This window comes from Choloepus didactylus, chromosome Y, assembly GCF_015220235.1.
Source record: "Choloepus didactylus isolate mChoDid1 chromosome Y, mChoDid1.pri, whole genome shotgun sequence".
Classification (NCBI taxonomy): Eukaryota; Metazoa; Chordata; class Mammalia; order Pilosa; family Megalonychidae; genus Choloepus; species Choloepus didactylus.
Window position 1 is genome coordinate 18,616,646 of NC_051335.1, and position 72,089 is coordinate 18,688,734.

At 38.9% G+C, this 72,089-nt stretch overlaps 1 protein-coding gene across 3 annotated transcripts; it reads right to left on the minus strand.

Annotated features, from left to right (window-relative positions):
• Positions 1–361: 361 nt before the first annotated feature.
• Positions 362–53,754, minus strand: OGT (O-linked N-acetylglucosamine (GlcNAc) transferase). 3 transcript variants are annotated; one of them, XR_005214758.1, is made up of 23 exons: positions 53,495–53,531; positions 50,455–50,635; positions 49,473–49,716; positions 45,179–45,247; positions 41,811–41,927; positions 38,828–38,907; positions 38,034–38,229; positions 37,632–37,772; positions 36,248–36,348; positions 35,913–36,066; positions 35,723–35,824; positions 35,343–35,522; positions 30,447–30,605; positions 30,212–30,301; positions 26,733–26,858; positions 26,159–26,329; positions 25,931–26,047; positions 25,670–25,840; positions 24,328–24,480; positions 14,483–14,735; positions 14,109–14,232; positions 1,461–2,653; positions 362–1,369 (listed from the first exon to the last, which is right to left on the minus strand). XR_005214758.1 is itself a non-coding variant. In XM_037822725.1 (22 exons), the coding sequence occupies exons 1-22, from the start codon at positions 53,529–53,531 to the stop codon at positions 2,479–2,481; spliced, it is 3,141 nt and encodes a 1,046-aa protein (XP_037678653.1). In that variant the 3' UTR covers positions 362–2,478. The 3 variants fall into 3 exon arrangements, 2 of the variants coding, with proteins under 2 accessions (XP_037678653.1, XP_037678654.1); XM_037822725.1 differs by having other exon boundaries at positions 362–2,653; XM_037822726.1 differs by lacking the exon at positions 362–1,369 and having other exon boundaries at positions 2,479–2,653; positions 50,455–50,605; positions 53,495–53,754.
• Between the last annotated feature and the right edge of the window lie 18,335 nt (positions 53,755–72,089).

Consider the following 72,089-nt stretch of genomic DNA (forward strand, 5'->3'; position numbering starts at 1 on the left):
TCTGGTACAGAGAAGGAGGGGAAAAATTTAGCTCCCAAGAGCCAAGAAAAGCATAGTCCATATAAAGAATGAGACTACAAGGGTAAATGAAGCCAGAGTGGTCATAAGCAAGAGTTATAAGCATGAAAAGGCATAGCCATGGTGGGAGTCAGGCTTTGCTTTCTGAATGTTTCTTAACCAACCCCATTTATCACCACCACCAAAATTGGCTAAGAAAGCAAAATGATTCCTAATATAGCTGCAGTAGGGAAATCTGGTTCTTTTATGCTGTTTGGAGCTGTTCAAATGGAGGTTTTATCACTGAATAATCATATTACTCAGACCAATATTTAGTATAACAACACAAAATACTTCAGGCATATTAAGGGGAAATCATTCATTTATTATTTAAAGTTTGCAAGACAACATCTGGATTTCTGTAGCACAATTTGTTTTACTTTTTTGACAAAGCAGAGTATAATAGAAAAAAACATTTAGTTTCCAGTAATATCTATATCTCTATTCAGAATTAAGTGTTCCACAGACATGTTACCTGGAAACAAAAGCCTGTTACAATAAGCAAAGCTTCAACCAGAGCGGCTACTTTTCGTGCCAAGAAAAAGTTCATCCCTATAGGAGGAATGATGTGCTATGTGAAATGGCTGGGTAATATCAGTCACAGCCTTGAGGGCACTGGAAGTATATTATTATGTTCCACATTAAGTCGTTTGGTGAACTTCAAACATCAGTTTAACTGCAACCATGCTGGCAACCTTTGACTTTTCAATCAGGTAAAAAATAAATTAAGAAATTCCTAAACTGATGCTTCTTGATTTACATCATTAAAAAGTACACAGTTCATTGATAATATAATTCTGGTTAAGAATTACATTTGAGACTCCTTGCTCAGATTTTGGTCAGCAGTAAGAATCTTTCAGAAATTCAAGTTCTTATTAATAATTTGTCAGCTAGAATACATTCAGGCATCAGCTGCAACTACATAATAGGTGCACTGCCTCAGCGCTTTGGAAAGACATTGTAATCTAGACTACTACTAGCAGACAAAAAATGATCTGTTACTGGATAGCATAAGTGCAGTACATCAAGACAAACATATATTCATATGTTGGCTTGTTTAAGCCTCAAGCCCTCGATCCTTTGTTGAAATTCAATAATTTTATTCCTATGGTTTTAAAGACCAAGAACTCAAGCTCCAGGAGGGCTAAAGTCTAATTTTTACTCCAAATCAAGTAGCAGTGCAGTAGCTACTATTCAGGCTGAATCCACACAGGCTTCAAGACCAAGTCCAGAAGACAGTCATTATATAACATCCTAGAAGATTGGAAAAAATAGCTACTTGTATACACAGAAGTCCTTCAGAGCTTTTTACCTATGAGATAACAGGTTTTGTGATGAACATTATTTAATGTATTGGAGATAACTATGACTTAGTGATTCAATATTTGAATACTTATACTTACCTGGAATTTCATTTCTGCTGAAAGAAATAGGAAGAACAGCGACTCACTTTAAAAAAAACATACTTTAGAAAAGGAAGGTAAAAATCTTATCACACACTATCACTTTCGGAAGCAGCATAGAAGGGGCAGTCAAAGGTAAAACACTGGTAAAATAGATCAAAACAAGGCAAAAAAAAAAAGCTATATTATTATCAATGACAGTACCATGACTGCACCTTTCATCATTAATAATCACTCCTAAGAATTTTCATTTGGCACCAGATGGTGTGTTTAAGATAAACACTCTGGGATGTTTTGAATCAGACTTGGTTTTGTTAGCTGAGTAGAAATTTTAAAGGGGGGAGGGAGGAGAGAAGGAAATGGGAAATGGACCAGAAAAAAATTTTGAGTATTCATCTAAACCAACAAAAGCACTGATAGCTCCAAAAATTAGGTCAGATGCTAAAACGACTGATATAGGCTCAAGTGGTTTATAAAACCTATAAAAAGACTACACCAGCAAAGTCCCCATTAATCTGTATAGTTCAGAAACTAAAAGGAGCAACATTTTAGCTTAAAACCTTATCTCAAGAGAATCGTATATTCTTCATGTGAATAAAAATACCTGAAACCAAACATTTTTAAAAGCTCCAATACCCAAAATATAAAGAAAAAATTAATTCAGAGAAGACTCAATCAATCCATGGAATCACAAAACGGCTGGACAATCTGTATCTCCCCTCCACACTCACTATCCCATGGAAGACCAAGGGAGATCAGACCTTCCAGGCCTATGCACCACCTGGTTGTTGCAATATTCTATGGAGATTCCTCATGGAACAGTAGTTTCCCATCTCTTGCATCTCTCCCCTATCATGCAGGAAGCAAGTCTGGCTGTGCTATTCTATTACTATTACATGTCACCCATCTGCAGCATGGTTCTGTTCAGATAAGTGAAAAGTATGTTATCTAGCTCCCTTTCCCCCAGAGGGTTGAGGCTCAGGTATAGGGGTAATTTTCCTGTGCATACAGTCTTTATTTAAGCAGACTCAGAGACTTCAACAGGCTTAATCATGTGGTCAGGTTTGTTGCCAGCTGCATAATGCTCCCACATCTGTAGATACAGTCGCTCTAGTTCCATTGTGTATTGTTTGGTGTTGAACAAAGGGCTAGATATTCTCTGTTTCCAGACTTTGCCACGAATTTTCTTCAGGCTGGGTAATTAAAAAGAGTCAAGTTTATAAATCAGAGCAGAACACTCAGAATGAGACCCCATAAAACACCTAGTCACTTTTGTGATAAAAGACATGATCAAACTTCATTATTTTTTTCTGATTTGCCCCAATTACCTCAATGCTGAAAAAACGAAGGGTCACAGCTAACATTATGCTAACGCTTATAATCAGGTTCACCCTCACACCCTCTGAAAAAAAATTTAGTTCCTTCCTAGACAAGCATATCCAAGAGATACTGTGCTTTCTCCATTACATCTAATTTCTATCTTTAAAAAGAACTGGCAATGACACATGACTATTCCTACCAGTTAAAATGTAAATCTACTCAAAAGAAAGAGACGTGGACACACAAAAGAAATAGAGCTATTCACTGAATCCTCATTTATAATAGTAAAAGCACAGATATAAGACAGTATTCCGTTTTTGAAGATTTTTTTTTTAAGAAAGGGGGAAAACACTCAAGGGGGAAAATGCAAAATATCTACTGCCACAGATACCTTAACAGTCATTGAAACATAGTAAAAGATGTTTCACTGAGTGAAAAGAAGCCTTTAGAGTGCATACTGTATGGTTCCATTTGTATAAAGTTGTATAAAGACAAAACTAATTATGGTGGGAAAAAATTCAGAATGGTGGTGGTCTCTGGGGGGTTAGGGATGGGGACTGAGAAGAAGCATGAAGGAACTTTCTGGAATGATAATGGTAATGTTGTATATCTCGGTAGAAGTTTGGGTTAAAAAGGTATTTCTCAAAACTCACTAAGTGGTCATGTAATATTTGTGCATTTCACTGTATATAAATTCTGCCACAAAAGAAATAATACTGAATTCGAACAATACCCATTATGAAATATTTAGGAGAAAGTACTGTCTGCAATTTACTTTGAAATATTTCAAATGAAATGAGTTGATAGAAGAATAAATAGATGGATGGACATGTGATAAAGCAAGTATAGTAAATAAGGGTAGAATCCAGGTAGTGGGTATATAAGTGCTCACTATAAAACTGAAATCTTTCAGAGCAAAATGTTGGAAAAAAATTTTGTCTGAACCCCTCTGAGTTCAAAACAGTATAATAATAAAAAACAGGTATACCCACTAAATTTTTCTGATTATAAAATATTATGGGTAAGCACTTTTCTGTCATTAGAAATCAAGAACCTTAATATTTTTTCTTTAAATTAATTCCAGTTTTATTGAAATATATTCATATACCATACAATCATTAATGGTGTACAATTGTTCACAGTATCATCTTATAGTTGTGCATTCATCACCACAATCTATTTTTGAATATTTTCCTTACATCAGAAAGAATCAGAATAAGAAAAAAAAATAGAAGTAAAAAAGAACAACCAGGAGGCAGGGCAAGATGGTGGACTGGTGAGCTGTATGTTTTAGTTACTCCTCCAGGAAAGTAGGTAGAAAGCCAGGAACTGTGTGGACTGGACACCACAGAGCAATCTGACTTTGGGCATACTTCATACAACACTCATGAAAACGTGGAACTGCTGAGATCAGCGAAATCTGTAAGTTTTTGTGGCCAGGGGACCCGCACCCCGCCCTGTCAGGCTCAGTCCCATGGGAGGAGGGGCTGTCAGCTCCAGGAAGGAGAAGGGAGAACTGCAGGGGCAGCCCTTATCGGAAACACATTCTACGGATCCAAACTCCAACCATAGATAGACTGAGACCAGACACCAGAGAATCTGAGAGCAGCCAGCCCAGCAGAGAGGAGACAGGCATAGAAAAAAACAGCACGAAAAACTCCAAAATAAAAGCGGAGGATTTTTGGAGTTCTGGTGAACATAGAAAGGGGAAGGGCAGAGCTCAGGCCCTGAGGCTCATATGCAAATCCCGAAGAAAAGCTGATCTCTCTGCCCTGTGGACCTTTCCTTAATGGCCCTAATTGCTTTGTCTCTTAGCATTTCAATAACCCATTAGATCTGTGAGCAGGGCCCTTTTATTATTATTTTTTTAATCCTTATTTCTTTTTCTAAAACAATTACTCTAAGAAGCCCAATACAGAAAGCTTCAAAGACTTGCAATTTGGGAAGGTCAAGACAAGAGCAGAACTAAGAGAGCTCTGAGACAAAAGGCAATAATCCAGTGGCTGAGAAAATTCACTAAACACCACAACTTCCCAAGAAAAGGGGGGTGTCCGCTCACAGCCATCATCCTGGTGGACAGGAAACACTCCTGCCCATCGCCAGCCCCATAGCCCAGAGCTGCCCCAGACAACCCAGTGTGACGGAAGTGCTTCAAATAACAGGCACACACCACAAAACTGGGCGTGGACATTAGCCTTCCCTGCAACCTCAGCTGATTGTCCCAGAGTTGGGAAGGAGGAGCAGTGTGAATTAACAAAGCCCCATTCAGCCATCATTTCAGCAGACTGGGAGCCTCCCTACACAGCCCAGCAGCCCAGAACTGCCCTGGGGAGACGGCACTCACCTGTGACATAGCACAGTCATCCCTCAACAGAGGACCAGGGGGTGCACGGCCTGGAAGAGGGACCCACTTGCAAGTCTCAGGAGCCATAAGCCAATACCAAGGACTTGTGGGTCAGTGGCAGAGACAAACTGTGGCAGGACTGAACTGAAGGATTAGACTATTGCAGCAGCTTTAAAACTCCAGGATCACCAGGGAGATTTGATTGTTTAGAGCCACCCCCCCCTCCCTGACTGCCCAGAAACATGCCCCATATACAGGGCGGGCAACATCAACTACACACACAAGCTTGGTACACCAACTGGACCCACAAGACTCACTCCCCCACTCACCACAAAGGCAAAGCAGGGGAGAACTGGCTTGTGGAGAACAGGTGGCTCGTGGACGCCACCTGCTGGTTAGTTAGAGAAAGTGTACTCCACGAAGCTGTAGATCTGATAAATTAGAGATAAGGACTTCAATTGGTCTACAAATCCTAAAAGAACCCTATCAAGTTCAGCAAATGCCAAGAGGCCAAAAACAACAGAAAATTATAAAGCATATGAAAAAACCAGACGATATGGATAACCCAAGCCCAAGCACCCAAATCAAAAGACCAGAAGAGACACAGCACCTAGAGCAGCTACTCGAAGAGCTAAAGATGAACCATGAGACCACAGTACGGGATACAAAGGCTATCAAGAAGACCCTAGAAGAGCATAAAGAAGACATTGCAAGACTAAATAAAAAAATAGATGATCTTATGGAAATTAAAGAAACTGTTGACCAAATTAAAAAGATTCGGGACACTCATAGTACAAGAGTAGAGGAAGTTGAACAACGAATCAGTGACCTGGAAGACGACAGAATGGAAAATGAAAGCACCAAAGAAAGAATGGGGAAAAAAATTGAAAAAATCAAAACGGACCTCAGGGATATGATAGATGATATACAACGTCCGAATATAAGACTCATTGGTGTTCCAGAAGGGGAAGAAAAGGGTAAAGGTCTAGGAAGAGTATTCAAAGAAATTGTTGGGGAAAACTTCCCAAATCTTCTAAACAACATAAATACACAAATCATAAATGCTCAGCAAACTCCAAATAGAATAAATCCAAATAAACCCACTCCGAGACATATTCTGATCACACTGTCAAACACGGAAGAGAAGGAGCAAGTTCTGAAAGCAGCAAGAGAAAAGCAATTCACCACATACAAAGGAAACAGCATAAGACTAAGTAGTGACTACTCAGCAGCCACCATGGAGGCGAGAAGGCAGTGGCACGATATATTTAAAATTCTGAGTGAGAAAAATTTCCAACCAAGAATACTTTATCCAGCAAAGCTCTCCTTCAAATTTGAGGGAGAGCTTAAATTTTTCACAGACAAACAAATGCTGAGAGAATTTGCTAACAAGAGACCTGCCCTACTGGAGATACTCAAGGGAGCCCTACACACAGAGAAACAAAGAAAGGACAGAGAGACTTAGAGAAAGGTTCAGTACTAAAGAGATTCGGTATGGGTACAATAAAGGATATTAATAGAGAGAGGGGAAAAATATATATGACAAACATAAATCAAAGGATAAGATGGCTGATTCAAGAAATGCCCTCACGGTTATAATGTTGAATGTAAATGGATTAAACTCCCCAATTAAAAGATATAGATTCACAGAATGGATCAAAAAAAATGAACCATCAATATGTTGCATACAAGAGACTCATCTTAGACACAGGGACACAAAGAAACTGAAAGTGAAAGGATGGAAAAAAATATTTCATGCAAGCTACAGCCAAAAGAAAGCAGGTGTAGCAATATTAATCTCAGATAAAATAGACTTTAAATGCAGGGATGTTTTGAGAGACAAAGAGGGCCACTACATACTAATAAAAGGGGCAATTCAACAAGAAGAAATAACAATCATAAATGTCTATGCACCCAATCAAGGTGCCACAAAATACATGACACAAACACTGGCAAAACTAAAGGAAGCAATTGATGTTTCCACAATAATTGTGGGAGACTTCAACACATCACTCTCTCCTATAGATAGATCAACCAGACAGAAGACCAATAAGGAAACTGAAAACCTAAACAATCTGATAAATGAATTAGATTTAACAGACATATTCAGAACATTACATCCCAAATCACCAGGATACACATACTTTTCTAGTGCTCACGGAACTTTCTCCAGAATACATCATATGCTGGGACATAAAACAAGCCTCAATAAATTTAAAAAGATTGAAATTATTCAAAGCACATTCTCTGACCACAATGGAATACAATTAGAAGTCAATAACCATCAGAGACTTAGAAAATTCACAAACACCTGGAGGTTAAACAACACACTCCTAAACAATCAGTGGGTTAAAGAAGAAATAGCAAGAGAAATTGCTAAATATATAGAGACGAATGAAAATGAGAACACAACATACCAAAACCTATGGGATGCAGCAAAAGCAGTACTGAGGGGGAAATTTATAGCACTAAACGCATATATTAAAAAGGAAGAAAGAGCCAAAATCAAAGAACTAATGGATCAACTGAAGAAGCTAGAAAATGAACAGCAAACCAATCCTAAACCAAGCAGAAGAAATAACAAGGATTAAAGCAGAAATAAATGACAGAGAGAACAAAAAAACAATAGAGAGGATAAATATCACAAAAAGTTGGTTCTTTGAGAAGATCAACAAGATTGACAAGCCCCTAGCTAGACTGACAAAATCAAAAAGAGAGAAGACCCATATAAACAAAATAATGAATGAAAAAGGTGACATAACTGCAGATCCTGAAGAAATTAAAAAAATTATAAGAGGATACTATGAACAACTGTATGGCAACAAACTGGATAATGTAGAGGAAATGGACAATTTCCTGGAAACATATGAACAACCTAGACTGACCAGAGAAGAAATAGAAGACCTCAACCAACCCATCACAAGCAAAGAGATCCAATCAGTCATCAAAAATTTTCCCACAAATAAATGCCCAGGGCCAGATGGCTTCACAGGGGAATTCTACCAAACTTTCCAGAAAGAACTGACACCAGTCTTACTCAAACTCTTTCAAAACATTGAAGAAAATGGAACACTACCTAACTCATTTTATGAAGCTAACATCAATCTAATACCAAAACCAGGCAAAGATGCTACAAAAAAGGAAAACTACCGGCCAATCTCCCTAATGAATATAGATGCAAAAATCCTCAACAAAATACTTGCAAATCAAATCCAAAGACACATTAAAAACAATCATACACCATGACCAAGTGGGGTTCATTCCAGGCATGCAAGGATGGTTCAACATAAGAAAATCAATGTATTACAACACATTAAAAATTCGAAAGGGAAAAATCAATTGATCATCTCAATAGATGCTGAAAAAGCATTTGACAAAATCCAACATCCCTTTTTGATAAAAACATCTCAAAAGGTAGGAATTGAAGGAAACTTCCTCAATATGATAAACAGCATATATGAAAACCCACAGCCAGCATAATACTCAATGGTGAGAGACTGAAAGCCTTCCCTCTAAGATCAGGAACAAGACAAGGATGCCCGCTGTCACCACTGTTATTCAACATTGTGCTGGAAGTGCTAGCCAGGGCAATCCGGCAAGACAAAGAAATAAAAGGCATCCAAATTGGAAAAGAAGAAGTAAAACTGTCATTGTTTGCAGATGATATGATCTTATATCTGGAAAACCCCAAGAAATCGACGATACAGCTACTAGAGCTAATAAACAAATTTAGCAAAGTAGCGGGACACAAGGTTAATGCACGTAAGTCAGTAATGTTTATATATGCTAGAAATGAACAAACTGAAGAGACACTCAAGAAAAAGATACCATTTTCAATAGCAACTAAAAAAATCAAGTTCCTAGGAATAAACTTAACCAAAGATGTAAAAGACCTATACAAAGAAAACTACATAACTCTATTAAAAGAAATAGAAGGGGACCTTAAAAGATGGAAAAATATTCCATGTTCATGGATAGGAAGACTAAATGTCATTAAGATGTCAATTCTACCCAAACTCATCTACAGATTCAATGCAATCCCAATCAAAATTCCAACAACCTACTTTGCAGACTTGGAAAAGCTAGTTATCAAATTTATTTGGAAAGGGAAGATGCCTCAAATTGCTAAAGACACTCTAAAAAAGAAAAACGAAGTGGGAGGACTTACACTCCCTGACTTTGAAGCTTATTATAAAGCTACAGTTGTCAAAACAGCATGGTACTGGCACAAAGATAGACATATAGATCAATGGAATCGAATTGAGAATTCGGAGATAGACCCCCAGATCTATGGCCGACTGATCTTTGATAAGGCCCCGAAAGTCACCGAACTGAGCCATAATGGTCTTTTCAACAAATGGGGCTGGGAGAGTTGGATATCCATATCCAAAAGAATGAAAGAGGACCCCTACCTCACCCCCTACACAAAAATTAACTCAAAATGGACCAAAGATCTCAATATAAAACAAAGTACCATAAAACTCCTAGAAGATAATGTAGGAAAACATCTTCAAGACCTTGTATTAGGAGGCCACTTCCTAGACTTTACACCCAAAGCACAAGCAACAAAAGAGAAAATAGATAAATGGGAACTCCTCAAGCTTAGAAGTTTCTGTACCTGAAAGGAATTTCTCAAAAAGGTAAAGAGGCAGCCAACTCAATGGGAAAAAATTTTTGGAAACCATGTATCTGACAAAAGACTGATATCTTGCATATATAAAGAAATCCTACAACTCAATGACAATAGTACAGACAGCCCAATTATAAAATGGGCAAAAGATATGAAAAGACAGTTCTCTGAAGAGGAAATACAAATGGCCAAGAAACACATGAAAAAATGTTCAGCTTCACTAGCTATTAGAGAGATGCAAATTAAGACCACAATGAGATACCATCTCATACCGATTAGAGTGGCTGCCATTAAACAAACAGGAAACTACAAATGCTGGGGGGGGATGTGGAGAAATTGGAACTCTTATTCATTGTTGGTGGGACTGTATAATGGTTCAGCCACTCTGGAAGTCAGTCTGGCACTTCCTTAGAAAACTAGATATAGAGTTACCGTTCGATCCAGCGATTGCACTTCTCGGTATATACCCGGAAGGTCGGAAAGCAGTGACACAAACAGACATCTGCACGCCAATGTTCATAGCAGCATTATTCACAATTGCCAAGAGATGGAAACAACCCAAATGTCCTTCAACAGATGAGTGGATAAATAAAATGTGGTATATACACATGATGGAATACTACACGGCAGTAAGAAGGAACGATCTCGTGAAACATATGACAACATGGATCAACCTTGAAGACATAATGCTGAGCGAAATAAGCCAGGCACAAAAAGAGAAATATTATATGCTACCACTAATGTGAACTTTGAAAAATGTAAAACAAATGGTTTATAATGTAGAATGTAGGGGAAGTAGCAATAGAGAGCAATTAAGGAAGGGGGAACAATAATCCAAGAAGAACAGTGTGCCGGTTTGAATGTATTGTGTCCCCCAAATGCCATTGTCTTTGTGGTCTTGTGGGACAGAGATTTTGGTGTTGGTTGGATTTGCTTGGAGTGTGCCCCACCCAGCTGTGGGAGATGATTCTGATGAGATGTTCCCATGGAGGCGTGGCCCCGCCCATTCAGGGTGGGCCTTGATCAGTAGAGCTATATAAATGAGCTGACTCAGAGAGAGGGAACTCACGGAGTGCAGCTGTGAGTGATGTTTTGCAGAGAAGCAAGCTTGCTAGAGAGGAACATCCTGGGAGAAAGCCATTTTGAGGCCAGAGCTTTGGAGCAGATGCCAGCTGCCTTCCTGGCTAACAGAGGTTTTCCGGACGCCATTGGCCATCCTCCAGTGAAGGTACCCAATTGCTGATGTGTTACCTTGGACGCTTTGTGGCCTTAAGACTGTAACTGTGTAGTGAAATAAACCCCCGTTTTATAAAAGCCTATCCATCTCTGGTGTTTTGCATTCTGCAGCATTAGCAAACTAGGACAAACAGATAAGCTATTTAACGTTCTGGGGATGCCCAGGAATGACTATGGTCTGTTAATTTCTGATGGATATAGTAGGAACAAGTTCACAGAAATGTTGCTATATTAGGTAACTTTCTTGGGGTAAAGTAGGAACAGGTTGGAAGTAAAGCAGTTATCTTAGGTTAGTTGTCTTTTTCTTACTCCCTTGTTATGGTCTCTTTGAAATGTTCTTTTATTGTACTTTTTTTTTATTATTATTTTTTTTCATACAGTTGATTTAAAAAAGAAAAAAAAGTTAAAAAAAAAAAAAACAAGGAAAAAAATATGTAGTGCCCCCTTGAGGAGCCTGTGGAGAATGCAGGGGTATTGGCCTACCCCACCTCAATGGTTGCTAACATGACCACAGACATAGGGGACTGGTGGTTTGATGGGTTGAGCCCTCTACCATAGGTTTTACCCTTGGGAAGACGGTTGCTGTAAAGGAGAGGCTAGGCCTCCCTATAATTGTGCCTAAGAGCCTCCTCCCGAATGCCTCTTTGTTGCTCAGATGTGGCCCTCTCTCTCTACCTAAGCCAACTTGAGAGGTGAAATCACTGACCTCCCCCCTACGTGGGATCAGACACCCAGGGGAGTGAATCTCCCTGGCAACGTGGAATATGACTCCTGGGGAGGAATGTAGACCCGGCATCGTGGGACGGAGAACATCTTCTTGACCAAAAGGGGGATGTGAAAGGAAATGAAATAAGCTTCAGTGGCAGAGAGATTCCAAAAGGAGCCAAGAGGTCACTCTGGGGGGCACTCTTATGCACAATTTAGACAACCCTTTTTAGGTTCTAAAGAATTGGGGTAGCTGGTGGTGGATACCTGAAACTATCTAACTACAACCCAGAACCCATGAATCTCGAAGACAATTGTATAAAAATGTAGCTTATGAGGGGTGACAATGGGATTGGGAAAGCCATAAGGACCACACTCCACTTTGTCTAGTTTATGGATGGATGAGTAGAAAAATAGGGGAAGGAAACAAACAAACAAACAGACAAAGGTACCCAGTGTTCTTTTTTACTTCAATTGCTCTTTTTCACTTTAATTATTACTCTTGTTATTTTTGTGTGTGTGCTAATGAAGGTGTCAGGGATTGATTTAGGTGATGAATGTACAACTATGTAATGGTACTGTGAACAATCGAATGCACGATTTGTTTTGTATGACTGCGTGGTATGTGAATATATCTCAGTAAAATGAAGATTAAAGAAAAAAAAAGAACCAAATCATCCCCCCATCCCACCCTATTTTTCATTTAGTTTTTGTCCCCATTTTTCTACTCATCCATCCATACACTAGATAAAGGGAGTGCGATCACACTCTCACCCCTTGTAAGCTACACTGAAGAACCTTAATTTTTTAATGCCTGCTCAAAATCTTCACTCATTTTCCTTAGATGTATATGATGTTCAACAAAGAAAATTCTGAAAATAATAAATAAATATCTGAGATCTGCTGAATGCTTATTACGAACCGAGAACAGTTCTAAGTGCTTTACGGGCATACCTCTTTCAAGCCTCACAAAATCTCTGCAAGGTAGGTACATATTATCATTAATCCCCATTTCTCAGTGCTCCCTCACCATTGATATCATAATAAAAATTTTTTCATTTTATAAGCAAATAATAGGTATACCTCAATGTTATTTTCATTTGCATTTCTACTAAAGAGAGGTTGAACATTTTTCTTATTAACCATTTGTATTTCTACTTCAGTGAGTAGTCTAGCCATTTCCTTCTTTCTTTCTCTATTAAGGATTTACATTTAAATGTCCACCAGTCTTGGAAAAATGCAGAAGTGTTGGACTTCCTCAGCTGGATTGTTGATGTTCTCACAAACATTGAGGACTGACTGACCATTTGGTATGCTGAGCCCTCTGTCTTGGGGCTTGCCCCTATGAAGCTTGTTACTGCAAAGGAGAGGCTAAACCTGCTTATAACTGTGCCTAAGAGCCTCCTCCCAAATGCCTCTTTGTTGCTCAGATGTGGCCCTCTCTCTCTAGTTAAGCCATCTTGGCAGGTGAACTCACTGCCCTCCCCCCTACGTGGGACCTGACTCCCAGGGGTGCAAATCTCTCTGGCAATGCAGGATTATGATTCCCGGGAATGAATCTGGACCTGGCATCGTGGGATTGAAAACATCTTCTTGACCAAAAGGGGTATGTGAAATGAAACAAAATAAAGCTTCAGTGGCTGAGAGATTTCAAATGGAATCGAGAGGTCACTCTGATGGACATTCTTATGCACTACATAGTTAACATTTTTTAGGTTTTAATGCATTGGAATAGCTAGAAGTAAATACCTGAAACTATCTCAAATGGCAACCCAGTAGCCTTGACTCTTGAAGACTACTGTGTAATAATGGAGCTTACAAGGGATGACAGTGCGATTGTGAAAGCCTTGTGGATCATGCTCCCTTTATCCAGCGTATGGATGGAGGAATAGAAAAATGGGGACAAAAACTAAATGAAAAATAGGGTGGGATGGGGGGAGGATTTGGGTGTTCTTTTCTACTTTTATTTCTAATTCTTATTTTTAGTCATTCTGGTATAAGGAAAATGTTCAAAAAATAGATTGGGGTGATGAATGCACAACTATATGAAGGTACTATGAACAGTTCATTGTACATCACGGATGACTATGGCATGTGAATATATCTCAATAAAACTGAATTTAAAAAAAATGTCCACCAATCTTTACATAGCAAGACTATTAATACTTTGACACGAGACAAAGTACTTTTCCTCATTTGCCTTTCAATTTTTATTCATTTATTCTTTCATAGGAAAACCTATTAATCACTTCCCTTTATGAGAATTTAGAAAGTTTTTCTCTCATCCAGGGACCAAACAACTAATTCATCTATTTTATATTATCCTTGTTTTATGGTTTCATTTTATAACCACTATATTCTCCCTAAATTTTCCTTATTTCTTTTATAATGTGTTCATGGGAAGTTTACTTACTATTCTAGATCAGTTCCCAGTTTCACAGCAATGTCTTCATATTCTTGTCTATTTTTAGCAATAAGCTCAAGACAACCTAAGCAAGTGAGCTGGGAAGCCGCAACTCGAGAAGCAAGAGTTTCTCCTGTATTAAGAAAGGTAATAATTAATTGAGAATGTAAGTAGTGCATACTTATTAATTTTATTGATGTCAAGCATCCACACAATCCAGATGAGGACAATAGTCAAGGCATTCAAACTTGAACAAATCTCATTTTCTATCATCTTGCTCTAAATGCTGCTCCTAGCATAGACCATTTCACCTGGAATTATCTCCTGCAAAGGAGATTTTAACAAAGAACAAGAAAGAGTACAATGATTTATCACCAACTCACCTGGCATAGTCACCATGGGTGTCCCCGCCCAGAGGACATCCATTCCCGTCGTGTGCCCATTACAGAGTGGAGTGTCCAGGCAGACGTCAGCCAGTTGGCCCCTCCTGACATGTTCCTCTTTAGGAGCAACAGGTGAAAAAATGATACGATTCTGGGGAAGGCCCATGTTTTGTGCATACTGTTGAATATTCGGCTCCCCTACCGCTGGAAACCGCAAAAGCCAGAGCACACTATTGGGAACACGTTTCAGAATCTAAAATACAGAAAATAAGAATAATTATTGCTAGTAGATGTGCCCTTCTTAACAAAAGCTTCCACATGTTTCTAATAATTCTACCACTCTATTCTTTTCATCCAAATAGTAGCCTACTTTTCCCTCACACAGATGAAATAGATCACCTGAATAGGTCCCTCCTCTGCTTAGCTATCCCCAAAGAGACTTCAAAGAAAGAGAAGAGACTGATGTTAGAAACACCAAATGAGTTATTAATTGCAAAAGCTGAGGCAGCTGTATCCTATGGGAATTGATACTAGCAGCTGTTTCTGTCAAAGAGATAGAAATTTTCCATTTCAATTTTAAATCCATGACCATGACACAACAAACAAAGTTAACCCACACTTGCTAAATTTATCTAGACAAGAGATTGGGGGACTTGTTCTGTAAAGAGCCAAATAACAAATATTTTCGATTTTTTGGACACATGGGCTCTGTCATAACTGCTCAATTCTACCACTATAGAGGAAAAGCAGCCACAGACCTTATGTAAATAAACAGCTGTGTCTTGGGTTCCAATAAGATTTTATTTGCAAAAACAGGCAGCAGGCTGAATTTAGTCTGTGGGCCGTAGTTTCCTGACCACTACTTTACATCTACACCTACTCAATTAACAGAGATTTACACTTCTTTTCTAAAAGCTATGAGAATGGATGAATTTCAGAATTGAGAATATTTCATATTTTTAAATAGTACAGGGCATATATATTACATAGAACCCGCAACTGCAAATACATGTAGACAAACATGTCAGCATCTTCTGCATCACAATGTAGGAATACTCATACTAAATGAGATAAATGAAAGACAGTAAATATACTATGTCATTTCAGGACACATTTTGCTGCCATATAAATTTGCCACAAACTTACAAAAATCTTTTGGTTTTAGATTTTTGAAGACTGGAATTAAGGATTAATTCCTCTTTATCTCTACCTTCCTCTCTCCTTAAAGAAAAAGCAAATAGATATTAAGTAGGAATAAAAAAATTAACAAAGATGGAGGCCCTGATCAAGATGGCAGAGTGAGAAGCTTCAGAGCCCCTTCTCCCCAACAGAGGCTTTGAACAAGCAGCAAGAACTGGCAGAAACATCTTTCTCAAAGCTCCAGAAAATGATTGAAGGATTGCAGTTTAACAGGGTGAGCACAAATCAAGAAAAAAAGCAACATAAAAGTGGTAGGAACTCATGGCACCCTGGCTGGTTCCTTTCCTAATTGCCTCACCAGCTCAATGAGGAGCCAGCCTGCACTCCCACTGCAGGTCACACATTCAAATTCTGGAGGGAGCACAGCAACCCCTTGTGCACACACTGGGAACAAGAAGCATGTATGCCTGGCCCAATTTCTCGAGTGGCACCTGTGGAATGAACCAGGGCATTTGTCACAGGCTTGTTGTCCCAGAACTTGCCATGCATGCAGAAGGCAGCTCACAGAGCTCTCCTACAAAATGCTGTGGAAGAGCACGTCATAGCTGCCTAGGGCAAGGGAATGCAGGCTATAAGACACAGTGCAGTGCCCAGGACAGTGATGAAACCGTTTCCTAGGGAAGAGGTGGCATTCTTATTCTTGCAAATGGTGGAATTTCTAGGACCACAAGCGAATGCCCAAGACAAGATGCTTTAGCCTCGAGCTATTCTCTAAATTCATGGTATAGATAAGCTCCAAAGGAAAGTACTCCCAGAGATCAATCTGCAAAGACTGGAAAAGGTGTTTTCTTTTTTTTTTTTATTACTTCATGGCACCCAAGGAAAGTTCTGTTATAACACTAGCTACAGATAAAAGCTTAAGGAACAGAAGGAGAACCTAAGATGGTGGCTAGGCGAGATAGGGCAAAAAAACACCTCCGTGAAAAATACTAGATAAAAGCCAGAAAGTGACCCAGAACACCAGTTCCAGTGATGCACCAGCTGGACAAGGTCTGCTAAATCCACAGGGAACGTGCACTTGGTGAAACCGGGAGTCTGCATTCTGAAACGAGTCAGTGAGCTGGCTGAAAGTCCAGTGGCCGCGCTGCAGTGTGGGGAAACTGTGGGTTGGCATTTGCAGACAGGCTAGTTCCTTTGAAAAAAAAAAACCCCGGGAGCAGCTACGGTTAAGACAGTGAGAACCATGCAGTGAAGCACGGCAGGAGCGGGCTGTGCCAACCTCTTGGAGTCTGGCGTGGAGGACAGCCCACTGCTGACTGCCTCAGGGCCAAGGGAGCACAGGGGAACCAGAAGGAGAAAGAAACCACGCCCCTTGCAGCCATCTCCCCAGCGGGCGGGGGACGCTCCTGCCCGGGCCCGACCCACAGCCCAGAGCCGCGCCAAGAAACCCAGTGTGACGGGGAGTTTTTCCCGCAGCACTGCGCACACGCCACAACATCAGCTATGGACAGTGGCCTTTGGTGCACCCACAGCTGGTTGTCCTGGAGCTGGGAAGGCGGAGTTGTGCGAGGAGGGGGAGATTAACATGCCCCATTCAGCCATCTCTGCAGCAGGCTGGGAGCACACCTGCACAGCCTGGCGGCCCAGGGCTTCCCTGGCAGGCCGGCACGCACTTGTGACATGGCACGGCCTTCCCTCGGCAGAGGTCCTGGAAGAGCATGGCTGAGAGGGGGGACCCACTCGGAAATCCCAGGGACCCTACGCAAATGCCGAGGACTTGTGAGTCAGTGGCAGAGACAATCCGAGGCAACACTGAAATGAAGGCTTAGACTCTTGCAACAGCCTTAAACCTCCGGAACACCTGGGAGGTTTGATTATTAAAGCTCCCCTGCCTCTCTAACCACCCAGACACACGCCCCACATTCAGAGCGGACAGCACCAACAACACACCCAAACTTAGTGCACCAATTGAACCCTGCAAGAATCAGATCCCCACACACCACAAAGACAAAACTGGGGAGAACTGACTTGAGGGGAATAGGAGACTCACGGACGCCATCTGCTGGTTAGAGAAAGTGTACACCACCAAGCTGCAGATCTGACAAATTAGAGATTGGTATTATTTATATCCGTAAAGAACCCTATCAAGTAAAGTAAATGCCAAGGGGCCAAAAACAACAGAAAATCTTAAAGCATATGATAAAACCAGACGATATGGAGACCCCAAACCCAAACACCCAAATCAGAAGATCAGAAGACACACAGTACTTGGCACAATTAATCAAAGAACTAAAGACAGACAACAAGAGCATGGCACAGGATATAAAGGACATGAAGAAGAGCATGGCACAGAATATAAAGAACATAAAGAAGACCCTAGAAGAGCATAAAAATAAAATTGCAAGAGTAAATAAAAAAATAGAAGATCTTATGGAAATAAAAGAAACTGTTGGCCAAATTAAAAAGACTCTGGATACTCATAATACAAGATTAGAGGAAGATGAACAACGACTCAGCATCCTCGAGGACCACAGAACAGAAAATGAAAGAACAAAAGAAAGAATGGAGAAGAAAATCAAAAAAATCGAAATGGATCTTAGGGATACGATAGATAAAATAAAACATCCAAATTTAAGACTCATTGGTGTCCCAGAAGGGGAAGAGGAGGGTAAAGGTCTAGAAAGAGTATTCAAAGAAATTGTTGGGGAAAATTTCCCAAACCTTCTACACAACATAAATACACAAAGCATAAATGCCCAGTGAACTCCAAATAGAATAAATCCAAATAAACCCACTCCGAGACATATTCTGATCAGACTCTCAAATACTGAAGAGAAGGAGCAAGTTCTGAAAGCAGCAAGAGAAAAGCAATTCACCACATACAAAGGAAACAGCATAAGACTAAGTAGTGACTACTCAGCAGCCACCATGGAGCTGAAAAGGCAGTGGCATGACATATTTAAAATTCTGAGAGAGAAAAATTTCCAACAAAGAATACTTCATCCAGCAAAACTCTCCTTCAAATTTGAAGGAGAGCTTAAATTTTTCACAGACAAACAAATGCTGAGAGATTTTGCTAATAAAAGACCTGCCCTACTTCACATACTAAAGGGAGCCCTACAGAAAGAGAAACAAAGAAAGGAGAGAGAGAAATAGTGAAATTTAATAGACATATATAGAACCTTACATCCCAAATCACCAGGATGGACACACATTCTTCTATAGTGATCATGGATCTTTCTCCAGAATAGACCATATGCTGGGACATAAAACAAGCCTCAATAAATTTTAAAAAAATTTGAATTTATTCAAAGCACATTCTCTGACCACAATGGAATACAAATAGAAGTCAATAACCATCAGAGACTTAGAAAATTCACAAACACCCGAAGGGTAAAAATGAGGGGGAGATGAAAACATTCTCGGATAATCAAAAGCTGAGGGACTTCATCACCAGTAGATCAGTCCTATAAGAAATGTTAAAGGAAACTGAGCAAGCGGAAAGGAAGGGACACTAAACAATTGACTGAAACCACACGAAGAAATAAAGATTTCCAGTAAAGATCACATGGTAAATATAAATACCAGTACTACTGTATTTTGATTTGTAACTCCACTATTTACTTCCTACAGGATCTAAAATACATAAATGGTAATGATAAATCAGTGGCTTTGGACTCAATGTAAAATATGTAATTTTTGACAAGAACTACATAAAGGTGGGGGAATGGAGGACTATAGGAACATAGTTTATGTGTCCTATTGAAGTTAAGTTGGTATCAAAGAAAAACAAGATTGTTATAGATTTAAGAGGTTAAATTTAAGCCCCATGGTAAATACAAAGAAAGTATCAGAGAATATGACCATAGAGATGAAAAGTAGAGTATGGGTTACGAGAAGTGGGGGAAGGGGCAATGGGGAGTTAAGAAATGAGTGTAGGGTTTCTGTTCGGGGTGAAGGGAAATTTCTAGTAATGGATGGTGGGAAGGTGATAACATTGCAACATGTTTCCACAACTGAAAAAAAAAAAAGACAGTCTAAACAGATAATGACAATTAAATGCCAAGGATGATCCTGGATGGGATCCGAGGATGGAGGACAGGAGGCTCAAAGGGACACAGTTGAGACATAAGAAAAGAAAAAAGGAAATACAGAAGAATGTAAGCTTTGTATCAATGTTGAATTTATTGAACTTCTTAGCTGTGCTTAATGGGAATGCATAAAAGAATGTTCTTGTTCATGGGAAATGTATATGTGAATTATATTGTTTGTTCAAGGATGTGTGCAGCTTGCTCTCATATGTTCAGAAGACAGAGCAATAGATGATGAATGATAGGGAGGGAGGAAGGGAGGAAAGGAAAGAAACGGTGTGACAGGATGTTAAAGTTGGTGGATCGGGGTATCAGGGGAGGGGGGTCGGGGTATGCTGGAGTTCTGTGTACGGGGTTTGTATTGTTTTTGCAACTGTTCCTGTAAGTTTGAATTTATTTCAAAATAAAATTAGAAAAAAAAAAGCTTAAGGAACAGATGCCTCAGACTAAATTCCACCAATAACACATTATGTCCAGGTTTCAAAAGCAGATTACAAAACATACAGAGAAATAGGATGGCCAGGCAAAGGAGAGCACTAAAGCATTAGAAATCATCAACCAGGAGGGACAGACCTGGGACATACCAGAAAAAGACTTAAAAAAAAAAAAGGTCCCAACAGTAAAAAAGTGTAAACAATGGATTATAGTTAATAGTACAATTATAGATCATGGTGATGAATGCACAACTATGTGATGATACTGTGAACCACTGATTGCATACTTTGGATGGATTATATGGTGTGTGAATATATCACAATAAAATTCCATTAAAAAATAGTACAATTATTAAAAATGTTTTTTTCATGAATTGCAACAAATGTACAATAATGCAATGTGTTAATAATACAGTGGTATATGGGAACTCTGTATTTTGTGCATGATTCTTCTGTAAATCTACTTCTCATAAAAAAGGGGGGATGGCTCTAAATATGCTAAAGAGCTAAAAGAAAACATGGGCAAAGAACTAAAGGAATGTAGGAAAATGATACATGAACACAAAAGATTATCAATAGAGATGGAAAATATGGAAAGGAACCAAACATAGCTGAAGACCACAGTAACAGAAATTTGAAATTCCCTAGAGAGGTTCAACAACCAATTGGAACAGAAAGAATGAATCCACGAACTTGAAGACAAAGGAAATCATCCAGTCTGAAAGCAGAAAGAATGAAGAAAAGAGAACAGAGACTGAGAACCTATGGGACACTATCAAGGATACCAATATACTCATTGTGGGAGCACCAGAAGGAGGAGAGAGACAGAAAGGAACAGAGAGAATATGTGAAGAAATAATGACTGAAAACTTCCTAAATTGAATGAAAGACATGAATATACACGTCTAAGATGCTCAAAGAACTCCAAACAGGATAAACCTAGACAGATCCACACTGTGACATACTATGATCAAACTGTTGAATGCCAAAAATAGAGAATTTACGAAAGCTGTAAAAGGAAAGCAATGAGTCACATACAAGGGAGCCTCAATAAGATTAAGTGCCAATCTCTCATCGGAAACCATGGAGACAAGAAGGCAATGGGAAGACATATTAAAAGTGCCAACAGCAAAAAACTGCCAACCAAGAATTCTACATCCAGCAAACTTTCAAAAACGAGGGCAAGATTAAGATATCCCCAGATAAACAAATGCTGAGGGACTTCGTCACCACTACAAGAGTGCCACAGGTTGAAAGGACTGTAGACAAATGACAAAAGCCATGCGAAGAAATAAAGATCTCCAGTAAAGATAATGACATGGGTAAAAATATAAATACCAGTACTATTGTATTTTTGGTTTGTAACTCCACTTTTTACTTCCTACAGGATCTCAAAAGCAAATGCATAACATGTAATGATAAATCAATGGTTTTTGAACTTATGTATAAAGATATATTTTGTGACATGAACTACAAAAGGGGGGAAGGAGGGGTATGGGAACGTAGTTTATGTGTGCTATTGAAATTGTTAAGTTGGTATGAAAGCAAACAAGACTGTCATAGATTTAGGATGTTAAATTTAAGCCCTGTGGTAACAACAGGGAATATACAAACTCATAAAGACAGAAAGCAGAGTACAGATTACCAGGGACGGGGGACAGGGGCAACAGGGAGTTAATGCAAAATCAGTGTAGGGTTTCTGTTTGGGGTGAAGGAAAAGTTCTAGTAATGGATGGTGGCGAGGGTACTGCAACATTGTGAATGTGATTAATCCCACTGAATGGCATGCTTGGGAGGGGTTGGGACGGGAAGATTTATTTTGCATATGTTTCTAAACTTTAAAAAAAGGGAAACTCTAAAAAAGATAATGACAATTAACTGCAAGACATGACACTCGATAGGATCTAAGAATGGGGGAGAAAAGGCTCAAAAGGACATTATTGGGACATAAGAAAAATTCAGACTACAAAACACAAGCTTTATATTAACCTTGAATTTCTTGAACTTGATAACTATACTTAAGGTGATTGATTACTTAAGTGACTATCCTTGTTCATAGGAAATGTACATGGAAATATTATGTATTCAAGGAGTATGACATGTGCAACCTGCTCTCAAATGTTCAGAAAATAGGTAAGATGAACAGATAGATGATAGATAGGATGATATGGCAAAGGTGGCAAATTGTTAAAACTGATAGACCTGGGGATCTGGGGGCTGTGGGGTAAGTTGGAATTCTCTGCACAGGGTTTGTGTTATTTTTGCAACTGTCCTTTAAGTTTTAAGTTATTTCAAAATAAAGTTTTTTAAAGAAGTACAATATTGGGACATATGGAAAAATGGAATATAGACTTCAATTTTAATATATTAGTGTTAAACTTCTTGAATTACGTAAGTGACTACTTACAGTGGTTACAGTGGTTCTTAGAAAATGTATATGGAAGTATTAAGTCTTCGAGAAGCACGATGTATACAATCTACACTCAAGTGTTCAGAAAATGGATTCATAGACGGATTGAAAGATAGGTGGATAGAATGATATGGCAAATGTGGCAAAATGTTAATACTGGTGCATCTGGATGTCTGGGGAGATAGGGGTATGTTGGAGTTCTCTTTATGGGGTTAGTATTTTTCTAACTATCCTGTAGGTTTGAATGTATTTCAAAATAAAAAGTTAAAAAAAAAGTCAACCAAGAAATTATTCCCAGATTACCTGAAGATAAAACGTGCCACTTTTGCTCTACAGAGTAAGAGCCAGCTATGGATAGCAAAGATTAGAACCATCCAGAGGTCTTGCCTAAGCAAAGCGGTCTGATAAACTGAGGGGGGAAATGTATAGAAATCAATTCCTTCCTGGTTACAACTCTACAATGTTACCAGAATGTTAAACATAGGTAGATGTATATGAAAGCTTCTGCTATCAGTTTAAAGAGGGGTTGGCAAACTATAGTCCATGGGCCCAATGTGGCCTGCTACCAATTTAAAAAAAAAAAAATTTTTATTGTGAAATATTACATATATGCAGAAAAGTGATAAATTTCAAAGTACAGTTTAGCAAGTAGTTATAGAGCAAATTTCAAAGTATAGTATGGTTTACATTTCCACAATTTCAGGCATTTCCTTCTGGCTGTTCTAATACACTAGAAACTAAAAAGAAAAATTAAAAAGAAATATCTATATAATGATTCAGTAGTCGTAATCATTTATTGAATCCTAACTGCTCAGCCACAACTCCTCTCTCTCATTTGATCATTCTCTCAGTCTTCAGGGATATTTGGGCAATGACCATTCTAACTTCTTCATGTTGAAGGGGGAGGGGGGTCGACATTATGGGGTAGGGGAATGCAACTGGTTGATGTTCTGGGAGAGACTGGTACCTCTAAGTTTCAGGGCTTATCTGGCATAGGAGCAATCTGGAGGTTTTAAGTTTCTGAAAAATAAACTTAATAAATAAAACTTTCATAGAGTCCTAGACAGAGCCTGGGTTTTCTTTAGTGTTTTCAGGAATACTGTTGGTTGGGGCTTGGCATATTGTGGTAATTTGCAATATCTGGCTGAAGCTTGCACAAGAGTAACCTCCAGAATGACCTCTCAACTCTATCTGAAATCTCTCAGCCACTGAAACCTTATTTTGTTACATTTCTTTCCCCCGTTTTGGACAAGAAGGAACTGTGAATCCCACAATGCCAGGGCCAGGCTCATCCCTAGGAGTCATGTCCCACGTTGCCAGGGGGACTTATACCCCTGAAAGTCATGTCCCATGTAGGGGGAGGATAATGAGTTTATTTGCTGCTACCTGTTTTAGTAAATACAATTTTATTGGAACACAACTATGCTTGTTCACAAATATTGTCTACGGTGATTTTGCACTACAATTGCAGAAAACTGAGTAGATGTGACAGAGTGAAAATATTTATAATCTGGCCCTTAAAGAAAAGGTTTTCTGATCCGTGGTTTAGACCAATGGACACTTTGAATATGTAAAATTTGTAAAAAGATTCATGATGTGCTATTTAGAAACTGGAAGGAGAAATCAAAAAATGGCTGAAAAATCCACAACTCTTCTCACGATCAGAAAAGAGCACAAAGGCTCTTGAACGGGGATAGGAGGGCCAACTTCAGCAAGATGGCCTATATAATCTAGTCTCTAGTTATAAATAATGAATCTATGGATACTCACATTTGCCCACATCTGCAAAGTAGAAGGGTCAATTTTATATAACTGATTAAAGTTACAGTACACGATGGCATCTTCTGGTAACCCATACTGAGAACGGGTGGTTACGATAATGGTACGGGGAACCTCCTCTCCAGTTGCAGCCTTATTGTTGATCTAGAACAAAGAAAAGATTATGATCACAATATTTAAAGTCATAATAGCCTGACAATTTCTAATCAATTGAGAATCTATAAGTTGTAAATAGTATAACCATTAAGTCATGTTGCTGAACTCTAATGAAAAAAATATTCATAATATAGCTAACTATATGAGAAAATGCTCATGATATTAATTAAAAACAGGGAAAAAATTACAGCATTATCCTAAATTTTGAGGGTGGGGGTAGGATTGCATTATGACACTTTTCATTCTAGCCAAAAAAAGATCTCCTCAAAACCCTATTAATAACCCAACAGCAAGCTTTTGTTCATTTCTTTTCTTCACGCCTGAAGTGTCCTCTTCTAAATCTCATCCACTCTTCAAGGCTAAACTTAAGTTACTCTTCCCAGTGGTCTCTTCTCTCCAAACTGCCTCTCCTCACACTGATCATCAACCATTTCTGAGCTTCTACAGCACAAAATTATAGTCTTAGCATACAATTCTCACATGTGTGAGCACTGTCTTACATTTTTATGTAGCGATTCCACGATGTGTGGACATTCCAACCCAACCGTTAACTCCTAGAGATCAAAGAGCCTTGCCTTACAACCTCTTGACAGAGTTACATATTCCACTTTCATGCAGGCAACATATATTTAGTGAGGACATACTATATTACTGTGATTGAGACACAGACCCCCTAAACTAATTCAATTCAGTGGAGAATACAAATACAGGGAATTAAAAAGTGTTGTGTTCAGTGTAATGATATATTCCAAATATTACAGAAGCATAGAAGACAGGTACCAATGGAGTGGGGGGTGGAGTGGGGGATAGGGATAAAGATAAGAATGAATTCCCAAAGGAGCTATCTGAACTGTAAGTCTTAAGATGACTAGAATTTAGTCAGGGAAAAGATGAGTCACAAAAGCAAGAAACTGGATGGTGCCTACAGATAGCTCACTATCGATAAAAGAGTAAAGCCACAGGCAGGGAGTTAACAATATACTAACACAACAGACTCTCATTAAGTACCCTGCTGACTGAATCCACAACTTTTAAAATTAGATAAACCTAGGTAGGATACCAATTTCCACTGAACTCATTTGTTCATCTAAAATTAATGGAGTTATTATGAGGTCTAGAGAAGATAATGCATGCTTGGTGGTACGTACTATGATCTTGACAATTTTTCTCTTCTCACCTGGGTAGTTGCCAGTCCATTGCTAATACTGAATCCGTTAATTGTTATCTGAATCTGTCCTCTGTTAATCATTTCGATAACTGCTTCAGCAATAGTATTCATAGGAATAACAGGCATATTAAGAGCTGTACTACTGCTGTCCGCATTGTCTCCTCCATCAGGACATTTCATCTAAAAAAAATGATACAAAATGCATCAATAGGAAAAAGATCCCAAATGCAGCGAACTTCGCTTTAATGAAAATATTGACTAAGCTCTGACCTTGACAATTTTCACATCTGGGAGACTATCAAGAAATGCTTTGAGGTCGATGCCATTCAGAACAATCCGATTGTCATAAATGTGTCCATTGGACTTAAAATCAATGACTGCTTTTTTCTGATGGAAAAAAGTTTCAGACATGTCTTTTAGGATGCATATGAACAACAGAAAGGAAATAAAACAACCATGGTTCTTTAAAATTCCCCCATAGCATTGTTTTCTACCTACCTTCAGGTGAGGGAACATATTAGCATGATCACCAATAAAGAAAGTATGGGGCATATAAGCCAGTTTCTCAGAATACTGCTCAGCAACTTCAGCTGGCGAAGTTTCCTGATCAGTGATGATATAATCCATGAAAAGTGCACCACTAGTCCCAGGGTATCCCAGCCACATTGCCTTTTGAAAAAAAAATCAGACCAAAACTGATTAGAAACATCACCAAAGGCTCCAACCTTAAGTGAGTAAACGAATGAAGGAAGGAAGGTTGACTTCTTCAGCCAAGAGCAATCAAGTAGTATTTTAAGACTAACCAGGCCAACCTTCTAACTGCTAAAATTTTTCCAATCTGCAAGATAAAGCAACTATTTATACCCAACCACGAACTGCATGTACCCATCTACCTATAGGCATTGTGTTCTACACTCAAAATTCTTTGTCCCTAGGCATTTCAAGGGTTATGCTTTATAGTCAAGCATGTCTACCCTATTATTTCAAAGGCCAGTTAACCTGAGGAAAGAAACTACATCACTGTCTTTTTAGTAGGATACACACTGTTAGCGGTTATTATTAATTCCTTTACCTGAATAGGAGCTGGCCTGAGAGCAAAGAGTTCATTTCGAGCACCCTTGGTGTAACCATTCATATTTACAAGAATGTGTATTCCATCCTGATGAATACGATCAGCTGCTTTTCCATTGCATGGAATCTATGGAATAAGAAAGTAAGAACTCACTGCATATAATTTCAGATGAATTCAATTTGTTTTTTTTTTTTTTTTTTTTTTTTTGTGATCAATTGATTTTTTATTTGATTTTATTGAGATATATTCACATACCATACAATCATACAAAGTGTAAAATCAGTTGTTCACATTACCATCATATACTTGTGCATTTATCACCAAAATCAATTTATGAGCATTTTCATTACTCCAAAAAAAAAAAATAAATAAATAAAAATGAGAATAAAAATTAAAATAAAAAAGAACACACAAAACATTCTATCCCCCCATTCTCCCCATTATGTATTTAATTTTTGCCCCATTTTTCTTATCTGTCCATACACTGGATAAAGGGAGTGTGAGCCATAAGGTATTCACAGTCATACAGTCACACTATGAAAGCTGTGTAGTTATACAATCATCTTGAAGAATCAAGGCTACTGATTTGGTCAATTGATTTTTGATGATTTTTTATTTTGATGAAGATATCCAAGGGATATCCATAGGGGAAGTAGTCCTAAAATCAAAGATTGTTGCTGAAAAAATTGAATAGTCTTTTGCCAAAATATAAGGCATTAACTCATCATTGCAGCATATATAAATTTCTCTCAAACTAGAACTTATAACACCTAACACTATAAAAATTCTAAAGTAAACATAGGACATCTGTGTGACCATGGTTTAATCTCATTTTATAGATAAAATGCCAAATAAATGAAACAGGAGAAAATTGTTTTTCATCATATTAACATGTGTTCTTTGAGAGAAACTGTTGAAATGAACAAACAAGTCACAGAATTGGAGAACATATTTGCTATTCCACATTTTTCCATGGGTTTTACCAAATGACTTTTTTTTTTTTTTTTTTTTTTTTTAAATCATCATTTTATTGAGATATATTCACATACCACGCAGCCATACAAAACAAATTGTACTTTCGATTGTTTACAGTACCATTACATAGTTGTACATTCATCACCTAAATCAATCCCTGACACCTTCATTAGCACACACACAAAAATAACAAGAATAATAATTAGAGTGAAAAAGAGCAATTGAAGTAAAAAAGAACACTGGGTACCTTTGTCTGTCTGTTTCCCTCCCCTACTTTTCTACACATCCATCCATAAACTAGACAAAGTGGTGTTTGGTCCTTATGGCTTTCCCAATCCCATTGTCACCCCTCATAAGCTACATTTTTATACAACTGTCTTCGAGATTCATGGGTTCTGGGTTGTAGTTTGATAGTTTCAGGTATCCACCACCAGCTACCCCAATTCTTTAGAACCTAAAAAGGGTTGTCTAAAGTGTGCATAAGAGTGCCCACCAGAGTGACCTCTCGGCTCCTTTTGGAATCTCTCTGCCACTGAAGCTTATTTCATTTCCTTTCACATCCCCCTTTTGGTCAAGAAGATGTTCTCCGTCCCACGGTGCCAGGTCTACATTCCTCCCTGGGAGTCATATTCCACGTTGCCAGGGAGATTCACTTCCCTGGGTGTCTGATCCCACGTAGGGGGGAGGGCAGTGATTTCACCTTTCAAGTTGGCTTAGCCAGAGAGAGAGGGCCACATCTGAGCAACAAAGAGGCATTCAGGAGGAGACTCTTAGGCACAAATACAGGGAGGCCTAGCCTCTCCTTGAATTCAATTTGTTTTAATAGCATTAAAGGGAATCCACAGATTCCCAAATGTAAAAGTGATAAAAACACAAATTAACTACATTATTACAAGGTAGAAATACAGTTAAGTGCCATACAAATGGGCTGGAAACATTACAGAACACAGAGGAAGGAGAATTTACTTCTGGATTGAAGGTACGAGTAACAAGGCTTCAAAGAGGAGTTGGAATTTGAAATGGATGGGAGTTTGAGGGAGTCTGATAGAATACAATCTTGGTAGAGAACAGTATGAATAAAGAACCAGAAAGTGCATGGTAGATTTATACAATGATGAGTAGTTCATTTATATCTGGCATTGGGTATACATAAGGGTAAACAATTGGTGAGAATACTGATGAATAAGGTTGTGATCAAACTAGGAAGGGTTTGAAGGCCATGCCGAAGAGTTTAGACTTCAGTCAGTAAGCAGTGAGTCCCTGAAGATCTCAGAGGTAGAGAGGGTGGTATGCTTTTTAGTCACAAAGAGCCCAAAAATACATAAAAAAATGGTCAGGTATACTTCTGAAGCAACAGCTATACTGAAAAAGATGCTGATGCCATTATTGTGGGTGTAATTAACAGCGCTGAATTGTGTGTGTGATTGTGGTTGAAAGGGGAAGTTTAGGGTAGTGTATGCCATTAGAAGGAAACCTAGAGGATGAAACATGGGACTGTAAAACAGTGGACCCTACTGTGGGTGGTTAATAGTACAAACATAAGAACGTTCTTCCATGAACCAGAACAAATGTATGTCACTATTACAAGGTGTTTAATAATAAAATATATAATAATGTATGGGAAGAAATATACCTAAAGCAAACTATGGACTATAGTTAACAGTAGTATTATAATATTCTTCCATCTACTGTAACAAATGTACCAGACCAATGCTAAGTGCTGATAATAAGAAGGCAGAAGGAGTGTGGGGTTTTTCTTTTGGGAGCAATGAAAATCTTCTAAAATTGATTGTGGTGATGAAAGCACAACTCTGTGATTATACTGACAGCCAAAGATTGTACACATTGGATGGATGTAGGGTGTGTGAAAAAAAACTGCTTTAAAAAAAAGACATTGGTGTCTACTATTTATTAAATGACAAGTCTCACAACTCTTCTGCCAGGACTTCCATGATTCCTATATTACTACATATTGCATATTATCTCTGTTAGTCATCAAAACGGCCAATACAGTCTAAAAAAAACTCTCATCTACATCCTCAGTAAATTACTTCCCCCACAGGATTCAATCTTAATTTATCATAAAACATGTGCTCCTAGAAGAACTACATTAGAGAAAAGAGAGAAATAAAAATAACCAAAGACAAAGGCCCATGAATATAGATGAACCACAGTAGACATTTTCTATAAGTGACCTCTTCTTCCAAACAACTACCTTGTTGAATTTATTTATAAAATATCTACTGTCACAAATGTTGGCTTAATACCCAGAAAAGTTATATGTCCAAGCACAAATATAAAACATTTCCAATCCGTTTGCAAACTCAGCCAAATCCAATGCCTATGATAAATGTAAATGACCAAGGATATAAAATAAAAGCAACTGCCCATATGTAGTAGTTGGTATTTAATACCTACCATCAAAAATCCAAACCAGACACCAATAGTTTTATTTAATATTTGCTCAAAATAACAACTTAGAAGTGTTTAAGAGTTTCGCCTACCTGAGAAAGATCAATGAAATGATTGGCTTCTGCCATCACCTTCACTCGGAAATTTGTGCCATCATCTGGGCTCAGAGCATAACAAAATACCTGAAAGGCAGCATACGGTATATTTAATAGCCTCAATCTTTCCAAAAGATACAGGGTTTAACACCTAATGGTGACAATAAAGCCACCATTGTGTTTTGTTTTGTTTCAAAACAAAACAGTGAGTCTAGAGAAACACTATTCTTACCTCAAATTTATCAGGATTGTGCATGCCTGGAATAGACTGCATAAGGTGAGAAGTGGGATGATTCCCAAAGTCTGAACTCACATATCCTACACGCAGTCGACCATCACTGAGCTTCAAGTCTTTGGGATGTTCATATGGTGGTTTATGAAGAACATTAATCTATCAACAGAATCCAATGCTTGTTAGTAAAGTTGAGGCTAATATATACATTTTCATCTAGGCAAAATGACTAAAAATACAACCTAAAACCTACACCTCACAACTGTTGGGAAAGGTTTGCTTAGAACACATCATTTAATTCTTGAAGCTAGTTGAATGCAACTTTAGCAGTTTATAGGCTTCATACTTTGACCTATTTCTGAGGCCTATGAAATACCCCCAGCAAATCTGAAACTTATAGGAATGAGGTAGTGTGGGCAGAAAATGATGAACCCTACATTTTAGAAATTTCTATAAGGGAGCATTTTAAAAAACAAAATTACACCCAACACCCCTATCTATTCTGCCAAGCAAATTCTAACATTTCATCAAGTAGCAATCTAGCTCTCAAAGTAGGACATAAAAAACAAACACTGGAGCTTTAACAACCACCAACTGGCAGAAACATCTTTCTCAAAGCCCCAGAAAAAAGTTAAATAACTGCAGTAACAGGGCAAGTGTCAAATCAAGAAAAAGGCCAATTAAAAGTGGTAGGATATCCAGCAACCCCACTACTAGGTATATTCTCAGAAGAACTGAAAACAGGAATGCAAACAGACACTTGCACACCCATGTTCATAACAGCATTATTTACAATTGCCAAAAAATGGAAACAACCCAGGTGCCCATCAACCTATGAATGGATAAACAAAATGTGGTATATATACAAGATGGAATATTATGTGGCTGTAAGAAGAAAGGAAGTCATGATGCATGTGACTACACAGATGAACCTTGAGGACACTATTTTGAGTGAAATAAGTCAGACACAAAAGGATAAATATTGTACGACCTCACCAATATGAACTAAATATAACTAGCAAACTCATGGTGTTAGTATCTAGAACACAGATCACCAGAAGATAGAATGAGGGTAGAGAATGAGAAGCTGATGCTTAATTTGTGCACAATATGTAGTAAGGTTGGCTGTAAATGTTTGGAAATGGATGGAGGGGATAGGGGCACATTATAGTGAGCCTACCTAACAGCGATGTTATATGGGTGTGATTGTGGTTGAAAGAGAAAGTTTGGAGTCATGTATGTCACTAGAAGGAAAGCCAGAGAATGACACATGGGACTGTATAACATGGTGGATCCTCCTCAGGGTGAAAATGTTCTAGAATTAACTGTGGTGATGAAAGCACAACTCTGTAAATATATCAGAAAACAGTTTGGATGGACTATATGGCATGAATTTATCTCAATAAAACTGTTTAAAAAAAAGTGGTAGGCTTTAATTATTATTCTTGTTATTTTTGTGTGTGTGCTAATGAAGGTGTCAGGGATTGATTTAGGTGATGAATGTACAACTATGTAATGGTACTGTGAACAATCGAATGTACGATTTGTTTTGTATGACTGCGTGGTATGTGAATATATCTCAATAAAATGAAGATTAAAAAAAAAAAAAAAAAAAGTGGTAGGATCTCATGGTGCCCCTTCCCTACCCACTCATCAGCTCTGTGTAGAGCTGGCCCATGCTCCTGGGGTGGGTCCCTGGTCCCAGTTCTGGAGGGAGCAAAGTAACCCTCCTGCACATACTGGGAGCATGTGTATCTGGCCCAATCTCTGTGGTGACAGCCTAAGGGAGTGAACCAGGACATTCGACACTGGCTCGTCATCCGAGAACTTGCCTTGCATGTACAAGGCAGCTACAGAATCCTACACAATGCTGTGGAATTGCAGTCAGGTCGTGGTTGCCTGAGACAAGGGACAGCTGGCTGTAGGACATATAGTACAGTGTCCAGAATAGTGAAGAAAATGTTTCCTAGGGAAGAGGGGACATTTGTATCCATGTAAATGGAATTTCTAGGGCCACATGCATAAGTCCAAGACAAGTCCCATGCATAGAAAGGATCAGGAAGGCACCTACACTTTAGCCTTGGGCTATTCTCTAAACTCATGGCATGGCTAAGCCTTGAGGAAGAACACTTGCACAGGTCAAACTGCAAAGATAGGGAAAGGTGTTTTCTTTTTTTCCTTTGTATATGTATGTGTGTCTTAGCTCCTAACATTCAGGAAAAGCTCTGTTATAACACAATCTGGATACAAGCTTAAGGAATAGATACCTCAGACCAAATCCTAGCAATAACACATTAAAATATCAGAAGATCCAGGCTTCAACAAAAGATTACAAAACATCAAAAGAAACAGGGAGCAATGGCCCAGACAAAGGAGAATATTAAAGCATCAGAAACCATCAACAAGGAGGCCCAGACCTGGGACATAACAAAGACTCATTTAAAAAATGGTCCTAAATAGGCTCAAAGAGCTAAAGGAGAACATGGAAAAGAACTAAAGGAAATCAGGAAAACGACACAATGAACACAAAGAGAATATCAATAGAGAGATGGAAATTATGAAAAGGAGTCAAAACAGAGGTGAAGACAGCAGTAACAAATTAAAAATTCCCTAGAGGGGTTCAATAGCAGATTGGAGCTGGCAGAAAGATGAGTGAACTTGAAGATAGGATAATGAAAAACATTCAGTCTGAGGAGCAGAAGAAAGAATGAAAAGTAAAGAGAGCCTGAGGAACCTGTGGGATACCATCAGGCATACCAACATACACACTGCGGGAGTCCCAAAGGGAGAAGAAAGGAGAAGAGAGAATATTCAAAGAATAATGACTGAAACCTTCCCAAGTTGAATGAAAGACATGAGTATACATATCCAAGACACTCAACAAACTCCAAACAGGATATATCCCAAAAGACCCACACAGCAGCATATTATAATCAAACCGTTGAATGCCAGAGAAAAAGAGAATTCTGAAAGCTGCAAGAGAAGCAACATGCCAGATACAAGGCAGCCTCAATAAGATTAAGTGCCAATTTCTCACTGGAAACCATGGAGGCAAGAAGGCAATAGGATGACATATCTAAAGTGCTGAAAGCAAAAATCTGCTACCAAGAATTCTATATCTAGCTAAACTGTTTTTCAAAACTGAGGGAGGTGATGAATGCACAACTATATGATGGTACTGTGAACAACTGATTGTACACTGTGGATGACTGTAGGGTATGTGAATATATCCCAATAAAACTGAATTTAAAAAAACTTTTTAAAAATGAGGGAGAGATTAAGACATTTCCAGATAAACAAAAGGTAAGGGAGCTTGTCACCACTAGACAGGCCCTACAAGAGATGCTAAAGAGAGTCCTGCAGGTTGAAAGGAAAAGACAGTAATATCAGATCAAAGTCACATGAAGAAATAAAGATCTCTGGTAAAGGTGACAACATGAGTAAATATAAATGCCAGTACTATCGTAATTTTGGTATTTAAGCCCCATGGTAACTACAAAGAAAATACGCAAGTTCACAGAGACAGAAATTAGAATACAGGTTGCCAAAGGAGGGGAGCAGGGGCAATGGGGAGTTAATGCCTAATGGGAGTAGAGTTTCTGTTTGGGGTGATGGGAAAGTTCTGGTAATGGATGATGGTGAGTAGGGCAACACTGTGAATGTGGTTAATCTCACTGAAAGTTATACGTGGGAGTGGCTAAAATGGTAAAGCTTATGTTATATATGTATGTTCCCACAATTGAAAAAAAAAACAACTAGAGAGACAGTGACAATTAAATGCAATGCATAATCCTGAACAGGATCTAATAGTGGAAGAGAAAAGACCCCAAAAAGACATTTTTGGGACATATGAAAAAATTGGAATACAGACTAGAGGCTTTATATGTGTTCAATTTCCTGAACTTGATAACTGCACTTAAGGTGGTTACATAGTGAATATCCTGTTCTTAGGAACTGTACTTGGCAGATTATAGTAAGTGTTCAAGGAGTATGATATATACAACCGACACTCAAAGTATTCAGAAAATGGATGGATAGATATACAGCTGGATGGATGGATAGAATGCTACGGCAAAAGTGGCATAATGTTAAAATTGGTAGATCTGGGTATCTGGGGAGACAAGGGTATGTTAGAGTTCTCTGTAAGGGCTTTGTATTATTTTTGTAACTGTTGTGTAAATTTCAAAGCATTTCAAAATAAAAAGTTAAAAAAACTAAACATTTCATTAAACATTATGGTTTTCAACTTAAAGTTTCAGTGGCTAAAAGACTTCAAATAGAGTTGAGGTCATTGTGAAGGTTATCCTTATGCATTATATATTCTTTTTTAGTTTCCAGTGTATTAGAATAGCTAGAAGGAAATACCTGAAGCTGTTGAACTGTAATCCAGTAGACTTGATTCTTGATGACGACTGTATATCTAGCTTTTATTGTGTGACGGTGTGATTGTGAAAACCTTGTGACTGACAGTCCCTTTATCCAATGTATGGGCAGATGAGTAATAAAATAAAAACAAAAAAATATATAAATAATAGGGGGGGTAAGGGGTTTGGGATGTTTTGGGTGTTCTTTTTAATTTTTTTTTCTTTATTTTGGAGTAATGAAAATGTTCTAAAATTGATTGTGGCAATGAATGTGCAACTATATGATGATACTGTGAGCCACTGATTGTATACTTAGGATGGATTACATGGTGTGTGAATATATCTCAATAAAGTATCATTAAAAAAAACAGGGCACATGGAAGGGGCTTCTGGGATGGCTGACAAAGTTTCATTCCTCATCTTGGGTGCTGTTCACCTTATGGTCATTTGTTAAGCCATATATTTTATTTGAGTAGTTTTCTGTACCTGTGTTTTATTTTACAACAAATATACTAAAACAAAAGAATCCCACCTTATCCAAGCAGAGGTTACCATGTCTCTCAGCAATAGCCTTCCTGAAACCATGAGAAAGAGGATATAGCATACTATGATGAGGATGCACAGAAGGCAACCTATTCTTCTCTAACTGGTCAGCCACAATACTGACCAACTTCTTCATTCTTTCATCATAGTCTGTCCAATCACAGACAATCTAGAGGAAGCAAAAAGAAATTATTATCCAGAAAACCCTAGCCTAGGATTTAACATTTCATGTGTCTTTGGCCTAAAGTAATGTAAGATAACCTATTAAAAAATACTGTCTCCAAAGTCAGGCCTGGATGATCACGATATATAACAATGAAAAAGTGATTACAATGCTAAAAAGCCCATTATTGGCCTATTATTTCTTACCTGTAGGCAATGAGCCAAGTTACAATAAGCATCAGGAAAATCAGGTTTAAGTTTCAGAGCAGTGCGATAAGAAGCTATCGCTTCTGGAATATTGCCTGAATCCTAGAAATAAGTAAAATGGGATGGTAAGAAGTTTCCTAAAATCAAACATTAGGTGCTAACATGCTTGCATTATAGTAAAGAGTAGTACCTTATGAATGGAAGCGAGATTGCTGTGGGCATCTGCAAATGCAGGGTTAATCTGGATGGCACGAGTGTAACACTGCAAGGCTCCCTGTACATCCTGCATCTCCTTTAGAGTATTTCCCATGTTAGAGTAGGCATCAGCAAAGGTAGGACTGATTCTAAATGAGGGGATAAAGGTTTCATGTCTCTAGAACAAGAATCTTTAACCTCCTTTAATGTTTATTCATTCTGTTGTTATTAACATCATTTTAGCACGTTTTGAATGTGCAAAATGCCAAACATTTAAAAATTAAATGATAACTGAAAAGAAAAAAATAAGGCTATATATGGGCCTCTTACCGAATAGCCTCCTTATAATGCATCAGAGCTTCCTGAAGTTTTCCCTGCTGCTGCAGTACACTTGCTAAATTCGAATGGGCAGCGGCAAACTCTGGGAAGACCTATAAGGAGTCAAGATCATAATTCAGGTTTAAAAAAAAAAAAAAAAAAAAAAACTAAAACAGCAGTAATACTTACCATACCTCAAGAACTTTGTTCAAATACCTTTACATCCTCTAAATTTCTTTCCACTTTTTCCAAGTCTATTCATTTCAAGGCCTAGTAGTTCAAACTTTGCCTCTTCCTTTATTTATACCTCTCCTTGTTTTAAAATATGAGGTAAACCTCTTCTTCTCTTAGTTTATGCCGACCACTGCAGCACCACTGAAATCTCTCGTAAACTCCTATTACACCTTGTGCTAATGAAGCTGTCAGGGATTGGTTTAGGTGATGAATGTACAACTATGTAATGGTACTGTGAACAATCGAATGTACAATTTGTTTTGTATGACTGCGTGGTATGTGAATATATCTCAATAAAATGAAGATTTAAAAAAAAACTCCTATTACACCTAACCACCATAATAGCCATTAGACACTGAAATTATATACTTATTGGTAACTTCTCTCGAACTGTGGATTACCGTGTAATTATCTTATCTACCCATAAAATAACGAATTCTGAATGTAGGATTTTCTTGAATGTCACACAGCACCTCACACGGTGCCTCAATGTGCTGGTTTGGATGTATTATGTCCCCCAAAACACCATATTCTTTATTGCAATCTTGTGGGGCAGATGTATTAGTGTTGATTAGGTTGGAACCTACTGATTGTTTCCATGGAGATGTGACTCAATCAACTGTGGGCAAGACCTCTGATTGGATAATTTCCATGGAGGTGTTGCCCCACCCATTCAGGGTGGGTCTTAATTAAATCACTGGAGCCATATAAAAGAGCTGACAAACAGAAGGAACTCGGAGCAGCTGCAGCCAAGAGAGAATTCTGGAGAATGCTATTTTGAAACGTAACCTAGGAGCAAGCAGATACCAGCCACATGCCTTCCCAGCTAACAGAGGTTTTCCAGACACCATTGGTGTTCTTCAGTGAAGGTACCCTACCTGTTGATGCCTTTGTTTGGACATTGCATGGCCATAAGACTGTAACTTTGTAACCAAATAAACCCCCTTTATAAAAGCCAATCCATGTCTGGTATTTTGCATTCTGACAACATTAGCAATCTAGAACACTCAGGTACTCAATTATTGGCTCAATGACTACCTCTTTTAAATTATTCAACTACTATCTATTTCTACAAAAGAAGTGGATGACATGGCAAACTTAACTGCTTTCCCTCTACTACCAACCACTTACAAAAGACCCAGCCACACCATCCTCAACATACTTCTAATGCTTTACGATATAAGCGAACTGCCTCTTCAATGTTTCCCTGTTCTCTTTTGATATTGGCTAGGTTATTCAGAGAGTCTGCATGGGTGGGACACAGACGGAGAGCTGTGTTATAACAATCTTCTGCTTCAGCAACCTAGAAGACAGAACAAACAATTAAAAATCTATACAGAAGAATCACAGAGCCACCACTGATATTTTTCCAACAAGCCCAACAATTTAGTTAAACCTAATGGCTGGCAATATTCCAGAAAAATTACTTTCAGTATTCTTTCCCTCAACCAAAACTCCAAAGTAAAACAATTTACCGTCTCATTACTTATTAACAATGTGCACAAAAAAAGGCTATTTTAATCCTATCAGGTAACAAAGAAATAAACCGAGTAAAAATCCTTACACTGCCCTTCTCTTTGAGAGCATTGGCTAGGTTGCAGTAAGCATCAGGGAAATGTGGTTGCAGTTCAATAGCTCGCCTGTAGGTGTCTATTGCCAGATCTATCAGGCCTTGCTCATAGTATACACAAGCCAGGTTGCCGTGCACCACTGCATGATTTGGACTCAAGCTTAGGGCACGAAGGTAAGCTGCAACAGCTCTGTAAATAAAAAAAAATAAAACAACAACACATATACAAACACACACAAAATGCAACTAACTTTTAATGGATGCTTTGTTATAATTAATTCATGCTACACTATGCCAAAGTCTATCAATTAACTGTAATTAATTATAATTAATTCATGTTATACTATACTTAACCTCAAATCAAACTTGCAACTTTACAAAATGTACTTCTACACTGAAAATTTTTCTATTCCCACAAAGGAAAATAAGGCTTTCCTTTGACAACAAAAATAGTTAAAAGGCAGGATGATTTATTTAGCTTTCTGAGTCAGATCACAGAAATAATACAGCCTAAGAGATAACCATGTCAACAATTTTACAATCAAGGAAATTCCAACTAAATTCCCAGTGATAAGGATAATGGCTTTCAGAAAAGTCAACAATGAAAGTCAAGCTACAATATGTATAGATAAAAGGTAACACAGCAGACATTATGAGCAGGGAAAATCAACATATCTAGAAAAGGAAATTTTATTTTCAATGGACCATTGTCAAAATTTCAGTCCAAACTCTCAGGTATCAAAACAACAAAGACTCAGGAAAATTTATCAAATAGAACATTCTCTCACCTGTCAAAAATGCGTGCCTCTTTCAAGACATTTCCTAAATTGATATAAGCATCCAGAAAATTTGGGTCAAGGGTAACAGCCTAAAAATTACAAAACAGTTACTTAGAGAAAGTTAGGACTTCACCAGATTAACTTCCCAATTATAACTTTTTATTTTGACACAATTTTAGACTTTCAATTACATTTTCTAGTACAATTAAATCTCATTTCTTTCATTTTTAAAGTCTGATATTTAGTACCCTCTCATGGCGACATAAACTTCAATGAAAATAACTTCTCATATAAGAGCAAAAAGGGTCCAGAAGAGATAAATAAAAAATTGGGCCTGCCAGCTCAGCAGGTAAATTCACTGCCCTCCCCCCTACGTAGGACCTGACTCCCAGGGGTGTAAATCTCCCTGGCAATGCAGGATATGACTCCTGGGGATGAATCTGGACCAGGCATCGTGGGATTGAGAACATCTGCTTGACCAAAAGGGGGGATGCGAAATGAAACAAAATAAAGTTTCAGTGGCTGAGAGATATCAAATGGAGTCAAGAGGTCACTCTGGTGCATATCTATTAGGCACTATATAGATAACCCTTTTTAGGTTTTAATGTGTTGGAATAGCTAGAAGTAAATACCTGAAACTATCAACCTCCAACCCAGTAGTCTTGACTCTTCAAGATGATTGTATAACAATGTAGCTTACAATGCGTGTCAGTGTGATTGTGAAAACCTTGTGGATTGCACTCCCTTTATCCAGTGTCTGCAAGGATGAGTAGAAGAATGGGGACAAAAACTGAATGAAAAATAGTGTGGGATAGGGGGAATGATTTGGGAGTTCTTTTTTACTTTTATTTTTTATTCTTATTCTTTCTGGTGTAAGGAAAATGTTCAAAAATAGATTGGGGTGATGAATGCACAACTATATGAAGATACTGTGAACAGATGTTCATCATGGAGGACTGTATGGTATGTGAATATATCTCAATAAAACTGAATTTTTAAAAAAAAATTGGGCATGCTCCAGCTTTGAGCTGAATACCTCTAATTACTGGCCCTACTTTATTCACGATTAATCAGCTTAACCCTTCTAAAAAATAATTGCAGGAAGAGGCAGCAAGCGCCTACAGAAAAGAAAATACATACCTCAATAACTAGAACTGTATACCCAGCAAAATAGGTAACTAGAGCTATATACTTAGTATACAATATGTTACTTCAAGGAGATACTAATCATTAAATAATTTCACCCAAATAGTTCTGAAATTGTCTTACTATATAGTCAGACATACGGATATATCTAGAGCAATGATTTTCAACCCTGGCAGTATATTAAAAATTCACCTTCTAAAAGGTGCCTGGACTCCATCCCAGGCCAATTAAACCAGACCCCCTGAAGATGGGGTCAGGATATCCATATCTTTTACAACCTCCTCATCTGCAGCCAAGGTAGAGAACAACTGATCAAGCAAGGTATTCCTATAGTATAGTAAATGCAAACCTTAATCAACACTGAAAAGGTAAAGGTAATGAGTAATTCTGAATATATTAAAGATTCATGAGGAACACTTTCTCTAACTCTGTAGCAAAATCAGCACATATACTTAACTTAGACTGTATATAGTGATACGTTGATCCCAAAAACATTTTTAACTTTTTATTATGGAAAATTGCAAACCTATACAAAAGCAGAGGAATATAACGAACCCCCAGGCCCGCATTACATTACCCATCTTCAACAACAAACAACTCATGTTCAATCTTATTTAATCTATATCCCAACCTACTCCTGCTCCTCCCAGATTATTTTGAACCAAGTCCCAGACATATCATTCCACCTGAAAATATTTCAATATGTATCTCAGAGGCAAGAATGCTTTTTCCTCCAAACAAAACTATTATCACACCTAAAAAAACATGAGCAGCAATTCCTTAATATCAAATATTCATTCAGTGGTCCAATTTCTGATTAAATCCTAACTTTGAATCAGGAGTCAAATAAGAGCCATACAATAAAATTCATCAACATACTTTTTTGAGTTTCTTTTAATCCTTCAAGTCAAGGTTTAAATTAAAGCTCCATTTTTATTCCTGCAATTTGCTGAAGAACTCGGGTCTAAGCTTCCCACAGTTTGGATTTTGCTGACTACGTCCCAATGGCATACTTTAACAGTTTCCCTGTCCTGTATTTCCTACAAATTGGCAGAACTAGAAGCTTAATAGATTTGAGTTCTTTTCTCTTTTTGAAAGACTACTTCATTGGTGGAATTGTTTATGTCTATCACACGGCTCATAATGTCTACATGCTTCTTTTTTTGCCTTTGATAAGAGTCTAAATCTATTAATGGCAAATCTCTAATTCTTACTTCATTTATTAGCTGGAACACTTCTATAAAGAGAAACTCCTTCTATCAACCACTGGGTTGATGCAACGTAGTTCATAGAGGAGGATAAATGCTTTATTCTTCCTTTGGTAACAGGCTTTTAAAATGAGTTGCTCCTTACCATCTTCCAAAGGTGACCAAAGAATTTCTTTTTAGTATAATTATCAACTCATGCATTTAAACATATTTAAGTTTTCGATACATTTCAGTTATTATTCCTACTGATGCTCAAGTTACATCTTTAGCCAGTGGGACTCTCTTCAAGTTGTCTCCTGAGTCCTTTTGACACAAAGTAATATAGCAAAGCTTCCTTGCTTCTGGTATGACAAGGCATTCCAGAGACTAATTTTGTACATTTCCTGCCCCAGAGCTGGAATCAGCCTTTTCACCAAGAAGCCCTGCTTCTTTATATTAAAGCTGCCAATTTTAAAAAGTATTTTTAATTAACAAAATATATTCTCGATGCAAAACCGGAAACTGATCATGCTATACCATATACTATCCAGTGAACACTGCAATACTTTCAGAGAAACAAAGATTTTCTTTAGTTCTAGTAAAAACACCCTGCACAAATAAGTATTTCATAAATACTAATTATTAATTTAACAACTAACCTTTTCAAAGTGATGAATGGCAAGCCAAATCTCCCCTTGTGCATTGAAAACACAGCCAAGATTACTCCAAGCTACTGCAAAGTTCGGTTGCGTCTCAATTGCTTTCAAATAACATGCCTTAGGAGGGGTTAATGAAAGAAGATGGGAGGGGAAGGGGGTAAAGGGAAAGGGGAAAATTTGTAAAGGGGGAAAAAAAAGATCGGGGGAGGGGGGAAGAAGGTGATATCATTATTCCTTCTCTGACCAGCCAAAAGTGACCCTGCAGCATAGGCTCGCTTGCGCCAAAACTAATGCGCTGCCACAGCTGGCTGCTCCTGCGCCTGCGCCACCAGAACCCAAGTGCAAACCACCATGTTCAGTTCTGTCAACCAATGACCAACCCCTACACTGGGACTTGTGTGGGAAGTCAGTTGCCGGAAGACTCTATGCTGGGAGCTTCTCTTAATGTGAACACTTAAGGGCTCTTGTTAAGTTTTTAAGCGTTACCTAGAGGGTATCACTTAAGGCCAGGTTTTCCCACCCCCCAAAGGGTGTTCTACCAGGTATTAATAGGTATCACTGGAAAAAGGATTTTGTGATCAAACAAAGCAGGGAAACAGAAAACAGGTTTCTTTACTACAGGACTTCCCTAAGCCTGGAATAGTATATGCAGGGTTCCCTGAACTTAGCTGACTATGGAACCCTTCTTTCACTGAGCATTTATTAGAATACCATGAAACACATTTTGGGAAATGCTGCTCTAAACCCTAATGTTCCTTGCTGTGCTTACTGAGGAGAAAAAATGTTCTTCTGCCAGGCCAGCTATCATAAAGCCAGGCTATAGGTTACATTCTCACAATGCCCCCGTCTCCCAAAGGGGACTGAAGCTGAAACCTCATATGACAGGACTGCACCTAGGTTGAGGTCCCTGTAATGCGAGCGCAAACATTGCCGGCGCAACCTAACAGCATCGCACTGCGCAATCGCGGCGAACTGCTGCGCTACATAGAATACCCCTAGACGCAGCAAACGGCCAACCAGATCCATTAATCTACTAGACAGGCCCATAGAGAATATTTGTTTCATGAGATTCATTGGACTTGAGGTATGTTAAAACCCAATTTTATCCAAAATGGGTACAGAATAGGACTCAGGGAGCCAGTCAATCAGATTACTCATCTAGTCAACCGTTCACAGGGGCTCATTCGCACGCATTGCGCATTAACGCTGCGCAGCCTTTGCGCTACTGCAGGGTCACAGCGCATCATCAGAAGAGCAGAATGCTGCAATCCAAACAAAGAAGAAAAAAGGAAAAAAAATGAACAACAAGAAGAGTTAGAAGCTTTTACTAATAAATTATCTCTAACATTTTTTAATATCTTAATTAACTTTTACTTATCTTTGACAGAATTGTGGCTATAGTATAAACATTCTCTTACATAACTTGCTTGTAAATAAAATTATTTTAAGCTGTTTCTGAAGCCACAAGACAGAAGATTCAGGCATGGAGGCAAATTGTTTTGCTGTGGCAGTTACAAACCCGTTACCATATTTCTCATCATGTGACTTTTCGGTGCGTTCCTTGCTGGAAGAGGAGGAGGAGGTGTGTGTCTGCCCTAGATCCAGGCCTCGAGCTCCCTTCAGCGAGGCACCTTACGCATGGAATAGGAGGTTTCACCCACCTGAAACCTTCTAAATACAATATCAATGGTGAAAAACCAAAAACAAGAGAGAAAATAAAAACAAGATCATTAGTAAAAGTTCAACAAAGCAATTGAAATTCTTTGGATGTCTATTACATATGGGAATGAGGACAGTCTCAAGTCTGTAACATGGGAAACATGCAGAAGGGAGAGGGTTAATCAGGGCTATTGCATACAGCAGGGATTTTTGCTGGAAGAAAGGCTCTTCATTTTCTACAAAGACAACTTAAATTTGCTTCCATCTACTAGGAATATGCTGGCTTGAATTTTCAAATGCACTGATTACAAAAGAAATACATTGCATTTCACTCAAGAGTATTTTCTGGTTTACTAAGTTCTCACAAAAACAGAATAACATTTTTCAAACTAGGTGTCTCCAGAGCTCTGAAATAAAGAAGTCAGCAACCTAAGGCAGGCGCAACGTCTCAGCCTAAACCGATCTCTAAAGCTGCAGTGAAGTGCAATTCATGTTAGCTGTCCGCTTGGTGGGGTGAAAATTAATAGGAGCTTATCAAATATTTGTTCTATAAATTACCAATTAGATTTCTCAGCTAAGATTGAGATCAATTACAATTCATTAGCTGGAAACTTACATCAGGTTAATCCAAAGTGTCAGCAGAATTTACGAGCTACACACTTAAAAGTCGTGCCTTTTAACATTAGATGGTGCTGAAAGGCCTTCTCCCTCCCTGGATGAAGCAGTCAAACAGACAGCTACGCTGCGCATACACTCCACGCATTAGCATGCGCGTGGGGCTCAGAGCAACAGGTGGGAGTTTCAGAAGCATTCTGGTTTCTCCCCACTCCTCACCCCTGCAGCGCGGTTGCGTAAGGTGGCTTGTAACAAGACAATTTCACTTATAAATTTAATTTAAAATTATACCAAAAGCTTTAATAACCCAACCTGGTATTCAAATTCATTATTTGGAAACACAATGCTAAAAGCCACCTTTCCACTTGGGCAAGTTTTCTTTCGATCAGTCCATTTCCCAAACAAACCAGCTTTGTCCTTTTTTTTTTTTAAGGAGGTGGGGTGGGAAAGAATAAAAAGGAAGTATAGAAGAAAAGAAGATAGACAAGCATGATTGGAAAAGAGGGAAAAGGAACTTGGGGGAGGGAGTAGGGGACAAGGGGCAGGATGTTCCAATTATTAATTTGCAATCATTTTAACAGCCTTTCTTCCACTGTAAAAAGGATGAGGAAGATGAAGGGAGGAAGGTTAAATAAGAATTTTAAATGCCAGTATTACAGGGTAACATTTGGATGAAATTCTTCTCCACTTACAAGCCACAAAGGACTTAGAAGAGCGGCATTTTCAATGGCACCTGCATCATATAGAAGTCTTGAGCCAAATCACAGGCGCTCTGCTTGTCACCAGCAGGCAAGCCTCAGATTTGAAGGAATGTTATTTATTCCCACATAAGATCATGACGGAACCCATTGTTATAAAGATGATCTAGCTCAGCAGAAAAGCTCCAAAATGTTCAGGTTCTTGCTCTACCCCCAGATTTAGAACAGATATGCCAAAGCCTGGCCCTGCTCTAGTCTGAGGCGTTTCATGCCGTCACTTTTCCTCAGTTTCACAGGACTGCTTTGTGAAGACAGCTCAATGAAGAGTTGAAGACTTGGCAAAAAGTACGAGTTTTCAAAACACTGATGTTTAAATGTGTTCTATCAAACACCTACCTTGGCTTCTTCCAAGCGACCCAGGGCTTTGAGCAGGTTCCCCAGGTCACTGCGAACACAGTACAAATCCTAAAAACCCAGAGATACTTTGTCATTAATTATACTCTGCTTTGTTAATCAAAAATACCTTGAAATCATCACTTTTATGCATCTAGCTCCATGTCATTTTATTCTGTCAACTAAAGACTTGGCTTGACAAACAGTACAGGGGACCACAATCCCTCAACCTCAATTCAAAATTCTGGAAACTTCCAAAACCTCATCTGTTGGTTAAAGCTGACCTGAACAGACATGAAACTATTTAGAGAAGTTGTATCACTTAATGTGAATACTCATACATTTTACCGCAGAAATATAAATGTGTTTTATTTTAACATGCTGCTTCAGACCCTCCTGCAAGTTTCATATATGCTGCTATTACCTTTCTAAAATCCTAAAAATTCTGGATTATGAAATGCATTTGGCCCCACTGGTTTCAAATGACTACGGGACTTACCATAGTGTCTCCCCTTCCCAATGTCAGTCACATAAAAAAAATTCAAGTACACTCTTTTATTCAAGGTTATAATGAATCACTCCTATATCAAGGACCAAAAATTTTCCATAATTGAAAAAAGTATTTAGCCAGTGATTACCTATCAGCAAACCTGCCCTTAGGCTGTCAGGCATATTTAGAAACCTTGACTTCATTTCACTATCAGGCAAAAGGATTACCATCCAACCAAAGCCTCAATTCTGGCACCTGGCACTCCATTACTCATTAATATTAAGTGCCATTAGAGTTGAGTGGGTGAATAATGAAAAGCAGTTGACTCTGCTTTTTATTAGCAACTCGATTTGTGTTGCTAGTCATCTGAATCACCAGTCCATTCATCAGTATGAGAAACATGTCAGAACAGTGAGCTTTAATTTTTATTTGTCCTATTATGTCTTTGTCAGCTGAATCTATCAGTCAACAAGCAGAGAACAATGGCGCTAGGGAGTATGTTTATCATTCCAAACTGTTCCATGGATGAAAGAGCCTTAAATGAAGTACCAGAAAGTGAAATTTTGTCAACTGTGCCAAAGAAATATCACCTATATTATTCTATGTGCAAGTATATTTATGGTTTCTAGAATCAGGAGATTAATTTTACTGATAAACAGCTTTTGAGATTGTGTATTATCCATAAGGTGAACCAAAAGTCTGTCAGTAAAGAGTAGATTGCCACAGAACACTCTCTTGTGGTCAGTCATACTGAGTCAGCTCCATGATCTACCCAACTCAGTACTATCCATCAAGCAATGACTAACATTTTGGGACAGTATGGTAGTCTCCCATGACTTCAAGCACAAAAGGTTAACACTAATCCTCAAAACATCACAGGTACCATTAATCTTATTACAAACTTAGCCTCCTTTAATTAATTTAAGAACTTTTTAACCCTATTTATGCTCTCAGAAGTAATGAATTCTATAATTTTGCTGTCTACTTTGTAGGGTATTTTTTCCCTAAACTTTAAGTATTACTCCTCTGTCTTGGCAGACCATGACTGAATAATCCAATCTGTTCATACAAGCTCCTACTACTTGATTCTTGTGGTTGTATGTCTTTGGGCTTTTATCAACTCCTATGACTTTTCTGAGGCATAATACTCAGAAGTCTTCCAATAATTCCCCAAAAATGACCATAATGAATATATATTTTAGCCAATTGTTAAATATTTTTATCCTCTAGTTTCTACAAACTCTTGGATGGATGCCATCCAGTACTGACAGTGTATCATTTAGGCTATATCATTTAGGTCCATTACAATAAACTAAATCAAGTTAACACAATACCCCTAATTAAAAATAGATTATCTTTAAGATCACTATAAGGGAAGAGTCAATAAGACAGCTCTGGAAAAAAGCAAAACATGTCATATTAACCTATATGCTTGTACTGCTAATTTCTAGAAAATTCAAGGACACCACCATTCTCCCTAAAGTTCAAAACCTCCTCAAATTCTGCTTCATCTGTCAAGTCAAAACAGTGCCTGCTAGGAGAATAAAATTTCTCAAACCTGGCCCATTCTCTCCATTCTCCGATGAATACCTTTCATGAGAACCTTTACTCATTCAATTCAATAATATGTGTGGGAACTATAAGGGAAAGAAAGAAATTAATAGATTCCTTATCTTCAAGGGGCTTACAATCTATGTGGAAAGATAAGGCACACACATATTAAGTGCCCACAGGAGGGTAAAGAATTCTGGAGAAATAAATGAATCAAAGGGGATATTTAAGCTGCGCCTTGAAGGATGAGTAGGGCTTTAGTATTAGACAAAGAAGAAAGGCATTGTAGACAAAGGAAAATACCATGAATAAAAGAGATGGAAATGAGTAAGATTTTCCTGTATAACTACCCCTCCTAAGATATTATCTGTTTCCTGCCTTTCCTCCTAGAGACAGCCCCCACCCCCTGCCTCTCAGGGCCCCCTCTGCCCCCTGGCCCACTGCCAAAACTTCTATGCCAAAACACATGAAAATCAGGTCTATAAAATCAGGTCTATTAAAACCTACAGTAATTCTCAATTGCCTCTCAAATTAAATTCAAACTCCTCAGCCTCTCTATTCTTTCTAAATCTACCAATTGACTCTCCTCTACTACACTCACTTCTTGTTACTACTTGACTCACCACTTCAGCCAAGTAAGTCTACTTGCTATTTACCTTCCTACAGAATGCTTAGGTTATAAGCACCCACTTGAGAAAATCTTCTGATTAATATTCTCCAACAATAATCATCCCAAAGAGCCTGCACTTTTTTCTTTACGGGTCTTGTCTTATATTATAAAGCAGAATTCCCCCCTCCCCCAACGCATCTCCCCAATTCCTAGCAGAACACTGTACATACAAATAAACACTCAAATATTTAGACATGACATTTGCATGGCAAATTTAACAAAAAGCAGAACAAAGAATAGAAATACATGGTTTTCTACAGTTCAGCTGTATACGTAGGGCTTGTGACAGTAATAAATAACATGACGTAACACATGATGGTCAGGATGCCAGTAGCTCTCAGTGCTGAGCATCCACAATCAAAGCAGAAGCAATGGTTCAAAAACCTATAGATTCAGAAAGAGAGCTACTTAGAGCAACTCATGGTTATAGCCATTATACGAAAGGCAATTTTATACATAACTCAAAAAGGAATTGCCAGGTGTGGGCTACTCTACTGAACAATCATGTGAAAGTACACCATTTGCAACAGCACCTTCAAATATAATGGACTAAAATTACATCACCGCTTTATCTTTTATTTATTTCCTCTTCAAATGTTTGCTTTGAAGATATTCAGGCTTAGGATTTAATATCCATTTCACCATTACGAGTCGTGTGAGTCTAAGAAAGTTACATAATCTCTAAGTCGGTGTTTTGTTTTTTTTTCAATTGGTACAATTGGAAATACCACCACCTACTTTGAAGGATCATTGTGAGAATTAAATGAGACCAACATCTGAGGCAGTCAGCACTGTGTCTAAACATATAGTAGGCTTTCAATAAATGGTAGCTATTATTATAGCCATTTCCGGGGTTGTAGCACAACTAAATGTTGATGATATACCTTGGGAATGTATTCTTAAAACTTTTTCTGGATTCCCATAATCCCTCTTTTTATGACTTACCTTTTAAGTGCATATCTATCTTCTTTCCCTAACTACATTAAAATTTCTGAGGGCAAGTCTTATTTTCTTTGCATCTTTCAGAGACCCTAACACAGTATGAACTTATTATCTGCCGGCTGGGCCTTGCTTGTTCATCAGAAAACATCTGTAATTTAGACAAAACATTTTTAAGAACTAATCAAAAACCTGAATTCTACCACTTCTAATTACGTTGAAAGAAAAGAGAATAGGATATTGAAGAGCAAATTTTACAGCCTAGTTTGGCATCTTGTTTTAACTATTTTATATTACAGATAATGCCCTTTATCCATCATTCCTTAAAAATCAATTAAACTGTTGTAAATACTGATCAGAATTTATCCAAGTTTAATCAAAGCAGCCCAAAGAAACAAAGTATCCCATACTTTTATAGATGTAGCTTCTTGCAATAAGGATAATAATCTTTATGCTTTTCAATATAGCATGCTTGATAAAGTGATTTTTTAAATCAATGCAGACCCGGTCAAAACAATTTCACCATTTTAAGTAGACAAACATTTCTTAAACTCATTTTATTCCATGTAAAAACCTATTTTTGTATCTGTACTATCTTTCCTGAGTTTCCCTGAAGGGAAAATAATAACCATTAAAATTTTACTCACAGGATTGTACTGAAGAGCAGAGACATAAGCTTGTACTGCCCCTTCCATGTCGCCTGCTGCTACCAATGCAGCTGCCAGGTTAATATAACCATCGATGAAATCTGGTTTGAGACGCAATGCATGTCGATAATGCTCAATTGCTTCCTGCAACTGCCCTCTTTCCTTGTACACGTTTCCCAAATTCGAATAGGCTTCTGCCAGAAGGGGATTCTGTTTAATTGCCAGAGTGCTAAAGTGAGCAGATCTGGAAAAGGCGAAAAGTGTTGATGCATGGGTATATGTGTTACAGGAAGAAGGTATGGCCCACATGCAACTCAAGCAGTTTCTGAAGATTCCTTGCAATTGCTAGTTAAGGAACAATCTTTTAAACAGTACGTAGTTAAGAAAATTTTCGGAAACAAAAGGTTTTCAAAAGTGGAGGTATTTCAGATTTCAAATGGAAAGCTCTTTTATCTTATGAGATAAAATTCTCACTATGTCTTTAAATGTCTAAGTGAACCAGAGTGACGATTTATTAAAAAGACAAAATCACAAAATCCTCCCTTTTGATTAATTCAACCGATCAGCTAAAAGTAACACCATGTAAAGACATGTGGCGCTATTTGCAAATTGAGGCACATATGTATCTCCTATCACAGCATATTAACACCATCATTTCTGAGCATTTCAGTCCCTCAGCTGACACGCCCTACACTAAGAATAATTTATTACCTGAACAGAGTTAAGAAGCTGCAGACCCAGGTGGAAAAGTCTAGAAAAGGTCCTTAGTCATACAGATAATATAACCACCACCACAAAAAGAGGCAGAAAAACTGGCATCTGGGCTGCCACATGTTACGAGTGGGCAACAGAGCAGATGTGTGTTGGTGGCTCAGTTGAAACCCAGTACTGGAAACACTTCAAGTTCAAATAATTAAGTATCATTTTTCAAACTCAGCACCCAGAGGCAGCAATCACCAGCAGGTACCCCAACATCTCCTACCTGTCCAGCCTTCGACACTGGAAGTGTATAGATGAAAGTAATAAAAGCACACCAGTATTGTCTGGCTCTTGTCTCCAGAGCTGCATGCAGTGTCTCTCAGCTGCCTCAAAATCTCCTGCCTGATATTCTCGATGTGCCAACTCAGCTAACCCTTGGAAGGAAAGCATACGTTTCGTTGGTTCTGGAGAATCATCAAAACATTTGAGGGAGGGGAGGGGGAAACAAAAAATTAGAAATGCAAACAAAAAAATGTAAAAATATGGTATATTAAACTTAAAGATGAAAATGCTTGAAACTATGTAAAGCACTAGAGTGTTCTGCATGTTACTTATACCCCCAAGTTAACCCAGGTGCAGAATTGGCATTTTCAGAATTCACCCATTAATGCTTTCTTTCCAAAACTGGATAGGAATATTTACTTCCAAACTATATTACATTTTTTTGACCAAGAATGCAAAAACACTTTGTACTCTTAAATAATAAATCACGGGTAACATCTAAAGAGTCACTAAACATTATTTCTTATACCTTAGTTAACATATGGAACAAAATATAAAACGTGACTTTGAAAGGTGACAAAGATTTAATAATGTCAGAACAAACTGATGGGAAACAATACTTTCCTCATTTCAGGTTGGATTTGGTGGGGGTGGAAAACCGGTAACAATATATTTCTTAACCTGGGTGGGGTCTCTGATGGTTATTTTCTTTTTACTCTTTATATTGTATATCTCACTATATATATATTTAAATAAGGGCAACACTAGAAAGAGGCAAAAGGAAAAAACTCAAAGTCAAGGTGCTATTTTTAAAACAGCTGATAAACAAGATGAATCCCTCTGTCAAGAGCCAAAATATTTAAAAGGGTCATCAAACATTTTAAATAAAGACCCAGGGTTATATTACTCCTCTACCAACCCAAGGATACTAAATTAGCTAAATCCCACCCACGTTGATTTAACACTAGTATTTTCCAAAGGGCTCTGGCACTAAAAGAATCAAGATATTGCAAATAACTTTATATAAACCAAGCAGTTACCTACAACTGCAATGATTTAAAAAAAAAAATAGAATGGGAAAATGCTAAAATATAAAACCTGTGCTAAAGCTCAACGGAATGAATAATAAATAAAAGCACTGTGCTGTGTTCAAGTGACTTAATTCAGATACATAAAGATAAGGGGTACAGCTAAGGCCTAGAGAGAGAAAAACAAACTGCCTAAGTCTTAATTGTAAATACTTATTTAAACCGTGATACGTTACCGGGAATTTGGCCATAGCACTCTCACAAACAACATGCATAGATAGTTGGAATGGGAAATCATGGACAAATTACCTAAATTCCACCAAGGACACAGAGACAACTCAAATTTGAGCCTCGCTTCCTAATCATTAAGCTGCCGTGCGTTCTGCTAAGGAAAGCAAAGTAAATTTCCTGACAGAATGTACAGTTGACCATGCACACGTAAAAGCAGATGGGAAGATTTTCTAAGAGCAAAGAAAATTACATTTTAGACAAGTCTCTAGAACTTCCTAGCTCCTTAATTCAACATGTCATTTTGTCACTTTTTCAAGCGGCTCATTTGCTATTTTAACACTTGAAATGACGACTTCCTCAAATAAAACACATAAAAAAGGGCAAGCTAGTACAGAATCTAGTACAGAATCTTAAATCTTTAAAAATCACTGTGGGGGAAGGGGGTGAGAACACTAATTATTAATCCCACTACCTGAAATTATGGATAACACGGTATTGAAGATTCACCTATCTATCATTTACTGCCCAACGTCCAAAAACAAATAAAAACCCTCGACACATCTCAACCGAGAAACAACAACAAAAAATAACCTCATGGGAAACCTTAGGACCGCAGACCAATCCTCGCCCCCGCCCTCCTCCCCAAATAGCCTCAATAGGGAAAGGCGGCCCGGCGGAAGGGATAACTCCTACGATTTGGTTGTTTCGTAAATTTTGAGTACCAAATGCTCTTGACTCAATTGTCTAAAACGGAAACCGCCTGACACTTGTGCAGCTACACTCCAGTGGCTTTACAAACTCTTCAAGCAGGGATGAAAACTTAAAAAAAACACAAAACACAAAACATCCACCCTGTGAATAACGAGATGCGGAGCTAAAGAATGGGGGTGGAAGACCCAGAAGGCGGCGGCGGCGGCGCAGGAATACATGGAGAAAGTCACAACAAAAGCGAGATTTCCGAAGGCAGGGCAGTCAATGCCAAAGCAAAAGCACCCGGGTGGTTTTTGCCCCAAGGATAGGACTGGACCGCAGGGCTGGCAGCGTCGCGAAGGGAAGGGTGTGGTTCCCCGCGGGAGGGGGCACCGGGTGGGCGAACCCGGCTTAGGGGGCAGCGTGCGCAATTGGGCGACGGCCAAGAGAACCCCTGGAAATTTCCAATCTAAACCTAGCCCCTACTCGACCGAAACGAAGGCTAGAAGGGCGCTGCTGCCCCAGCGGGGTGCTGCTGCTCAAGGTCCCGTCCTCTCGAGATTACTTGTAAGCACACCGGCGAGCTTTCGCTCGTCCTTGGGTGATGCAAAATGGGGATGCGTTTACATCGGAATGACACCCCCGCCCTAGACTGACAACCCAAATCGGGCTAAGGGTTTGAAAAGGTTGGAAGGGGCCGTGGGGAAGGAAGAGCAGCGGGCAGTGAGCTGGAAGGAGGGCAGAAAACGGTAGGGAAGGAGAGCGAAAGGGCAGGGATTCCAACGCAGTCTGTTCCGAGACATCCTTAAAGCGCACTGGTGGGAGAAGTGTCCCGAGAGTGCAGAAAGCTAGAACATTTATGGGATTGAAAAAGGGAGAAAGAAAGCAGAAAACAAGAGAGAAACGAAAGAGGAAATGCTTAAGGAGGGGAAGACGGAGGGAAAACCGATCAGATGCCGGTAGACCACGAAAAGCTAACGCAATACCACTGATGTAACGGGGGTGGCGGGAGGGGGGAGGGAGGGAGGAGAAGGAGAGAACAGCGCGAGACCCCGAAGGGGCGTCTGCCAAGGTAGAACGGGACACCGGTACCTGTGCTGTCGGCCACGTTGCCCACGGAAGACGCCATCTGGAGCTTCTTGGGGGAGAGCGAGGAAGGGTAAGTGGGTCCCGCTGCCGCCGCTACTAACAAGAATGTTTCTGGAGGTAGTGGTAAGAGGGCAACAACCGTACCAGTACTTTGGAAGGCTTAAACGGCGGCAGCAGTCACAGGCTTCGAACCTTAGGAACTCTGGCCATCTACCTCTCACGGTTCTTGAAATGGCGGCGACGGCTCCTCAGCCGAAACAACACGGGCCGGAACTACTTTCTGTTACAATCAAGTACCAGTGCGGAGGTAGCGCGGTAACTAGCGCTACCGACAAAATGACTATAATCAAAAGTCTCTGGCTCTTATGTACCCTTCCGCGCAGGGCTCTGCGACAAACATGATTGTGTCGACAGCGCATGCGAGCAACCCTGTCAACCTGACTCGGGCTGGCCAGGGCACTGTCTAGGGCAAGAACGTCCAACTTTTGTTTTGTTTCGTTTCGTTTCGTTTCGTTTTATTTTGTTTCGTTTTAAATAGTGAAGCATAATGTTTAAAAAGCGCATCCATATACCGCAGATGTTTTTACCAGAGTGCTAAAGTGTAACCTGTTACCTAGCCAATAATGTAAATTTTAATAGAAATGTCAAAGGAGTCTAAAAAAGTTTACATCAACTTTATTCATATGAAAATAAATACTTACAAGGTTGATGATTGCTAGTCGTGGATCAATTCCCAGCAAGTAAATTTAAATGATTGAATTTTGAACTGAACTGTGCATCAAAACGACGGGGGAATCGGTTCCAATTTGAACGTCATAATTCTGACTCTAGCAACTGATTCAAGCATTTCGTTGAAAAAGACCGATATGTTCACAAGGCCAAATGAACCCACACATCTCAGATTAAGGCCATTACAGCCCGAAATTTCAAAATAGATTTGGTATTCAGGATAATTCTTCCCACAGCAATAGGATAGATGCTTAATTAACTCAGGGACATCCTGACAGTTTGCACTCCAAAGGGAGCCATAAAATGTTAAATGTGATTCCTACTGTTCAAAATGAGTTGTGACTTCATTTCCACAAAATAGGTCTGCAAATCATCACAATCTGTGATTCCATTGAGCTTGAGGCAGTTTGAAAATGATAAATGAATTCACTTGCCATCTATCTGCACCACATATCGAGTTTGAGTCTGAATTACCTCCACTTCCATGAGGAAATCAGCTCTTGGGATCCTCCTGAGTCTCAAGTCCACTGTTTAGATATTTTGTCACATTAGTATTCATTTATACTTCATATCTTGTTCCAGAAAGGATTTAAAGTAACTTGTTGTGTTAGCAAAAAATTAATATAAGCCCCTGGAGGTCACAAGTTGAGTCTCTCAGAGCCCTTTATTCGGTCTAGGAGCCCTTTTATTTAGTCCTTGATCTAAGAAAGCAGGTCAGTGAATTTCTTCAAAATGTTTCTGTTACCTAGCTATTTCATTACATTAAAAAAAAAAACAAGTCCTTGAGTTATGCTTCAGTTTCTTCCAGACAGTCCACAAACTGTTAATTATGGATATGAGCACAGAGAAAACTCATAATATTACTAATTTCTTCCATCACATAATCACGAGTCACAGCACACAGTGAAAAAGACAAAGTTCACTGCACAAACTTTCCTAGAAATTGGGCATATTTTTTGGGGGGTTCCCCTCTCACTACCAGTGCAGCGACTGTGGTGAATAAACTCAGCTTTTCAACTTTTAGACCAGACTTCTCAAATTCCACTGGCAGATGTTTAGGCCTTACTGATTAGTGGGTGTTAGCCAATTAAGCCAAACTCTTTTTGTTGTTTAATGCCAGGTCATGCTCCCAATCAGGAAGGCTGCATTTGGCCCATCGATGCTTGCCGTTTAAGGTTCCCTATCCCGAGAGAAGAGTCAGAAGATGTTATGATGCATTTTGCTGCCATGCACAGTTGGACGGTGGGGCTCCCAGCAGCTCACTAAAGAAAATCTCCTGATGGAAACATCTTTCTCAGGGCTCCAGAAAGCAGTTAAAGGATTGCAGTAACAAGGTGGGCACGGAATCAAGAAAACAGCACTTAAAAGCGGTAGGATGTCGTCTTGCCCTGGCTGGTCCCTCCCCCACACCTCACCAGCTCCACTGCAGAGCCAGCTGGCCATGCTCCCAGTGTGAATCCCGGGTCCTGGTTCTGGGGGGTACACATACTGGGAGCATGTAGGTTTGAGACTCACTGCTCCAGAATTTGCCCTGCATGTAGAAGGCGGCTCACAGAGCTCTCCTACAGATCGCTGTGGGAGAGCAGTCAAGTCCTGCCGCCCGAGGCAAGGGATCGGTGGCTGTAGGACATGCAGTGTAGTGTCTGGGACCGTGAGGAAACTTTCCCAGGGAAGAGAGGACATTCTTAACCCTGTAAACAAGGGAATTCTTAGCACAACACATGCAAGCCCCAGACAAGACACAATTGCAGAAAGGGTCAGGAAGGCCCCTATGCTTTTGCCTCCAGCTATTCTCATACAACCCATTGTATGGATAAACTCTGAAGGAGAGCACTTGCACAGGTCAATCTGCAAAGGCTGAGAAAGGTGTTTTCTTTATTTTCTTCTTCTCTTTTTTTGGCTTTTTTGTTTCATTTTGTTTTTGTTTTTGTTTTTATTGTTGTTGTTGTTAGCTCCTACCATTCAAGGAAAACTTGGTCATAACACTAGCTGGATAAAAGCTTAAGGAACAGATGCCACAGAGTCTAAATTTCAGAGATAACACGTTAAAATATCAAAATGCCCAGGTTTCAAAAAAGGTTACAAAGCATATAAAGAAACAGCAAGCCCAGGCAAAGAAGATTAAAGCATTAGACACTATCAATGAGGAGGACCAGACCTGAGACATACCAAAGACTTAAAAAAAAAAAAAGGCCCAAAAGAAGAGTAGTGTGTTAGAACCCTAGCAACCAATCAGCCCAGAAATTGATAAGCACTCACCCAATCGAGGCACAGAACACACTCAGCAGGCACCCTTCCCCCCCCCAACACCTTCCCTCCCCACGTGGTTTTTTCTTTTAAAAAATGCTGCTCTCAGATAGAGAGCTGGAGCCATTATCTTTCTTTCTTTCTTTTCTGCTGGCTCCCACCTGCTTTCTTCCTCTAATAAACCTTAAACTCTCTACTTAAACCATGACTCGCTGCGTTGTGTGGATTCCTGAACGACTCCGACCTAACAAGTCCCAAATGTCCTCAAACAGCTAAAAGCAAACATGGACAAGGAACTAAAGGAAATCAGGAAAGTGATAGAGAAACACAAAAAGAATACCAAAAGAGAGATGGAAATTATGAAAAAGCACCAAACAGAGCTGAAGACCACAATAACAGAAATGTAAAATTCTCTAGAAGGGTTCAATAGCAGATTGGAGCTGGCAGAAGAAAGAATCAGGGAACTTGAAGATAAGATAATGAAAATCATCCAGTCTGAGGAGCAGAAGGAAGAAAGAACAAAGAAAAGCCAACAGAGTCTGAGGAACCTGTGGGACACCATTAAGCTTACAACATAAGCATTGTGGGAGTCCCAAAAGGGGAAGAAAGAGAGGAAGGGACAGAGAGAATATTCCAGGAAGTAAAAACTCAAAACTCCCCAAATTTAACAAAAGACATAAATATATACATCCAAGAAGCTCAACAAACTCTAAACATGATAAACCCAATTAGACCCACACTGAGGCATAGATTGCCAAATGCCAAAGATAGAACTCTGAAAGACATGAGAGAAGCAACGTGTCACAGTACAAGGGAGCCTCAATAAGATTAAGTGCCAGTCTCTCATTGGAAACCATGGAGGCAGGAAGGCAATAGGATGACATATTTAAAGTGCTGAAAGCAAAAAAAAAAAATTGCCAACCAGGAATTCTATATCTGGCAAAGTTGTCTTTCAGAAATGAGGGAGGGATTAAGACATTCCTAGACAAACAAAAGTTGAGGGAGTTCGTCACCACTAGATCACCCCTACAAAAAAAAATGCTAAAAAGAGTTCTGCAGGTTGAAAGGAAAAGATAATAGACAATAGAATGAAGCCATAGGAAGAAATAAATATCTCCAATGAGGGGAATAACATGACTAAATATAAATGTTAGTACTATTGTGTTTTTGGTTTGTAACTTCACTTTGTACTTCTTACAGGATCTAAAAGGCAAATGCATAAAACATACTGATAAATCAGTGGTTTTGGACTCATAACATATAAAAATATAGTTTGCAACAAGAACTACACAAAGGTGGAAGGACAGAGGAGTATAAAAACATAGTTTGTGTATACTATTGAAGTTAAATCAGTACCAAAGCAAACAAGATTGTTATGGATTTAGAATATTAAATTTAAGCCCCATGGTAACTACAGAGAAAATATTGGAGAATATGCAAACTCATAAAAACAGAAATCAGAATACAGGTTGCCAGGAGAGGGGTGGGTGGGTGGGGGGATAGGGAGTTAATGCATAATGGGTGTAGGGTTTCTCTTTGGGGAGACAGGAAATTTTAGTAATGGAAGGTGGTGAGGGTACCACAATATTGAGAATGTGATTAATCCCACTGAATGTATGCTTGGGAGTTGCTGAGATGAGAAAGTTTATGTTGTATATATGTTCCCACAAAAAAAAGGGAAAAAAGAAAGAGCAACTAAAGTGACAATGACAATTAAATGAAATACATGATCCTAGATGGGATCCAACGAGGGAGGAGAAAAAAAAATCTCAAAAGGACATTATTGGGACTCATGAAAAAACTGGAATATAGAGTTTATACTTTTTATCAGTGTTAAATTGCTTGAACTGTATAAGTGAGTGTAAGGTGGTTACATAAGTGAATATCCTTGTTCCTAGGAAACATACATGGAAGTAAAGTGTTCAAGGAGCATTATGTATACAACCTATATTCAAGTGTTCATAAAATGGATTGATAAATAGGTAGATAAAATGATGTGGCAAATGTGGCAGAAAGTTAAAATTGGTGGATCTGGGTATTGGGGGGTGGGGTGGGCAGAAGGATATGTTCCCTGTATGGGATTTGTATATTTTTTTAAATGACCTGTGAGTTTAAACATATTTCAAATTAAAGTTAAAAGAAAGAAAAAAGAAAAACCCCTATCAGAGTCTTGGGAACCCAGTTCTAGGTACCTTCAGGAATAACATCTGGAGGATTTAGTTTGAAAAATATGCCTCATCAAACCCACCTTCACCAAGTAATGGCAGAGTCTCTATGTGCAAGGCACTGTGTAGGAATACAAAAATGAACAAGACAAAGTCCTTGCCCTCAAGGAACTTGAAACCTATGTTAGGGAGATAGAAGAAGCCACTAGAGAACAATACAGAAGAGCATTAATGTAAAATACATTACCGTCTATAAATATCGGGGGAGGGAACAATCATTTCAGGTTGGAGGGGGTGATGGATGGAAAAGAGAAGACCTGAGCTGTGCATTTGAAGGAGGTGCTTCTGTTTATTTCTTCTTTTTCACGCTGATTTCTGATTATTTTTTCTCCCTTTTATATGCAGCAATTCTAAATTTAGAATCATCTATAAATAAATGAGCTGCTTCTTCAACCCCTATCTCAAACATTGCCACCCTGAAAACACCATTAATAATCTATCAGTTTTCTGTTGTGCATAACAAATTAACAGAAACTTAGTGGCTTAAAACAGAGAGGCCTGAGCAGGGAGGGCCTGGGTCGGCAGTGCCGGCTTTGGTTTCTGGTGGAGGCTGGGTCTCTGCCACTGAGCCCGGGAAGATGGTGCTGGGTGGTTGCCCGACCTGATGAATTTACAGAATGTGAAGACCCAGTGGATCATGTTGGAAATGCAACCGCATCCCAGGAACTTGGTTATGGTTGTCTCAAGATTGTTATTCACAGTTTGGTGGCCAGGCCTACAATGATGTGGACACACACTTCGTCCAGTGCCGGGCCCTGGATGGAATTGAGTGTGCCAGTCCTAGGATCTTCCTACGAGAAAATAAACCTTGTATAAAGTATACCGGACACTACTTCATAACCACTTTACTCTTACTCTTTCTTCCTGGGATGTTTTGGAGTGGATCGTTTCTGCCTGGGACACACTGGCACAGCAGTAGGGAAGCTGTTGACACTTGGAGGACTTGGAATTTGGTGGTTCGTTGACCTTATTTTGCTCATTACTGGTGGACTGATGCCAAGTGATGGTAGCAACTGGTGCACTGTTTACTAAAAAGAGACGCTGTTATGGCTCAAGGAGGCAAGTGAATGCACCGTCTTCTGAATTCATCTCAACAGGCTCAAGACTCTTCTTTGATATCAGACCTGATCGTTAATTTCCTTCTTTGGAGGGAATGGGTTTGGTTAGGAAAGCTTCTTTGGACTTTGGATTTTCAAACCAAATTGTACCTTGCAGGTTAGAAATGAGAAGCAGTGTTGTGAGAAGCAAGTTTCTACCTTCCTCATATACAAAATATAAAGGATAGTCACTAACTTAGAAGCTGAGAAGAAATCTCCCTACTCATTCTTTTACATTGCTGTATCTTCAGCCCTTTGGAGCTAGTGGACCCAACAGGATGAGCAAAGTACATTGTTTTTTTGTGATCCTGAGTCTTCATGCAGAGGAAATATGAAGCTGAGCCAATGACAGTCTTCAGCAAAAGTAGAATGGCCATGGATTTTAATAACTCACTGAAATTCTTTCTGAATTTACATTGCAGAATAATGTTGCCAACCTGGAAAGCTGTATGGGTATTTTTGGTAGGTAAAGTGAAACTCAAAATTAAATTTGTCTGCTGAAAAGTAGCAGTTTGAAACAAACTACCCTAGTATTAAACCTTTTTTTGTTGTCATTATTGGCATCAGAGGCAGTATATGCAGTATGAAATTTGTACATTCCAATTATGTTTTGAAAAGCAACAGTATCAAACATATGCCTGAACTGAGCTATTCCTCTTGGCAGAATTTTCCTCTCTAAAAATTAGAATTTACCACTTTATAAAGCCCATGTTATAGGCTGATTAAAAAGATTTCTTACGGGTAACTGTAAATGAATCTTGCCAATAAGAAAGAGTTCCAGGGGCCTACACTGGGGTTGAATACTAGGGTAGAGTTAGTACCTGAGCACATTCTCAGAGAATAGGTGTGGTACCAAAAACTCTTACTGTGGGCTATAGCAGTTAATAATAGAGAAAGAGATATTAGCCAAGCATTTGCATTCCCAAATTGCTGTGAATAAAAAGAAATGTTCCAAATTATAAGTGGTTTTGAAAACTAGGTTTCCGTTTTTTGCAGTCTAAGTTGAAAAGGACTGTTAAACATAAAATAAAAGGCGGACTTTGTGGACAAGTCAAACTATTTGGGATTACTTAAAATTTTGAGAAACAATCAAGGTAGAACTGCTCAAAGACATTTAAGGTCTCATAATAATTGGCTTCAAGAACAAGAATCACAGTTTAAATCATTTCTCTGCGTATAGCTCTATTTGTGGAAGCTTTCCTAAAAATTTCAGCTTTCTTATCCCTCATTAATGTGATCTCAGTTATTGTCTATTAAATGGTAGCAATTATGTAAAAAATTAAAAAATTCTGCACCCATATTGGCCTTAAACCTTGTTTATAACAATAATAATTGGTAGACTCCTATTCATAATATATATACTCTTAAAGCAATATTTTTTAAATTGTGGCAGCTTTCAAGAACTTGGACCCTCTCTCCAGAAAATTCACATATACATAAAATTTTATGTAGAATTTAAGGGGGGTCGAGGATGCCATATTAAAACATAAATCTCCCTCAGGGAAGTCTGAAAACAAAATAAGATGTTACTTCCTGCCTCATCGCACTTTTTTGTTGTTTTTGTTGTTGTTGTACTCTTCCAAAAGGTATTCACAACCCCCACCAAAGCTGTTTTCTTAAAAAAAAAAAAAAAAAAGGTACTAGCAGATTTGAGACTTGAAATCATTAATGTTGCCAGCAGGAAGAGCTCGAGAAAAAAGCTAAAATTCTGTTGGTTAAGGAAGACACTGTTTTACAGAAGATTTTTTCACAGTCAGAAAAGTTGTGAGTTGTTTCCATTGCTGGAGTGATAAATGAGAATCATTAGTAATATCCTCTGTGACAATCCACAATTGTCCATTTCAGTTCAAATTCTAAAAGATGCCCATCCCATCCGCTATAGCCACAAACTTGGGCCAAAGGTGATAAAACCTGAAAAATTGATTTGAGTAAATGTGCATTCTTAAAATTTTTATTTCCTTTGCACTGTATATTCAGGTTATTTCTTAGCATTTGCTAAGTAGATCCTATTTGTGTGTGTGTGTTATATCCAGTTTATGGCTATAGAGGAATTTTTAAATACTAGTGTCCGTCTGCCCAGATTAAATTAGAACCTACCTGTTTTTCAGCTGTTTCCTATCTTTAAATAAAATTTTAATCAGCTCCCAAACTTCCTCGACACCATGTCCTTCTTCCACTTTGCTTAATGAGGCTTTTTAGCAGCAGCCTAGCACCCCCAACTTAATGATCCCTGACCATGTGGGTGTTTTCTAAAGCATTCATTTTTCTTTATAAGATATCCTGAAACACCTTGCCATCTTTGGCACATCTTCAATACAAACCAGGTAGCATAGCTTTGGTTTTGTAAGTTAGTCTCTCTTTAAAGCATGATGCTTAATTGATTATTTCAGGTGTGACTGTCAGGATCAAAGTTTGTCTTCCCCGACGAACCATGATGGAAAGGGAATCATTGTCCTTAACAGCTTCAGTAACATCAGCTGTGGTGGTAACAGGTTGCCCATTTATGCTGACAATCACATCGTGGTCTCTCAACCCAGAGCTGGGAGGAAAAATAAAAAGGGCCATCAAACTAGAAGAGTTTTACTTATTTTCATCCAGAATTTTATATCTCATGGCACTACTATTTTGCTGATGTTAAATATACAAACCAGGGAACCAGAGATAACACTCAATGCTTCTAAATACTAAGACTGTTCTAAAATATGCTGTGAAATCACCCAGAAGACAACAATCCTATTTACCTTAGTAAAATTAACATCCTACCAGAATATGTAAATTCACTCCTCCCATTGAATTTTAATCTGTTAATCTCAGACATCAGTGCACCTCAAGTGCACTCTGAGTCTTACCAGCAAAAGTGAAAAGTCCAAGCAATATGTTTTTAAAGCAAAAGAAGGTGAAGGGAAGTTTGCAAAGTAAAGAGCAGAAAAAGCCATTTTAACACGAACAGCTCAGGAGGATGACTTGGGACAGTGGACCCAAAGAAAGAACTTGATTCATGGTAATTCTGTGACTGGGAAGAGAACAAGAAAGAAATCTGCATATTATTACTGAACACCTGCTGTGCACCAAATATGAGGAACTGCAGCTCAGTCAGGACAAATGACCCACCCCGGCTCACACAGCTTGGAAGGGGCCAAAGAAGGATATGACCATGTGTTTTTTTCTGATTTGAAAACTTTGCAAGATAATGCCAAGGCTAAGAGCCAGTCCCTGCTCTGCGACTTACGTGTAACTCTACAAGTTAATCAACCTCTCTGTACCACAGCTGCTTCCTCAGGAAAATAATAACCTGTATCGTAAGACTGTTGGGGACACAAACAAGTAATATAAAACACTTAAAATGATACCTGATATGTAGTGTTAATAAGTGTGGGCTATTATTACTATAATTATTATCACCATTAGTAGATTTAAGTGGGGATAAGTAGTACAAGCCACAAAGAGAGGATTTCATAATAATTCTTACATTTTCAGGTGCATAAAAATCACTTGGGGATCTGTTAAAAAATACAGATTCTGATGCAGTGGCTTTGGGGGCCTGTGATTTCCTGCCTTTCTAACCCACTCCAAATGATGCTGCTGATACTGCTGGTTTACTGACCATGTTTTGAGCAGCAAGAACTTAGCTGGAAGAAATAATTTGGCCTTGATCCAGAAGTTAAAAATAAGGAAAGGGGGAAGGTCAGGGCAGGAACCAAGAAAGTTGAGAAAAGCCTGTGACAAGCCCAATTTAGTAACATGAGACCTGTCACTTAGATTTTCTCAACAGTCAGTACCATATATTTCTTTTCTCCTGGTAAAAGAGTTGACATAATCGAAACAGATTAATGAGCTCTTGAAAACAAGCAAAAACTAAGAGCAAGGGTTACTGAAGAAGTACAAGAAGAAAGAGACCCAGGAGAATTGTATTTTGTAATACAGGCTACCTCTTCTTGGTAATTAATATAACTGTTTCAAAACAGTAAAATCAGCAGAAGAACCTTCTTTGGGGGCTACTCTGACCTTTGCTTTACTACACAAGCCTTAGTTCTGGCCTTTGATGCTGTCACCAGATTTTAAAGAAAAAAGTGTTATAAAATATCTAAAATATGTATTAAAACTTATTACTATAAAAACAATGGATCCCTTCCTTTCCCTCTGGATTCTTCAGATTCTTAATAAGTAAGGTATTAAAAAGTAGATTTGGAATTCCTAGCAAAATTAATTTAAACATGTTATTAACTATATCATGGGGGCTATAGAAAATCATCCCCTCAAAAAAAAAAAAAAAAGCCCTTACAAGTACACAAGTCTAAATCAGCACTGTTCAACAGAAATATAATGCAAGAATGCAAGCCACTTAGGTAATTTTAAATTTTCTAGTATCCACTTTTTAAAAAGTAAAAAAGGAACCACTGAAATTAATTTGAATAATATCTTACTTGACACAATATATTCAAAATGTTATCATCACAAAAACCTGAGGGTTAGCTCATGTCACAATTTTAAGTGCTTACCCCAAGGCTAGTGAGGTTCTATTTGTCATATTGGGCTTTTAAAATTATAAACCCAATTGAGTTTGAAGGCCCCCTGGATATCTATAAATATAAATACACTTGAGTATTAAATTGTAGACAATTGCTTAATGAAATACACAATATGCTCTTTTGGAAAAATGGGGAAAAAATGTTATCTTGGCATGTAACAAATATTTGAAAATTATTAGAGGTACTTTACATTCTTTGTTTCAAATAAATCTTTGAAATCCATCAGAAACAACAGAAAAAAAAACCAGTATGCATTTGTTATCTCAGTTTCCATGGATCAAGAGTCCAGGCACAGGTTACCTGGGTCCTCTGCTCAGGGTTTCACAGGCTGGAATCAAGATGTCAGCCAGGCTGTGATTTCATCTGAGGCTCAGGCTCCTATTCCAAGCTCATGTAGTTATGGCAGGATTTAGTTCCTTGTGTTGTAGGACCAAGGTTTCCATATCCTTGCTGGCTGTCAGCTGGGGGCCACTCTCAGCTCTTAGAGGTCACCCACATTCCTTGCCACATGGCCCCCTCCCTCTTCAAAGTCAGCAATGGAGAATCTCCTTCATGTCTAATTCTTCTCAAGCTTTGAATCTCTGTCTCCAGGAAGAGCCCAGGGCCTTTTAAAAGAGCTCACCTGATTAGGTCAGGCCCACCCAAGTTAATCTCTCATTCTAAAGCCAACTTTAGTTACAGCTGCACAGTCCCTTCACAGCATCACCTATATTGGTGTTTGACAAAATAACTGGGTGTGTGTTCACCAGAGAGCAGGAATCTAGGTGGCCATCCTAGAATTCTGCCTGCACAAATGGTGATGAATAACCTTAAAAAGGGAGGGAGAGTGCTAACAAGGGCCTGTCAGATAGTTTCACATACGGAGTTCAACTTTCACGTGTGTATCAGCTCTTTCAATTTGCCAAACGGGTCTCCAAACAACAGGACACTGCAAAAGAGTGACACAACCTGATTCCATAATGTTCAGATGAGAATAGATATCAAATTCTCACCCCAGATTAACTGAAGGACTTAGTAGAGGGAAACAAAAGCAAGTAAAGAAAAGCAAATTACCTGACACCAGAAAGCATTTAGCAACTGCATACCTTGCCCTATAAGGTGGGCAAAGTGGAGATATTAATGATAGGAACCCAATTCTTTAGGGGCCTAACAGAAGTGAAAACCTGGGCCATAACACAGCATACACAGAAAGGAAAACCCACCAGGCCTCGTATTGCATACTGAAAACGGGTGAAAGGATATAAAGCTGCAAGAACACGTGTGGGGTATCAAAATAGCTTTGGAATTCATTCTCCACCTCCATTGCCAGTGCCACTCCCCTGGTACTGGCTTAGGCCATTGTAACAGTCCTCTAACTGGTCTCTAGGGGCTCCAGACCTATCTGACTCTACTTTTCCACACTTCCCCTTAGAAAATCTAAAATACAAATCAGAATCAAGCCCTCATTCTGCTTAAAGCCCCGCAGGGGCCCTGCATCATCTGGATTAGTGTACTAGACCTTTTATTTTGGCTGCTCTGCCTACTAATCCAGCCTCATTTGCTGCCGCTTCCCTCTACTCACATTTGGTGTTCACCCATCCTAAAAAAGATCAAGGTGTTTCACACTTCCAACCAAGCCTTGTCCTAATCTTTTCCCTTTGTCTAGATGGCCCATTCCCCTCCACCCACGTCTGCCTAGCAAATTCTTGTATATCCTTCACTACTGGCCTCTGGCCCATGATCTCACTCTCCATCCTACTTCCTGCCAGGGGATCTCATTGTCCTTGGAGATGACACAACCAACAACCTCTCAGTCCTTCAACTCTTCAACTACCTTCTCCACTCCACTTCAGCCACCCACTTCCAGAGAAGCACATCTTGAACTTTAGTGTGGCCCAGAACTGCCAGTATTCCATTCTGACCACAGTGTTCTCTCCTTTCTTCTCCCTCAGGCCCTCACTCACATGATACCTGTTCTTTCATCTCAAATGGACCCCTCTACTCCTTTGAGCCCTCCAATTTCTTCTGGTCTGTCAGTCCTACCAGGACACTTATCCTTCCCTTTCTGAACTGTCTTAACCCCATGCTTGATCACCTGAACTACTCTCTCACTAGCACCCTCGATTCCCTTTGCATCCCTGTCATTTTACCTCACCAGTCCCACAAAACTCTAACCTTGGGTCAGTGCTATGAACCAGTCTTCTGCCCTCCTGCCCCTGCGTGTTTGTGCCCTGCTAGGCAAAATCCACAAAACCATACAAATAGTGTCACTCTAAGTACATGGTTTACAGCCTCAGCTGAATTCCTTCTACAAACAACTCTACATCCACATTCATCCTTCCCTCCATACCATCTTCATGTTCAAGGTTCACCCATCCACTTACCTGTGTCTTAAATGCCATTGGCTTCAATATTTTTAGAACACATTCCATCCATTATCCCTTCTCTCTCCTCTGATTTCAACCTGTGGTGCTTCTTCCTTAACCTTAAACAGGCTTGGGTCTCTCCCATTAAAAACAACAAACAAACAACAACAACAACAACAAAAAAACACCCTTCCTTGACCCTGAATCTTCATCAGGTTCCAATTTATCTCCTTACCTCCTCAGTTTAAGATTCTCCAAATACTAGAAGTGTACTTTTGATGTCTCCTTCTTCGTATCCTTTCATGCCTCAACCTACCAAAAAATTGTTCCAGGGAAATTGCTTTTGGCAAAAGTCACCAGTGACATCCAAACTGCCAAAAGCAACAGCTACCTCTAAGCATTCAGTACTATTGAGCATTCCCTCCTCCTTGTCACAGTCAGGTTCTTTGGTTTCCATTACATTGAATTCATTTTCCTAGTTAGTGTGTACTTCTCTAACCATTCCTCTATGGTCTCTCTTTTTTGGTCTTCTCTTCCTCCTTCCACCACTTAAATGTTACTCTTCCCCAGTGTCTGGTCAAGAACTGTGGATGGTCTGAGATTTTACTCCACTTGTACAGTTATGTGCTTTATATGTATGAATGCTAAAGAAACGTGAGGCACCTGAATCAGGGAAGAGTTCTTTATTTTCCTTTATTATTTGGCTGCAATGTCAGTCCCCCACACCTAGACCTACAGGTGACAAGTTGAGAGTCGATGGAAACTTTCATTATGAGTGATGGGTGTCAGCCCATAGATGAGGGATGGAGAACAATAGATTTTCTCCATTCATATTCAGGAGAGACACAGCCTTTCCCTCTCCCTTCTGACAAGAGGGAAACCCCTTTGCTTCTTGGAGGCAAGACTGAAAAAAATCCTGGTTCTTACCTTAACCTTTTGGAATGTAAACACATCTTTTCAAGGGCCAGATAAGGCCCTGTCTAGGGCTTTTACAACCTAGAGATGTCTCCAAGGTCTGGGCTTCATCCCTTTTGAAATGAAAATACCTAAAGAGATAGTTGCTCCATTCTTCCTGGCACCTTGGGAGCTTAACCTGTGGACCTAGTCCTGGCTATAACCATTTGACTCTCTTGAGGAGTGAAGAGAAGTTTTATTAACCTTTTAGATCAGAGCAATTAGCTAGACATGTTGCTACAGATCTACTTCTCATGGAATGTGAAACATAAAATGTATCTAGGGGAAGCAAAAGCAACATTCTCTGTATTGTACAGATTTATGGTATTTCAGGTGGCTAGGGCTTTTTACAGGAGCACTGTCTAATCCAAGAAAGTTTTATTTCCCACAACCAGGATTCTCTCTTCTCTCTTCTCATCTTCCTCTATCTGCTCTCCCTCTACCATCCCATTCATTCTTATTTTAACTGCTACTGGTATGCTAAGAACTTCAAATATTCCACTGCCAGTTGGACATTTATGCCTGAATGTTCTACAGACACCACAAACTCGACATGTTCAAAATGGAACTCCTTGCTCCCATCCCCAAACTGTTGTGTTCACATTAGTTGATAGCAGCAACATGTGTTGTGGACATCTGTCAGACTTGCCTCAGACTTGTAGTGGCCCTCTTTATTTGAATAGCCTCTCTAGGTATGGAAATATTTCCGTATTATGAGCCCCGCCTCCTCAGTCAGAATTATTTGCCAGCCTCCCTTGCAGCTAGGACACAGTCATGTGACTTGGCTCCTCCAATCAGAAAGACCCGAGTGAGACATTGATTGGGAACCCAGCAATATGAAGACACCAGCTCTACATGGAGCTCTAATTTCTTTCCTCTCAAGGCATTTCCAGTGTTTTCAAGGTTGAATTCTTTTGTGGGTAGTAGCAGTGGCAGCAGTAGTCTCTTCTTCTGCTCTGGGTTGGGGCAGCTGTATCAGGCCATTTCTGTGATAGTTTGGGCCATTGTTCTAGGAAGCACAACCCAGCCCATTTCTCCTGCCCTCCCAACAGTTGGGGGAACTCCCAAATATCCTTTCTGAAGAATGCCTTTTCTGCTTAGTCAGCTAGAGCCAGCCTCTATTGCTATCAACTTAAATCTCTCATGAATACACATCCCATCACGCAAAACAGAAACCTGGAGTCACCCTTGACTCTCCCTCACCATCAACATCCAATCATTCCTTGAGTCCTGTTAATTTTATCTTCTAAACATTTCTTGACTCTGACCCCTCCTCTTTGTCCCAGTTGCGACTTCCCTGGTTCAGGCCCTGGTCATTTTTCGTCTAGACTACCATAACAGATTTTTTTAACTTTATTTATCAAAAACTTAAAAAACAAACAAACAAAAAACATTTCAAACAAAACCGAAACAAAGGAATTATAAAAACAAATAACCTAAAGTAACTACATTGCTTCCAACATGTTCCTACCAAGCCCCCTAAAAATTAACAAACCATAGTCATCCCTGAGCATTCCCATAACATTAAGATTACCCTCAATAGCATATCTGTTCTCATTAGATAATTGTTCCCCCTTCACTATTTGCTGTCTATCTCTAGGTCCCCTACATTCTACAATATAAAATATTCATTTTACATTTTTCACAGAGTTCACAATAGTGGTAACATACAATATCTCTCCTATGTCTGACTTATTTCACTCAGCATTATGTCCTCAGGTTTCATCCATGTTGTCATATGTTTCACGACCTCGTTCCTTCTTACTGCCCCATAGTATTCCATCGTGTGTATATACCACATTTTGTTTATCCACTCACTGTTGAAGGACATTTGTATTGTTTCCATCTCTTGGCAATTGTGTGTAACAGATTATTATGTTAGTCCCACTGCCTCCGGTCTTATCTCCTTCCAATCCTAGCCTCCACACACTCAGTAGAGGGATCTATCTAAAACTTAAGCCTATGTCATTCCTTTGCTTTAAACCCTTCACTGATTCCCCATTACTTGCCACTTCCTGTCTTGAAATTTTTTCTCTCACAACATGGAGCCACTTGTAATTCTTCCCTGTGCTTAAATACACACACACACACACACACACACACACACACACATTTTCTATCCTTGTTTCCAAACCATTGCTTGTGCTGCTCCCTCTGCCCCAAATGACCTTCCTTCCTTGCTTCACTTGACTACTTCTTAGTTGTTCTCTCACACATCCCCAGGCTGTGATGGGTGGTACTACTCCATATTTCCATAATAACTTGTGCATACGTCTATCACTGCACTTACTGTAAGGCATTGTAATTACCTATTTATGCATCTGCCTCTCGCCACTGGCTTGTGAGCTCCCTGAAGAAGCAGATGAGATCTTCATTCTTATATATCCTCAATACTTAGCTCAGTGTCTGGCATTTAATATGCACATAATAAATGTTTGATAACTGATTGATAAATTGCTTGACTCAATAACTGAACTCAAATGCCACTTCTGTGAAAATTTCTTGAAACCTTTCCATCCTCCCATCTTCCAGCCCTCTCTGATAGCAGTTAGTGGTTCGTTCCTCAGTGCACTTTGTACATTCTTCTTTTTATATTGAGGTAAAATTTACATAATATAAAGTTAACCATTTTAAAGTGTACAATTAGGTGGCATTTAGTATATATACAATGTTGTGTAACCACAACACATTTATATTGTGAACCTATATCTAGTTTCAAAGCATTTTCATCCCCTCTAAAGGAAACCCTATAACAATTAAGCAGTCACTCCCCATTCCTTCCCATTCCAAAACCCCTGGCAACCACTACTTTGCTTTCTATCTCTATGGATTTGGCCATTCTGGACGTTTCATATAAACTAAAGTATACATTTTGTGTCTGGACATTTCATATAAATTAAAGTATACCTTTTGTGTCTGGCTTCTGTCACATAGCATAATGTTTTTGAAGTTTGCCATGTTGCAGCATGTATAAGTACTTCAATCATTTTCATGACTGAATAATATTCCATTGTATTGATATGCCATATTTTATTTATCCATTTATCAGTAGATGGACCTTTGGGTTGTTTCCACCTTTTGGCTATTGTAAGTAGTGCTGCTATCAACATTCCTGTACGAGTTTTTTTGTTTGAATACCTGTTTCAATTATGTTGGGTTTATACCTAAATGTAGAATTTCTGGATCATATAGTAATTCTGTGTTTAACTTCGGGGAATTGCCAAACCATTTTCCACTGTGGCTATGACATTTCACATTCCCACTAGCAAGGTATGAGGGTTCCAATGTCTCCACACCCTCACCAATACTCATTATTTTTCCATTCTTTTCTTTTTTTTTTAATTACAACCATCCTAGTGGGTGTGAAGTGGTATCTCATTGTGCATTCCATTTGCATTTTCCTAATGACTAATGATATTGAGCATCTTTTCATGTGCTTGTTGGTCATTTGTATATCTTCTTTGGAGAAACCGCTATTCAAATCTTTCATCCATTTTTTAAAAATACAGTTTAATTGAGATATATTCACACACCCTATAGTCTTCCACAGTGTACAATCATATAGCACCATCATACAGTTGTGCATTCATCACCAGAATCAATTTTTTAAACTTCTCCTTACTCCAAAATAAAAGCAAAAAAGAACACCTAAATCTTTCTGTCCCCTCCATCCCACTCTACTCTTCATGTAATTTTTGTCCCCCTTTTCCACTCATCTGTCCATATACTGGATAAAGGGAGTGTTAGCCACAAGGTTTTCACAGTCACACAGTCACAGTATGAAATTTGCATAGTTGTGCAATCATCTTCAAGAATCAAGTTCACTGGGTTGCAGTTTGACAGCTTCAGGTATTTCCCTCCAGCCATTCCAACACACTAAAGACTAAAAGGTGATATCTATATAGCATATAAGACCTCTTGACTCCATTTGAAATCTCTCAGCCACTGGAACCTTATTTTGTTTCGTCTCTCTTCCCCCTTTTGGTCAAGAAGATCCTCTCAATCCCACAGTTCTGGGTCCAGGCTCATCTCCAGGAGTCATTTCTCAGGTTGCCAGGGGGACTCACACCCCTGGGAGTTACGTCCCATGTAGGGGAGAGGGCAGTGAGTTCACCTGTTGAGTGGGCTTAGAGAGAGAGGGGCCACATCTGAGCAACAAAGAGGCTCTCTGTGGGGGACTCCTAGGCACAATTATAAGTAGGCTTAGCCTCTCCCTTGCAGCAATTAGCCTCACAGGGGAAGGCCCCCAGATCAAGGGCTTGGCCTACTAAATTGGCAGTCCTCAATGTTTGTGGGAAAATCAGCAATAACCTAGGTGGGGAAGTCCAACACTTCCACATTTCTCCTCAGCTCCTTGGGGGGCCCCGCAAATACACTTATAATCTCTTCCCTTATCGCTCTGGATGTGTTGGGATTTCACTCCAGCCTGTTCAAACTCACCAAATCCCACTTCCCATTCACTGCTCCCTGCA

Excerpts from the sequence above, each read along its gene's own strand:
- OGT (XM_037822725.1), bottom strand. The coding sequence starts at position 53,531 with ATGGCGTCTTCCGTGGGCAACGTGGCCGACAGCACAG. Across the intron at positions 35,825-35,912 it reads ATCTCGCTTCCATTCATAAG|GATTCAGGCAATATTCCAGA; the intron begins GTACTACTCTTT and ends ACTTATTTCTAG. Across the intron at positions 26,048-26,158 it reads ATATGTTCCCTCACCTGAAG|AAAAAAGCAGTCATTGATTT; the intron begins GTAGGTAGAAAA and ends TTTTTCCATCAG.